Source organism: Daucus carota, chromosome 8 (genome assembly GCF_001625215.2).
Source record: "Daucus carota subsp. sativus chromosome 8, DH1 v3.0, whole genome shotgun sequence".
Taxonomy (NCBI): Eukaryota; Viridiplantae; Streptophyta; class Magnoliopsida; order Apiales; family Apiaceae; genus Daucus; species Daucus carota.
Window position 1 is genome coordinate 21,415,050 of NC_030388.2, and position 72,089 is coordinate 21,487,138.

Genomic DNA, 72,089 nt, shown 5'->3' on the forward strand with positions numbered 1-72,089 from the left:
AACTTCACTCCACTTCTTTACCTTAGCAAAAAAACCACTTATTTTAAACTCATTGAAAGGACCTTTAAGCATTTAAATCAATAAATTATTCCGACGACCCCTTGCCATATCAACAGCACTGATCAATGATTGATTCCAATAGATATTATGATTACAAGAGAGTGGTGTCAATAAAAGAAGGAACAAGATGCACGACTGAGAATGAGATCCATGTACAATATATAATCAAATAGACAATAATATATGAGATCACGTGGATATGGTCCAAGGGACTAGGACATGTAAGAATTTGTTTATCTTATAAAAGTAATTAGTAAATAAATTATTTATCTAGGATTTTTTTTCTTCTCTCCCACGTGATATTCACTCTCATGCCCACACTCTGCCTACCCCACATGTACCCTCATCTCTATCATTTGGAGATGTTGATGTTATCTCAACTTTGTGTGGTATGGTCATCGTCGATTGATTTGAGGAGCATTGTCATCCATACATCGGTTGTGTATTGAGATATAACTCCTTTTTTTAATTTAATTTATATAAATTTTTCCTATATATTAAAATATCATATTTAATATGAACAAGAAATGTAGACATATATTTATCCATAAAAAAATTTCCCGCGGGAACAAACTAAAAACTAATAATTATATGGGTTTGTAATTTTAATTAGTTTATGTATTGTCTAGTATTGTTGTTTCGTAATAACAAATTTTTTCTTAAAAGCAGGTAAAATATTATTTGAAAAATCTTAAAATAATCTTTGGATAAATTATTTGGAAAATTATTATTATTTTTGTTATATATTTAATACTCTCTCTGTCACACTCATTTCTTATTTAATTATTTGAATAAATTTATTATTAATTTATAATTGCTTTTTTAAAATATTTAAATTAGAAATATAATTTATATATTTTCGATGAAATACTTATTCCACTTTTTCGTCATGTTTGTGTAATTTTTATCACAATATTATTGAACTCACTCTTGGTTAATTCCTATTCTCATATTTTTTATAATTTTCATATCATTATCTCATTGTTCTCATTATTCTGTAATTTCATTCTATCATATTGAAAGCAACTCTATGTTCTGAGAAATCGAATGATATGATGGATGGAAATTATCACTTATATCCAAAATACAATAATAATATAATATAAAATTATATAAAAAAAATTATTTAGAATATTTGATCAGTCGTCACTTTATTCTAAATTTATTTTAATGAATATCTCTCTATATATATATAGATAAATATAATTTAAATACATCAATAATTGAACCGTATTAAGACCTAGTTATTAGAATCTCATGTTAACGAACTTATCAAAAGGTACAACAAGAAAATCATTAAATTAATTTGAATATATTAAAAACTATTTTTTAAAGTTAAATATTATATTAATCAATGAACTAAAATTTAAATTCAAAAGAATAATTTGATAAGCCAAATAAACTAATGTACTAACAGTACATGTACCATATCCAGTTATATAAAAATACATGAGATGTATAAAATCTGTGTATGCGAATATAAGATGGGCCTGCATGCACATTCCATCGTACAGCAAGTAGGAAGAGAATATAGTATAAAACACCAAAAGAAAGTAATGATATGTAAAGGACAATCGATAAGGTTCAACCAAATGATATGATTGTTGGACCATATTTCATATGCACCCTGGCTCCATCTTCTCCTGTTGTGTACCACTCACTCCTTAACTTATTATTTCCCAATTATTATTTCACTCTGCTTTTTGCACCTCCCACGCTCATCGTCCTTTGCTTCTCAAACTCCGTCTTACGTATGCTTTTAAAGTCCAACATGTATAATGTGAAGGCTTGTTAAAGGTTTAATAGAGACCGGGTCGATAACAAACGAATGATAATCATCTAAATTTATGAGAGAAAAAAAGTAGTGGAGGTGAAATGTGATGATAATTTGTTGCTGAATGATAATGTAGTATGATGTAACTTTTTATGATTAACATTTTATGTAGATTAATATGTTCAGTTTTTTTTACAGAACATATGCTACTAGTATAAGTATGTGAAGGACCTGTATCCTATAAATGTGTTCTCCTTTTTTAATTGGATATAATATAAAATTTAATGCATATTTTTCGTTATTTTTATTTAATGTTTTGATTTTTAACCCACACTTTTAAGACAACCTATGAACCAAAATTATAATCTATATAAAAAGTTAATTATAAATAATTAATTTCAACATGTAACCGAAATATGTGAAATTATGTGACAACTCAGAGTGAGAGAAATTGTGATGGAATATATAAAAAATAGAAAATAAAAAGAAAGTGAAGGTGAAGAAGAGAGGGCGTGAAGTGTTAGAAAGCGATGATTTTGTCGGAGAATCTGGAAGCCCTCGTGGGAATGGGGTTGGAAAGATTTTGTATTGATTTGGAAGGAGAAAGAGAGGACCCCTTATTCATTGAAATGATGGTGTTGTGAGGTCTTTGTCCTTCTGTTCTTTCTACCAATCATCTCTTTTTCTCCCCCCACCCTTTTATTTTCTGCTTAACATGTTTGTCCACAGCTTCATAACTGTCTCTGGCCCCCTCGTCGCCGAAGGAACTGTGACGGAATCAGGATTACAAAACAGTAATATGATTTTAAATTTTAATAAATTGTAATAATTATTTAGAAAAAGTATATTTAATTTTTAAAAAGTTCGTCCACAGTTTCATAATTGCCTCTTCTCCGCTCTCCCACTTCCGGCTTCATAAACAGAATCATAATTACGAAATAAAGACCACAAAATAATAATTTTTAAATTTTAATAAATTACAAAAATAATTGAAAAAAGACTAATATATAAAATTTGAAAAATTTATCTGATCTTTGATATAATCCGATTTCGACAACATATATTAGCCTCTCCCGATTCTGTCAATACTCCCTCCGTCCCGGTCAATAGTATACATTGGGGGACGGGGGCGCGGCACGGACTTTAATGCTTCAATGTAGTATAGTTCTATAAATTATTTTTAAGATTTTCTTTTTTTGTATAAAAGTATAACATTTATACTTTTATACAAAAAAAGAAAATCTTAAAAATAAGTTGTAGAACTATGTTTTATAAGAGCCTTAAAAAGCGTGTCGAGCAGTGAAAAAGAAACGTATACAATTGACTGGGACAGAGGGAGTATAAATTATGAAGATCCATGTATGTAGATATATTCTGTGCCATCCAATAGCATATCGGGGTTTGTATGATTGATGATATGATCACGCTTAAGATCGAATCTTACTTCAAATCAAGTTTCTTTTATGATGACTGTAACGTTTCCTCTCTTACATTTAATCCTTCTTTTGACTTGCCACACAACTGAGACATGAGTAAATGCTGAGTCTCATAACCGATGTACAATTGTACAAAGGCTTAGACTAGTCAAATGCAATTATTCAGATGTTTAAGATTATTAAACACACCAATCGACTGTTTGCCAATTCAACTGCAGCTCTCTTTTGTAACCTGTGTTTTCATGCCTTGTTTTATTTACTGCAGACAGTAATTAAATGTATCAGAGTAACAGTAAATTAAAGGTCAAAGTTGTGTACAAGAAGGAAAAAGTTGCAGTAAAAGAAGATGGAGAAATAACAGTAATATATGAAAAGAAAGGGTGCACAAGTGCCTAGTATGAATGTGTGATAGTACTGGTAGATTATTGGTAACATCCTGACACATACACACATTGTCGCTTCCAAAGAAAGTTTACTCCCCTAAACCCCCCACCCCCCTTCTTATATAGGCCTTTCACCCCATAGCTTTGCATTCATATCTCTCTCTCTCTCTCTCCCTCCCCCCTCCCTCTCTCCCTTATGTAGGCCTTCCTCCCCCAAACTCATTGCATCTCTCTCTCTCTCTCTCTCTCTCTCTCTCATCTCTCTCCCTCTCTCTCTCCACACCAAGGAAAGGAATGATGGTGCAACAAAGAGATGACTTGGGCTTGAGTCTGAGCTTGAGCCTCCCAGGGCCTTCACAAAACACCAACAAGATCTCCGATCATAATCAGATGGCTTATGCTACAAAACCACTGGAGTTAAATCTGATGCCTTCTCAACCCTTGAATCTCCTTCCCAACACCACCACTTGGACCCATCCTGCTTCATATGGTACTTCATTTTTACCCTCTAAAAACTTCTCTTAATTACATATCACTGTTTAAATTTATTTTTCCCATTTGATGTTCAAGATCTGAATTTTTACTTTCTGAATTTACTGCATAAAAATTCCTTTCTTTTGCATTTCACATGTGTATTATGCAGCATATACATTTTAGACATGCAAGTAATTTTATAAAATAAAATAATTCTCTATCAATTTATTAATTAGCACAACACTGTATCTCCATACCTTGCCCCATAAAAAGTGACACTAAAAAAACCCATTCGGAATCGGACAATTTTAAAATTTATCGAGATTAAAAATACACTATCTTACGAATAAAAGTACATGTTTTTCGAGATTTTGCTTTATTTATTAGTATTTGTGATTAATTTTTATGTGTAGATCGAAAAATGGAGGCATGCAGAGTGGACAGAAGATCGTTCCTGACCGGAATAGATGTTAACCGGGCACCGGCGGCAACGGTGGAGATGGAGGAAGAGAACGGCATGTCATCGCCGAACAGCACAATATCTAGTTTGAGTGGTAATAAAAGGAGTCTTGTTAATGAGAAATCTGAGCTGGCTAATGGGGATGAACTTCTAGAATTTTCGAGAAGTGATGATGAAGATGGAGACAATTCGAGGAAGAAGCTGAGGTTAACGAAAGAGCAGTCTGCTATTCTTGAGGAGAGCTTCAAAGAACACAACACTCTGAACCCTGTGAGTGTGTTTTTTGTCCTGATTTTTGTAATTTGCATTTTTACCATTTAGGGCATGTTTGGCTTGTCTTGCGGCGAAAATGATATTAGTCTTTTGCTAGAAGAAATTTTTTATAGCTTGGAAAAAAGAATCGGAAATGGTTAATGGCGATTTTTATGAATTTGAAATTCGTCGCACAAGGAATTGGAATTTGATTTGAGACTCTGGCATTGATTTTTAAAATTCTGAGTATGAATAAATTGTTATTTGACAATATGGCCTGAAAAGATTTTATTAATTTTTGAGTCGGAAACCATTTCACCAAACAGGCCCTTCGTAATAGTGACAAATATTGCTTCATTATTGTTTCGATTTATGGTTAAATGTTGAGTACTATTTTTTGTTCTCCAGCATGGTGAATTTATTAATATGGTTTGTTTTTGGATGCAGAAGCAAAAGATTGCTTTGGCTAAGCGACTAGGACTGAGACCTCGGCAAGTGGAGGTTTGGTTTCAGAACAGAAGGGCAAGGTGAGATATTTTTCATCTTTGTAAAGGATTTAATCATCAGAATTACAGTTATACATATTAGTTATTACAATTATCTGGATAGATGGGGGTACATTATCTTTTGCCATGGGAGTATTTTATGCTTTACCTTTCATGTGTGTGGGGGTGACAATTCTCGTGGGGGTTTTCTTGTCGCATATAGGATGTTTGAATACATTGTAGGTGGTCGAGAAAATTTGGGGCCCATGACGTTTAAAGCCTCATTTCACGGTTGGATAATAGCGTACTTTGTATTTTTTCATAGACAAGAAATTAGTGTACTTTGTATTTTTACGTAGACAAGAAATTATACGTTATGGCGGTTACGAATTCCTTTTTAGACGAGAAAGTATACGTTATATGGTTACAAACCCCTTTTCATTGCATGATGATGGCTTATATTGACTTGTATTCATAGTAATCGTCAAAAATAAAAAAGAAATTTAAAATAGAGTGTTTTTCATATATGGAATTCGTTCTTCTATTATTTGGTTTCATTTATTATGATGCGAGATCTATGACAGTATGGATATTTATACAATCATAATTTATCTGTGTTCTCATTTGCATTATATCTTGCAATTTAATATTTTGATAGCAGATGCATGAATATCTGTTGATTTTGAAACACAGTCGAACATTTATTACACTTTCTTTGTGCTAAATTAATCTCACAACTTAAGAATGTTGCAGTGTTTCTATTTTCTTTTGTGTTTAAGAAATTAAGAAGAAGACCTTTAACGACAATTAGGTAGCAGATGCATGACATGAATATGGAAGAGATCAAATTTATTTCTTTTAATTTTGAGAATAGGGATTATGCACTTTTAAACAAATGACAATAGATCATCAGCTTAATTAGTTGTTTTGGCACAATTTGGAATATGCAGGACAAAATTGAAGCAAACGGAAGTTGACTGCGAGTTTCTAAAACGATGTTGCCAGTCTTTAACAGAGGAAAACAGGAAGTTGCAGAAGGAAGTGCAAGAACTAAGGGCACTGAAATCTTCCCCTCAGTTCTACATGCAAATGACCCCTCCTACTACCCTCACCATGTGCCCTTCATGCGAGCGCGTTGGTGGCCCACAATCAGCTACCACATCATCCCTGGCGCCATCAGTAACAACGGCTGAGCCTCTTCGATCCTATCCAATGAGTACTAATCACCATCGTCTCCCTTTCAACCCATGGGCATCGTCTCATAGGCCATTGGACGACGTCCATCCTCGGACGTAAAAATGAGTTGGCTTAAAGGGCTCTGCTGACAATCTACTCGGAATGCAGTGTTGAATGAATCAGGGGCCATTGCTGTCATTTGAGTATCTGTTTAACCTAATGGAATATGCAAACGAAGTTAGAATCTTACTTAAAGAGTCTCATGTGTACATATTTCTAGCTATAAGGTCTAAAGATTTAGTTGTTGCTCCATAAATTGTGTTAAATTAGCAAACCATCCTTCTTCTCAGTGACTTTAATGTAGTTTTTTTCAATTCTAGTCTTTACTAATTGTCCTTGATAGATCAAGAGCAGATCTTTTGAAAGTTGGAGAAGAGATGTTTCTCTGTAAATTGTTCTATATAAAAAATAGTTTCTACCATTTTCATCTTTTTGAAATCTGTGCTTCTCAGGGTTAAAATATATAGCTATAACAGAAATATTTTAGTGTCGAAATTTTTTATGAGTTCAACCGAGACTGTAGCCCGGCCGTACACAACATTTTTTGAAGTTTCAAAAGAAACTAAAATTAATTTTGACACATATTTGCATTCAAAAGTTGTGTTCTACATTAGGAGTAGTACTCTATAATTGACTTTGACAATAGCATCAAAAATTGAGGTCTGCTTAGAATAAAGATGACAATGCTTTTACCAATGCTAACGATAACTTATTTTATGTCACAAACTCACACGTAAAGGTTGAAGAAACATGGTTTTGAAGGAGAAATTTCTAGAGAGGAACTTGGTATGAATGATGCTGTTAGCAGCTCCTTGACTTTGACAAAAAAAGGAAAAGAAGATCTGAAATTTGATATATTTCTGTTTATGATTGTTTATTCTTGACATTTACTCATCTTTAAGTTTGGCAGTAGTAGTGAGTAGAGTAGTACTACATTTCACAGCTACAGTATTAGTTGATCAAATAAGCTTTACTACAGACTAGTCTATAATTTAGACTCGGGACTTGACATCTTGGTCTTAAATTAAGCTCGATTTGATTGGATTCTTGTGTTTTTCATCGAGTAATATTCGTTGGTCCTTTCAAAAATAATAAGTAGAGTTGTTGGTTAAGAACTAAGAAGTCGTGGGGTTTTACTGGGGTTATGAATTCAGGTACGTGACTCTGGTGAAATATTTAGGGAGTTGTCTAGGAAGGGCGTTTTTTTATTGTCAAAGCAGCTTAAAGTTCTCAGTATAGCTCCCCCCGGTCAGACATGAGTACATTGTCCCGTTTCGATATAAAGAATTTAATTACTCCAAAATCCAAATTACCCGAACCGTTACGGTTTGTTTTTTGACACGTATATATGTATTTTGACTGTATCATAAAACTTATTATTTTTATTTTTTTCCAATCCAAATATATAATCAAAATTTTAATACATATTTTTTTTTGAAAAATAATAATAAATATCATAATACGGTCAAAACAACTAAACAAAATGACCTGTGAAATAAAACGGAAGGAGTATATATTTAGATCATGGATTTTCTACCATCAATATATTACAAAATCTGTTATTTATAAAAGATGTTAACTCAATAGTGCTATATCAATGAAAATTGGGTTAAATAGCTAATTCATAACTAACCTGGTTAAAAACTTGCAGTTTGGTCATGTTGTTGAAAAAGCTTTCAAACACATGATTTTATTCCATATAATTTTCAATCGAACGATCATGCTATCAGAAACTTACACCAACGTTAAAAGTCATTGACTTTTAACGATCTCCGTTGAAAAACCCGTTTACCCGACCCGACCCAATTACATCTAAATTCATCAGGAAGAATGGCCAGCATATCACTGGAACACCACCACAGATCATCTCCAATCCATCATAGAATTACATCCACAATGCGTTATAAACGCACCAACTCGAATTGAGTGAATTGACTGGACTTTTCTCAGGTACATGGCGGCCTAGCAATGGAAGAGGGCCGATTGGGTAGACGTTGGTATAGTTGAACTTGGAGACCAATGCTTGCAGTGCTTCAGTTTCAAATAATTCAAAAGTGTTGAAAATTATGGTAGGGGCTTTCAAGTTATTTTGATCTTCTTCACACATGAAATCAAACATTATATCATCAGGATCAGTGGTTCTAATCAAACTGAAGGTGGGATGATAATTCCCCTTATTATTGCAATTGCGGGGGTGATGCTTATTATATTTGTGATGATGTTTTTGCATTATTTTTTTTGTCCAGTAATCTTTTTGAAAGATGACTTATTTCCGTTAGTATTTTTTAACAGAATTCACGGGAATTACCGATATGCAAGTTTTTAAATACTTTATTAGTTGACTGTGAATTTTTTCAACAACATGACCAAACTGCAAATTTTTAACTAGCTTAGTTATGAATTAGCCATTTAACCCCAATGAAAATTTAAAGAAATTTCATTTCATTCTCTCACGTTACGTTCCATCAAAATGAGTAAGTACTCTAGGTCTACGTCGGTCCATAAAGACCGAGCACAGGGACGAAGGTGGGGGCGGCCACAGAGGGCCATGGCCCCCTAGAGTTTCCATAATATTAGAATTTGTATTATATAATTGTGAAAAAATTATATTTTATCTATATATTTATATAAATATAAATATTTGGCCCCTCTAAAAAATAATGTTTGTTCGCTCCTGAAAAATATTTAATAATGTAAAATAAAATTTTAATTCTTAGATTTCTCTAGTTTATATATTAGACCAAAATTTAAAAATAAAAATATGCATATATATAATTATACTATTTAAAAAAATCGTGAAATTTCATGTGTGTCTCATTCAATTGTAGACGTTACTATTTGACACATTTTTTTAAGGCTTCTTTAGAACTCCATAATATTTTTTCAAAATTTTTTTACCTGGAAAAAAATTTGATGTTTAAACTTTTATTTATAAAAAAAATTTAAAAAACATTATGGAACTATACTATATAGGAGCCTCAAAATTCGTGCAAATAGTAAACATATACTACTTACCGGGACGGAGGAAGTAATACTTTTATATTAATTTATATCGAATATTTTACTGTGTTAAGGAAATTTTGTTGGCTCCCCTTATAAATGTTTGCTCGCTTCGTCCTGCCGAGCAACTAAGCTAAAAATGACTTGCACAGGCATGGATATATCTAAAACTCTGACATGCAGTTTCTCTATTACTATGCCAAGAAAATAGGTGAATCTAATTTTATGAGTGTTTATAGACTATACAATGCTATGATCTTCTTATATGTACTAGTATTCCTTTACATGAGAAAAATGCAAACATAGACTAGACCTACATTCAAGATTTTACAAATGCTTGGTTGTGTCACCAACAACAACACTCGATGCTACTGCCTGATCCAAATCAAGTATCAGTCAGAATTGGCCGCCCACTAAGAGCTACTCCTTCCGACCCCAAATAGTATACATTAGGGGCACTTTAAAACTCCTCTAAAGTGTAATTGTGTAATTTATTTTTAATTTTTTTTTTGAATTAAAATTTGGATGTTGAATTTTAATTTAGAAAAAAAATTCAAAAATAAGTTACGAAACTATATTTTATAAGAGTATTAAAATGTGTGTCGAACAATTATAAAAAATATATAGAATTAAATGGGACAGAAGGAAGGAGTATTTACTACGGGCTCAAATTTGTAACGGATTTCTATTTTGATGTCAAGTGTATCGAAATAGAATCTGATCATGTTCTTAATCCAGATCCTACTACTGATTTCTGTGATCAACTTTCATTATATTCTAGCTTCCTAAAGTAGATATCACCTCAAACCAGATGGCCATTCAACTTCCATTACACTCAGAGAGAGTAATTGTCAAAAACAAAAACAAAAACATTCCACCTATTGATTATTTGTTGTTATAGGTAATTGCTGAAAAAGAAGTTACTATTGTTATAGATTGAATACTAAAACGAATTAGACGACGAGCTCAAGGACAAGAAAATATTGTTACTCCCAACAGTGATACGTTGGTATCATGCTTATCAATCATTTTCATTACAAATCCTAGAAGGGATCATGTCACTACGACTCTTACTTAGGACTTAAGACAGCTTTTGAAATATATAGGATTATTGGATATGGAACCATAATGGACATATGTGCGGGGGACTTATCATGAAAGCTCAACACAAGTCAAATTTTATATAGGCTAACCAAATTTAATGTAAATTCATATATATAGTATCTACAACACACATCATGTACACTTAATTATGTATGAGATTTTGTAGAATAGTTTCAAAAGAATAAGGTAGATAACAAGCCATCCATTGAGCTTGGACATCTTATATTAACTTAACTAGGATGTCGCAAGGTGAAGTTTTCGAATTCAGTAAAAAGGAACCTGTGAAATATTAATAGTCCCTCTTACCATGCTTCCCTCAAGCGCTGGTGCATAGCAGTTTTCTTCATGTTGCTTCCTGTCCCTACACTTTGAGTTGATGCTCCCTCTTCCAAGTAAGGGACAATGTATTTTTTCATGTCCTCGTAAGAAATCGCAAGATGATTTCCTGAAACACTGATGTACTTAACCCGGCCAGCTTCATCCAGTGCTCTCAAACCAATCCAATCCTCTTGGTAGAGCTGAGTCTGCAGAACGCGTAAATATGTTCAGAACCAAAATTCGTGTCCCAAAAAGCTCAAGAGTGCAGTGTTAAAGAATTGTATTAAAATTTGAACTATTACAGCATGGATAATTTCAAAATGTATTCCATTTCCAATTTATACTGCATATAAGGCTTTATATGTTTTTTTAGTTGCTTTTGGTGAGTGGTCTGCTTTTAATATCTAAATATCCAATTGGGAAACTAGGAAGCACAGACTCTAATATAGCGACACAGGAAACGGGGATTTGCCAATCATCAAAAAGTCTGAGATACGGGACTCGGCAAAAAAAAGAGAGTAACAACAACAATAATAATAATAAAATAGGATTTATATATGTCAAACTTCATTTATGATATAATAAACTATCTTACAGTAAGTGGTGATCTAATATAAGATTCATTCTCATGCATTTACTTATTCCTAGAAAAATCCATCTGAGACGATACTCGGGCCCTTTTCGTTACTAGTTTGTTTAATTGGTATCAAGCACTCCCCAATATGAACCCTCTCTATTTGTAGAATGTCGTCCTTAAAGCATTATTCGCAGATTAGAGAAAAAGAGAGGTGGAGATGAGAGAGGCTGTAGAATGAGGTTAAAACGAAGGTTGTTGGTCCTTCGGGCCTTAAAAAGCAGGTTATTAAGCCTTTTTAATGTGGGCCGAGTCCATGGCTGTATCGCTCCCTTGTCGAAAGCGAGTCCACTTCTGTATGCGTGTCAACACGCCACATGGCAAGTCGAACACATACTCAGCTGAGTCGCAGAGTAGGGTGAATCAGAAGCGCATACAGCACCCATTTTGAAGAGTCCGTGCATCCTAGTTGGGGAATATCAACGATCTGTAAACACCATGGGGTTGAGAACATTGAAAGAAATGATACCTGCTGTGGAGGCAAGACTGGCTTGAATGCTCCATCGGGATAATACCCAAACCAGGCAGTTTCCTTCGGAATCAACACAGTGTCGTCTTCATGCTTTTAAAGTATAATATAAAATCACATAGGATACATAAAAGAAAAGTTTAAATATTAGGATCACAGAAAAAAATAATATATAGTGAAAGAGAGACAGGACTAAAATACCATGATCAACACCAGATTCTGTAAACTTGAAAACCTCTCTTTGTATGTAGAGTTCCTATCTTCAGGGATTTCATTATTGAGCCTTGGCAGGAAGGTACAATGCTCTAAATAGTCAGGAATGTCCTAAAAATTCATAGCATGGATGTATTAATTAAATATAAACCTATAAAAGAAAAAGAACAGTCAAAGACTCGAAGCTATTGATCATGGAAGAATATATAAGAAAATGTTACTGGCACAGCAAGAAAGTAAGCCAATGCTGCTAGGTCTAAGCCATTCACACTTGCATGGTTTCTAGGAGTCAATTGATCCCCGGATTAGAGGGTAAACCATGTAAACTGATGTGACCTTGTTCAAATAGTAACCCTCTATGATTTAACTCGTATAATTGCCAAAAACGCAAAAATACTCGGTGATGCTTGTTTATATATATTTATAAGAGGTATGCTGCGTGGCAAACATGTTTAACTCGGGTATAAGAGCTCCCCGGGAACAAATTACTTACATTTGGTAGTTTAAGGTAACCAGCCGGAGCCAAGTGAGCCTGCAAAATAAATCAAATTCAATTCACAGTGATACTTGTCCATAAGATTGCAGCAGAGAGTTACCTAACGACCTAGAGGAAAAAAACCTATATTGATATACTCACTATGCATAAAGGAGGACAATGAAATCTTAAGACTAACTTTACAGAGAAAAAGGATAGAGAACCAGATGTTTACTTGCACATAGTCGCTGTAGACCTCTGATTTTATCAAGTTGTCGGCCAATATACAGAATATACCTGTCTGCCAAAGCAGAAAAAAAGGTCAAACAAAAGCATTAAATACATTTAAAAAAACACAAAATTATTTGTTGTAATTTAAAACTAGCAAAAATCACATAAACTAATGAAAGTGACAGATGGTCAAATAACTGCCTCAAAATTGCAAGCTACATGCTCTCTAAATCATCTCCGTACCATTCCTATAGGTTACCACTAAACATAACAGAATATTTTACTTAAAACGCGGTAATCAATATTTTCTTTATTTGGAGGTTAAATATAGATTTACTTAGCATCACTGTCATATATGTCATATATTCAGGCTGTGGGATTACTTCTACGTTATTCAAAACAATGCTCACAGTTGTCACAGTTTTCTATATGAATATTTGCACTGAATTATGAAAAATTGCAATGGCAGTAAGTTCGAAAAGCACTTACTCCGCAAAGTGGAACAGAAGCAGTACCAGCATGAGGCCCTCCCAACGATATCAGGTTCTTAACCTGTTTTTTCACTAATATGTTTATTAAGGAAAATTTACATTGAAGGGGGCCGATATGCCATAAGAATATTGAGCAATCCCATCATAAATTACTCAAAGCATATAGAAAAATAGGATGAATATATATGTATTTGTATTTGTATCTGTATATGTATGTATTAATAGTTCTTATTTACATAATACAGAATGTCATGCAATATTTTAGAACACAGATCATCGCAGCAGAGGTATGGTTCTTACAGAGGGTCCACCCTCACAAAATTCCACGACAGCTCGACCTATTAAGTTACCCTGAGTAAAAGAAGAGAATAAAGAAAAGTGATAATCTATCAGAAGTTATTTATAACAATTCAAAGCAACTTAAGCATTCACAATTAAAATCCTTTTAAAAAAACACTTGAGTTGATATATAACGTGACGAACCCATGAACATGCTTTGTGAGAATGAAAGATGATTACTCGAGAGTATACAACAATGCCTTGATGTTGGACTAGCATTAATTCATTGGTAAATTTTAATGAGACATATGAGATAAATAAAGTTCACAATAAGAATCATTATCGCGACTAACTCTATTAAGGGGATGGAAGGTTGTAAAAGTAGGGCACTTAAATTGATGACACTTTAAAATAAGAAAAACGAAATCTATGAATTACAACTAAACTTCTGCGTGCATCTTGACGCAGGACAAGGCTTGTGATATAGATTTGAATGAGATTTGAAGAGTACCAATTCTACCCATAAAGGATGTACGTAACATATCAGGAAACATACAAAGAAAGGAGTAGCACAATGATTTAATCAATCAAAGTTTTAGCCTTTTAAGGTAAACATGCTTTGATTTGGTCACACCGAGTCCAAAGGATGTATTTTCAAATATTATTAGCTTACTGCGATTAAGACGTAAGAACAAAACGCACATAAAAATATATCAAATAAGATAAAAAGTATTGTATAATATTGTAACATTGCCAAGTATGCCTACCCTAACAGACACATGGTTAACTTGATCATGCATCTCATCTCCTTTGAGAATACGTAATTAACATTTAGAACGGTCAAGCTCGACTACAGCTTCTTTCTATTCTTCCCTTTCCGAAAAATACATCAATGTTTTAATATCTTTTCAACAGAAACAAGAACATGTACATCATATATTTAGAAGAAAATAAACAAGGACATGCACTTTGTGCATGATCCATTATGAAAACAAACAAAGCAACATAAAATTTTCACTATTATATCTTACCTGAGAGAGACCAACTATGTTGTAACCCTTGCTTAGTTTTTTGTTTTCCTTCACCTAAGGTTTAAGCATAAATATGCAAGTTAAAAAAAAGAAGAAGCTAGAAAACAATTCAATAGATTTGCCTGCAGAAGAAAAATCTGGCACCTTGTCGCAGACGATTTGAGCCTGTAACAAGAGTTCAGTACTTCAATATAACTTACATGAAGAAAATAATTTTTAGATAGAACAAAAATTCACTCTATGGCTGCACCTGATCTTGTAGAGGCATAAACCAAGAATCCCAGCTTCCATCTCCAATTTCCCTACAGCAAATGATCACTTTAGTCAACTTCCATGATATCATTGTGTAAGGAGTTTAAAAGGAGAAAATTTAATCTCAAAAATGTTTCTAGCATCCAATAAATAACATCTCTTCTTATAATACTAAAAAACAACCCATTCGAAAGCACCAGTCCCACCTAATTACATTTTATATTAAAGTTATATTACATCCAAATTGATTATATATTGTGAGATTGATTTTATGTGTTTGTATGGAAACGTTATCAATAACATAAACAAACATACGTTAACGCACAAACAGATACATATATAAATATTTACAGATCATAAGTGAACCAAAACCAAGCAGAACAGCAATAAAACAAAGAACAAAGAACAGTATCCATTTTCATAGGTACCTTCGTGAATATATCCTTATAAAAACAAATCATATCTTTTTAATTTTCATTATCATTTTAGAATATTACCACAAAAAATTCTTCATCATATTTTGATATAAATATATGTTAGTAGAACCTCAAGAGTTTAATAATGATCTAGCAAAAAAAGGGGGGAGGGTTTAATATTGAATTTACCAAGATAAAAAGTCTACATTAGTATCCTCAAAAGTGGCTTCTACAACCTCTGAAAAAGTAAACCGATTATGGAAGGCCTAAAATAAAACTATTCTTCTGTTAGAGTATGCATGTACATGATACAATCCATGAGGTCAATCGTGCCATATATTCCCTCTGTCCCTCTTGTTTCTTTACATTTGGGACAGAGGGTTTGACACACATTTTAAGGCGCCTATGTTATAATTTCACAAATTATTTCAACTTTTTTTGCTTCTGAAGTTAAATTTTTATTCAGAAAAAGATAATTTTAAAAATAAGTTACGATCTACACTTTATATACACCTTAAAATGCGTGCCAAACTGTGAAAAAAACTGTAAAGAAATGAGAGGGACGGAGGGAGTATAATACATGCTTCAGACAACCAGAAAATGCAGCTTACATTTGAATTATGCATGGATTTAGGATTATATTTTTAACTTTAATGAGTATGAAGTACATATGGGTAAATTTGTATGGCCGATCAGCAGCTGAATACGATACGTTAATAAAACATTGGTCACCGGAGAAAAGGGTTGGCAGAAGAGTGCATTCGATCTCAGTATTTCCAAATTATCATCAAAACAAAAGTTAATTATTCTTAACACGAGACAGTTATAACTCTAAATAGTGTTGCTAAGTCACTTGATAAAAGCACTTTGCTATCACAAAAGAACACCAAGTTATATCTTGATCTATAAGCTACGAGACATTAGTTTTACAGGGATCAAGATCTTACAAGCAATATCCATCAGATTTAGACCAGTCACTTAGTTGTTCGGTAAAACTTGAAATCCCTTTGTGGGTACATTTGTCTCCAATTCCTAAAACAAGAAACCCATTAGGTCATATTGCGACAAAACCCGGAATTTTACTACCAAGAAACCTAAGATGCAACCACCAGCAAACACACAAAGCAATAAGAATCGAATAAAAAGAATGAATCAACACTAACTTTTCAACACATAGAGAAACTAAACTAAACTTTAAAATTACAACCAACATCATAAAAGTTGAATCTTGGCTTAAAAATACAATAAAGTTATGATTATTACAAATTGGTCAGAACCCATCAGCAGCCAGTGAGCAAATATATATAAAAATACATAATTTCATACAAGTAAGTTAAGTGAAGTTACCCCGGAGTAAATCAAACAAGTACACACCCATATCATAAAAATTGAATCTTTGTAGATATTATAACTAAAGTCGTGATTTTTAACAAATGGGTTGGAAAAAATATATGTAAAAATACATAGTTACATACAAGTAAGGGAATACATAGTTACATACAAGTAAGGGAATTAAGTGAAGTTACCATGGAGTACAATGAAAGGAAGAGATGATGAGATTGAAAAAAGAGTGAAGAATATTATGTTGGTGATCAACAAAACAACAAGATTATAAGTAGGCATATCTGCTGAATTCAGGGCTCTAGATTCTTGTATTTCTCCTGCAACAAGTGTAAGTTAAGGTTGCAGAATACATGGGATAAACGGGTCGGATCAGATACTGACCGCTTTTAATCAACACAAACACTCAACAACTGTATCTACTTGCAATTATGTTTACTTACGTTTGAAGTCTGAACTCCAATGAAAAGAAATTGGAATCGAATTTGCAAAATCATTGAAGACGAAATCAGTCATTATTTTTGTAATTTATTTTATAATTTAAATACTTTAAATTGATCTATTAATAAATATAAAAAATTGACTAAATTTTTTATAATATTTGTTTTAAATTTATATTATTTTATAGCTATACTAAAATAAATTAAAGTATACAAAATCATATTATAAATATCAAGTTGTATATTATATAGGATATACATTAATTATACATGATACAAAGTGTAAAATGAATTTACAGATTAGTTGCAGTTAAGAGATAAAAATATCCCGTAATTTGATTTGATTTGATATGAAAATTTTAAATTTATTGATTTTGAATTAGATAAAATATTATTTATGTTGCTAATATATGATCCATCTTTAGTTGCTAATGTGCTGATTAGTGTAAATATTATGAATTTAACTTTGTTCATCATCAATTAGAGTGTCTGTAATATATGTCATTAAAAGCATCTCCAAGGGAGATACTATAATTGTTAGCTAAAAGTGTGAATATTGATGATTAGTTAAAAATTTGCTGAACTTTTAAACTTTTTCTTCCCGTGATATTTGCTATAATAGTTAGCTATATTTTAAAATTATGTTATTTTGTTGTTTTCAAATTTTAACAATTATATTTTCAAATAATAATTATTTGTTGTGAATAAATTTTATATATAACTTTCTTATAAATTCAATCAGATAAACATTTCATATAAATATATATTTTATTTCTAATTAGTTAAAATGATATTATTATTAAAAATCTATTATTTCATTATTTTCAAATTTTAATGACTAAATTTCACTTAGTAGTTATTATGCATTGTAAATAAAATTTATAAATAAATTATTTTTTGAATTTAATCAAATTAAATTTTATACAAGAATATATGTTATTTAATCAATTAAAATTTTATTTTATAACGCAAATGATATAATTTTTTAAATTAATTCCCAAATTTTATTTAAATGTTTTAAAAATAAGATAATTCTTAAAACTATAAACACTATTTCTATTATATTAATTTATTAGTAGGTTTTCAATGTATAATTTAATACGAAATAATTGTATAAGTAATTAATAAATTTGTTAACAATATTTTTTTTTACATTTTTTATGATAAAATAATTTTACACTTAATATTGTATAAAATAACAAATTGTAAATATTTAATATAGTTATTAAATTTTAATAATATATACATACATGGAAAAATGAACAGAAGGAAACAGGAAAAGAGACTGAAACTGAGGTGAAACTCGTATAGATAATGGAGACAGAATCAGCAAATTTGAAGGATGAAAACTTGATAGCTAAAACTTTAGTTAATAGAAAGGTCCCGTTGAAGTGCTTAAAATTTTAGAGGATTTGTATAATGGGTGCCCAATTTTAGCTAACAAGTGACTACGGTTGGAGTTGTCCTAAGAAGTGAGTCAAGAATGTAACTTTCTTATCTTAACAGTATCGCTGCCAGTTTTTCATAATTTAGAGAAAAAGAAAATTTCACAAGAGTTTTTACAAATAAAATTTATACTTTCACAATATTGATTTGATATGAAAATTTTAAATTGATTGATTCTTCGCATTATTTCGTGACTTGCCAGAATTACTAAAGAATTACTAACACAAACAAGATATGATACAACAACAAATTGCTTGAAATCAAACTTCATCTTAATATAAGCACGGTGGGATAGTTCAGACATTAAGAGGTTATCTGTCCCACGTCTGGTTCGACCTGGCTCATCCCGAGATTATTTGTAAGACTATAAATTATATTGGAACATAATAATCGGTAAATTTTTAATATTAACATTCCAAATAATTTGGTACACAAAATATAAGTCCGTATTGGATCAAAATATTACTCCACTCCCAAGTCCTTGTTAGAAAGTCCTATTAGAATTTAGAAATCGGGTAGAACCGATTTCCACAATATGAAACCAGTGAAGATAGCAACTTCTGTTGACACAAGTATATTTACACTAGACATATTTCTCAGACTATACTATACACATGTGACATGAGTCCTTCTGCAAAAATTAGTTGCACTACTCATAAGGCCAATGCTCCAAATTATAGGGAAGCTGTAGTGATGTCTTCACCATGAAAACACACACAGGCATTGAGGAATCATTTAGAGTGATGTAATTTGACAGTTGGAATCTTGAACATCAACTATATTATAGTACAAGGAGGACAGCTTTCCGTCGAATTTAGAGACTACTGGATGAACGGAGAGTCCACAGTACTGCTTTCCTATACGCGCAATGCAGATGTCGATGATCTTTTTGAACATGTTGTCGCCTTGAATAAGTGGCTGTTCTATGAACTCGTCTAATGCCATCCACTGCAAAATTAATACAAAAAGAATGTCACTTGTGGATATCTCTGTCAATGCATTATATTTGTAAGCAGCTTACTGTTAAGTGGCCCGAGCCCGAGGTGTTAGGAGGAGGGTTTACCAGGATCATATTATATTCTAACACTTATGATGATCTATGAACACGAGCAACTGAAGCGTTCTTAGACACACATGAATTATTATTATTTTTATTTTGTGCAGATGTGAAGCTCCCTTTTATAAACAAGTACCTAGACTAGATTACATTATCGTCAATGAAAACTTGGTTTATTACCTTGGCAGCTTGAACTTCAACATCATCAATCACGATATGATTTGACAGTGGTCTCAACATGCACACGAAAAATAAATCTGACTTTTGGAAAGCCACATTCTGAGCATGCCTGCAATTACGCATAGCATATCAAGTATAATTGTAAGAGAGAATGTATATTTTTTAAGAAAATTGTTAGTTAGAGATTGCTATAAATTCCAAGGTTTTTCATATTTGCAGAATATCTTTGTCTGGATGATCAATATCCATAAGAAGACAGAATTCTTTTATAAAATTATGTTGAAGATGTAATTCTCTAAGAAGGAAATATATTTGTACCTGAATGCTACAACTTCTAAGAATTCAGTATCGATCTGAAAGGCCAAACAAAAGCTTGTGAAATGATTAAATATTCATTATGCAAAGAGCGAGCAAGAATGTTAGCAAGAAGAGTTATGTACAGAGTTCTTACACCAGTTTCTTCCTTGACTTCTCTTACAGCTCCAGTAAATATCTCCTCCGACTGATAATATCAAAAGATTACAGTCTGAAACTTCGTTTATAAGAAGATACTAAATGTGCTGGCCAACTACTGAAATTTGAAGGCAAACAAACCTCCTGAATAAAACCAGTAGGTAGTTTCCACAGGCCGGTATTTGCTGGAGTTGTGTGCTTCTCTTGTACTACAAGCACCTGTAGATTATAATCGAACAGTTGTTTCAAAAACATCAAAAAATTTCATTATTATTAGTACAATAACTAAAATATATGATTATTCAAAAGACAGAGAATGATTCAGTAAACAAAAAGAGATGCCGCAGTATGATTCAGAGAGTATTGCAGCTATTGTCAATCGCTATTAAGGTTTAATTATCCTTTTTCTTCACTAAACTAGTAAAGAAACCTTACCTCATTATTTTCATTGATCACGAAACCTCCAACTCCGACTTGATGAGAAGCATTGTCAGGAAGCATGCAAGGTCCTTCAGGAATCCAGTAGGTCATCATGACATATCCTCTTTCTGCATGATGATACCGAAACCCTTCCTATTAACAAATCAATGTTCAAAATACTGCACCTACTAAGCAACAACAAAGCCAAAGATCAAAAAATTACAATTTTTATTAGTTCCACTACCTTCACTGCTACCGGAACAAGTTCAGATTTTTCTAGTGGCAGCTTAAGCCAAACGCCTTTCTTTTCCTGCAATCAATGACATGAAGATCGTTAATTTCCTGAAAATGAGAATAAAAAAGAAAAACCGCTTTGTTTCCTTAATTCTGCAGTACAATAACATTGTCCCACGAAAACATACATAACAAAGAAAGAAAGGGATTTGGATGATAAGAGGGGAAAGCTACCTCTAACATCCAACAAGACAGAGATGAGCGGAGAATAGAGGCAAAGAAGCTCGGATTAGATGGTAAATTTTCTGGGTTGACTACAACACCACCATACTCATCATCTAAATGGTCAAGTACTCTTTTACTGAAATATACATTTGGGGCTGAACCATTAATTCCATTCATCCGAAACGAATAAGTGTCCACCATTAATTTGTCTTTTCCAGCAGAACCCATTGGGCTATCTGAAGTACTTATGCAAGAAACCTTCTGAAATTTACCTAAACAAAGAAGAGAAGATTAACAATCAGTACTCTGGAACATAAAGGCCGGATATCAGAATCACAATTACAAGAGAAACATCAATTTAGTGATTATTGACTTGGGGAAATTTTAGCAGTACCTTACACAGAGTTATAAAGACCAAAGAATTCGAACATGGGGTATAAGAATTTCAAGAGAAAAAAATTAGTTTACCTTTGTAATAACAGAGCTGAAGTTGGGAGACTTTTCGACAACCTATGTGACTGGAGTAGAAGAAAGGCCCAGATGATGACTTGGAAACACACATTTTTAACTCCATTGTTAAGCACCTCTCAAACTACCAAATCGAACCACAAGTGCAGAATCAAATAAGAATATATATAGTTAACAACATCAAGATACGTAGATAAAGAGAGTATTCCAAGGTTATCCAAGTTACATAATATCAAAAAACCGGAAGATACTCTGCAGCCAAGCTGAGTACAAGGAAAATCTTGGTATTCTACGTCGAAAATAAAGATAAAAAATCAAAGGGGTACAATGAAACAGCAAGAATGTGAGTAAAATTGGAATAAACTCAACTAGGGACAAGAAGGAAAGGCTTAAATTTTGTATTCAAGTAATCTCAAGAGCCAAAGGATAAAAATAAAGTGTGCTGCGGTGAGAAATGGGAATCAAGTAAAGTTAACAAACAAAGTTGAAGATGATCAGCAACAGCTTAAGTACAAGATGATGCTTATTAAAAATTATGAAGAAAACAAGAAACTAGTACTAATGGGTATGTATTGAAAGTTGAAGTGTTGTTCTGATATGGTTGTATTTACCACGTGATTTCCACATATCTGGCTCACAACTGACAGAGCCTATCAACATGTGAGTTTGTGCCACGTCCTTGTTTGTAGATTGCCTTGTGTCATCATCAAAATTTACAGGGTTTGCTCAATTATTGTTCTTCATTACTTTATGAGAATTCGGATTTGGGAGGGTTTTCGTATTTTTAGCACGATTTGATCTTGATATGTAAAGAAATGTACCATGTGATATCAAAATGTAATGTTTACAGTAAAGTCTGGCATTCATGAACATCGTTGATGTGTAAGGTGCTAGAGGAAGATTCTAAATAAATCTTATGTTATATTTCAATACTCCCTTTTCTCGGAATCCCATTTTTTGGTTGAAGAGTGGGTCACGGACACCCATCTTTGGAGGTGACGGAAAGTCGAACTTGAGACCTCCGCCGAATCAGGGCTCTGATACCATGTTGAGGTTTTAGATGGACGGGTCAACATGGTATCAGATCCGGTGGAGGTCTCAAATTTATCTAAAACTTGAAGGTGTTAGAGGCAGGTCCAAATGAATCTTATGCTATATTTCAACACCAGCATCTGTTGCATGAGACCTGAAATCGCGTAAAAGGGTCGTGTTACACCTTAAAACCTGTATTAGCTAGATTTGTGTTAGACAAATTGCCATCTTAGAAACTCAACTAATAGAGTATCAAACTCAAATTTTAACTTAGTAGTTTATTGTTGGTGGTATCATACTATGTAGGTACAACAGGTGGAATGATATCCAGACTTATATATACCAGCAAAAGAAAGCTAAGCATCTGACAAATAGGCAACCAGGAAGCCAACAAGATAACTTTAAGTATGTTTATGATGCGTGTGGGTCGCGAATCATGCTTATTGAATAGCTTAAATCAGACGCTTATATTGTTGAAGTTATTTAATCTTTTGTTCATGAGCCTGTGGCAAAATTTGATAAGGATGGTAAAAAGAAAGCATAACACACTGAGCTTCATATAAGAATCTGCTGATAGAAAAAATTATCGAGGTGACCATGATTTTATTAGAATTGGCTGGATCCTGGATTACAGTTTTATTGCACAATTGACATAATAATATCCGAACCAATGATGAAATGGAATTACTTCCAATACAAAAGATTCTCAATTTAGTCTTGCAATCATTCAGTCTTATGAAAATATGATCAGACTGTGTAATGTGGGTTGACATCGATGTCTAGCCCTCTTAGCTTTGCGAAAGACTCTACTCTGCCTTTCAATGTGTGAAGCTCCCTCAGCCTGTTTATGAAAACACGAAAACATACGAAAAATTTGATTTCATTATATAATTTTAGTAATGCAGAAAAGGGTAGAATTGTGATGTGTACTGATACTTTTATAGGATTAAAGTACTGACCGTGCAATTTCTGCGCGCCTTTTGGCTTCTTCTGCCATAATGTTTATGTCCCTGAAAGTGTAGTTCTCAGCAAACATCTTTGTTTCTCTTGACTGAAGACCGTGAAGTGTTCGTTGCTCGGTTGCCCATTTTGCTTCTCGGGCCTCTCTGCCAAAATCCTTTTGTGTGGTGAATGCCGTCTGAGGAAAACCATGAAAAGAAAAGGATGTTTATGAGAAAACTTAGTTTTATTTAGTCTAAATTTGACACAGATCATTGCCATATACGAAAACTACAGCTAGGCTAGGTAGCATTAAGCTAATCCATTGAGGTTAATTTCTACCATTCAGACAGGCTTAGGAGTTTCCATATAGAAAATACATGATATGAAGTGCAAATTTCCAGTTTTACTTACTTTATGGTCAACTATCAGTCCCCAAGCTCTTCCACTGAGTGCATATCGGACACCAAATTTGATTGGATCGAGCAGGAGGTAAGTCAAAATGTTGTATATCCAAATAACAGCAGCCCATTTCCATTTAATCTTGACAATTCCAGCAACATCCCAGGTGACTACAGCAGAGATGACAGTCGCAACCTGCAATGGTATTACAACATTCATCTAAGATCATGGAAGCTATTTCTTAAAGTTTTTTCATTTTATAATCTGAGAAGCTTTGTTTTATTCCTTTTGTGGTAAAGAGTGTACAGTGTGACAGTGTTTGCGCAAGCGTTGAACTGACTTACTAACTGAGCAATGACGAAGGCGCACATTAGAAGAGAGCCAGGTCTTTCTGTAAATGACCATCCCCTTGAGCGCGTCACAAATATCAAGGCCTGGCTGATGGTACTGACTTGAAGGTATACGGCAGAAGCTAGACGCCCATTTATAATTTTGGTCATTTCCTTTGCATCATTGTCTGAGAGGCTTTTAAGGTCGTAATTGTGCTTGTTGAAGTCATCTACATGGAAGTGATTCTGAGAATGACAGAAGACGGATAAAAGGAAAAAAAATTCAGTCTATGATCTACATTAGAGATAGTATCTACAAATAATACATTTCAGTTTAGTGATGTGTAACTAATACAACATTAGTGATAAGAAATATCCAGTGCTTATGTGTTTATTGATTGCTAAAACTAAGTTCTTTCTACTATATAGCACTTTGTCACAAGACGAGATGCATTTACCGCAAAGAAGCTAGTCTCAGCCATTCCATAGTAAAATATGACAGTCATCAAGGCAAGGTAAGTTCCTATAACAACTCCTGTTGTAAAAATTTCTGTGAGTTTCCAACTGTCTGGGAGCGGCGATGGTTTCACCCTGTCTTTGGAAATTGTCATGATAGTGCCTGAAAACAAATTGCATTAGACTGATAATCACGCAAATATATTATTGAAGTCGAGACTTGTGTAATTAATTTTTTTATGCATTATCATTATAGCCTTAGCATCAGACACTGAAATATTGTAATTCTAGAAAGCAATTGTGAAGTGAATTATTACCATCATTGAGGATAGCTATGACCAGAACCATTAGAGGAGGGAAATTGAACTGCCAAAAGGCACTTAGCAACAAAAATCCCAACTGTTACATAAACCTCCAATCATTAGATTAAAGTGACTATGGTTTACACATCATGAAAAGTAATGGTTTTATAGCTTACCACAATACGTATTGTGATTGACACTGCATATATCTGAAGAAACAGAAACAAGCTCAGATCATATTTTACAAAAAAGCGCATAGTTATGGATAAAGATCTTTATAAAGCATGAAGAAACTGAAACTGGAAGACAATACTAACTGTGTAGTTCTTCATCCTCTGAAAGATAGCACGACTTGTTAGAACAGCACTAATGATAACACTCAACCCCGGCTCAGTTAGAACTATATCAGAGGCACTTCTGGCAGCATCTGTTGCATCTGCTACCGCAATTCCTATGTCTGCTATCTTTAGTGCAGGTGCATCATTAACTCCATCTCCCGTCATTCCAGTAATGTGCTTTCTACCTTGTAATATCTTTACTATCTCATATTTGTGCTCTGCAAATAAAACATGGATTAGAGATGTATGCCAGAATAATCTCCAGTTCACATTAAATTAAGCATCGTATAATGTACCAGGAAAGACGCCAGCAAAACCGTCTGCTTTTTCAATAAGTTCTTCGACTGATAAAGTTGCAAGTGCAGCATCCTTATGATCACCAAGCAAAGACGACGATGGATACATGTTGGTTCCCATGCCTAGACGTCTCCCTGTTTCTTTCCCGATTGCCAGCTGGTCACCTAAACAATGATGCATAAGGTTAGCATTTCATAAATACTTTTGTAATAAAGAGAAAAGTGAAAAGTGACAGCGCAGTAACTATTGAATGCATCTACAACAAGTAGTGAAAGATCCAAGAAAAGGCTGAATGGATTAGTTATATGGAAGTGTTGCAGAATTTTTTTATTGGAGATTGTTATTTGCTTTTCAGATGAGAATGTTTGACATGCACACAAAGATCGAAAATATCAGAAGCATCTAGTGTAGGAATTACTGAAAATCATGGTAACTAGCACTATGGTGCTGGACTAGTAATTAATTCGTAACCATTTTGTATACAAAGATTTCAATACATTACCGGAACACTTGTGTTACTTCTGGATTTAATCTTTATAAGTGTTATCCAGAGGATCAGAACTTGAACAATTTTTTATTTAAGGAAGCTGGAGAAAACAAATATAATCATCAATTAAGCTAGCTGGGGCACACACCTGTGATCATTTTGACGCTCACTCCAAGATCTAAAGCTCTTCTAATTGTTTCAGCACTATCATGGCGAGGTGGATCAAAGAGAGGCATAAGGCCGATGAATTCCCAGGGGCCACCAGCACTGTCCTTGGTGTTCTCGGGTACTTGCTATACCAGTATAATGGATAAATGATTAAATTATATTCTTGGAGTTAAGAGAATGCCTATACGAGGTAAAAGGTTAATTCACCTGGCGAGCAACTGCCAGAGATCGAAGTCCACGCTCAGCAAACTTGTCTATAATTGAATGTACTCTTTTTTCAATATCTGATTTGTTCCATGCCAGATTAAGAATCTAAAATAAGAATGAGGGAAATGAGTTAACAATAGATGACATCACTACTCATATGCGGAAGGGAATGTAAGCAAGCTCTTAAATAAGATTTCTCAGATGCAATAACTTTTTGACATTTGCTAAATGAGTACCTGCTCTGGTGCACCTTTGCTCACTCTGTGCATTTTTCCTGCACCATCTATGTATGTAAGAGCGGTCCGTTTGTCAGTTGGATTGAATGGAAGGAAATGAACTTCAGTAATTCCAGCGCGTGCCTTAAGAAGGAACCAATATCACATTTAATCAATAACTTAAGATCATTCTTGTATATTGAAATTTGTTTTTTTTTTAATTTTTGCTAAATGGAAATGATTTGATTGTACCTTAACAAATAGAAGTGCTAACTGTTTATTTGCAACAATTCGACAGAATGTATTTCATAAGATTAGCATATAACAAATAATACCTCCTTAGGGTCACCCAACATGGATATGATTGCAGTGTCAATGGCATCTTGGTTCTCAGTTCGAGAGGCTCTTGCTGCCATCAAGACAACTGTGTCTTTGTCGACACCTTTGGCAAAAACCTGTGCATAACACAGATATATAAGAATCGGGCAATTGCTTTATACATTTTCAGTTTTAATAAAAGTTTTTTGATTCAAGTACATTAAACTCTACTAAAACTTTGTTTTGTTGATCCTACATAGAGTTACTAATAAAAGAAACCATGCCCAGTTTCAAAGTTCATGTATATTGCAACCTTTACAAAGATGTATAATCACAACATTACTAGTAAATTACTGGATACTACTAATAGAGTTGTTTATTTAAAGTACTTTTAGCAGATCCAAGCCATATAATAGGATTAAGTAATCACCTCAACTAGATTTTTGTCAACTGTGAGCTTGTTGAGAGTTAAGGTGCCTGTTTTGTCACTGCATAAGACATCCATCCCAGCCATTTCTTCAATAGCTGTCATTCTCTTTGTTATAGCACCCTGAATCATAAATAATATATATTGATGTCGGAGTAACTAGTTAAAGTTATATACAGAAATAAAATTATTTTAAGATACGATCCAGCAACAATACAATAAAAAAGCTCAGCAAACCTGTTGAGATAGACGATGCGACCCAATGGCCATAGTAACTGATAGAACTGTTGGCATTGCGATGGGGATACCACCAATGAGTAAAACCAAAAGATTGTCTATGCCTTCACGATATTTTCTATGTTGACTGGCTATAACAACAATCTCAATAAACATTCCAATAGCAATTGAGCAAATGCAGAAGTTTCCTATTGCAGTCAAGACCTGATAACCGCCAACAAATATATTTAGAATAGAAGAAAAAACACAAAAGAAGGCAGCTATGAATGCATTAGCACAGTCTCAATAAAGGACTTCACACAGAAGAACAAATGCACATTGATCATTATTTAAGTATTTTTTATCTTGGGATTTTGAGTGGCACGGTATATGTAATGTACTAATGTGCACAATGTATGGAGTTCTCGACGTGGACCTGTTGAAAGTGCCCAATGTGTGTAGTATTGTCAACAAGATGAGCTGCTCTTCCAAAGAATGTGTGTACTCCTGTCGCAATAACAACCGCTTCAATTTCCCCTTGCTTACATGTTGAGCCTGAATATACTCCATCACCAGGATTCTTAGTTACTGGCAGAGATTCTCCAGTAAGGGAAGACTGAAAAATATATACAACATTGTCAAACATAAAGTTCACTAAGATTCCTTTTATCAACAGGCTTTAATGTGTTATATATATTAACATAAAACGAAGGACAGTATGGGCGTATGCCTGATCAATTTTTAAAGGATCCCCTTGAAGCAAACGAGCATCAGCTGGGATGATATCCCCCAGTTTAATGCTAATAATGTCTCCTGGAACTAGTACAGAAGCGTCTTCTTCACCCCATTTTCCATCACGTAAAATCTGTTGGGAAATTTAAAATTTGAACCCGTAAGCTAGGAGGATGACAGGGAAAAGACTAACTGTAGGTAAGCAGTACAAAAGCAATTAATATCCTGTATCAACTAGGCAAACCTTAGCTCTTGGCGCCAACCGTGCCATCAAGGCTGCAGCTGCATTGCCAGCATTATTTTCCTCCATAAAACTTATAGTTGAGTTAACTATAAGTAACGCCATGATTCCTACAAAGTCGTGGTAATCCAATCCCTTGCCCTGAGTTGAGAGTTTTTAACAAAATTAGTTTGTAGTTGCTGCCATTTATAGTTTAAGTGAGACATTAGTAGATCTATTAAAGACTTACGCCTCCACGAGCCATAGTGATTGCCATAATGGCTGCTGCTTCCATAACCCATGACAGAGGATTCCACATAAACCCAAGAAACTTGAGTATTTTACTCTCCTATATGCCATAAGATATTGTGAGAATTGAAAACATATCACAAATTAATTACCCCGTGCAGTGAATAAAAATGGAGAAGCATAATGAGGTAATTAGAAACCTTCTTTTCTTCAAGCTTGTTGTATCCAAACACTTCAAGACGTTTCTGAACCTCATCAGAAGTGAGACCAGCTTCAGTACACTTCAATTTTTCAAAAACTTCTTCAACGGGGATGTTTTCCTGCAACATCAGAATATATGGCTATTTAGAAAATGTAACAAACGCTATAATAGCAATCAAAGATCCCACACCACACTGTATTGAGCAACTTTCTTTAACTAATCAGGATGGTAATTAAGACAAATGTGTAAAATACAAACAAGGCAACACAAGAGATTCTTCAACTACAGAGCAGGTAGAAAATATCTAAAGCGTAATATGTTTGCTGGTAAAACTTGGTTTATAACATCATATCAAGCATCACTTAATCTAAGTGCACCAACATACAACTGTAGAAAGATTTACCAAATCAACAGTTTCTTTGCTAATTGCTTCCAGGGCAATTGTTGTCTTGTCTGCGTCCATCTTGACTTCTTCACGTCCTACTCAATTCTGAGTAGAATCTGTACAGATAAATCTTGTTATCAAACCAATTATATGTGCATTAAACATCAAGGCAGGCTTGTTTGATTCACATTTTCGAGTCTTGTGGAAGACAAAAGTATACAAGTTTTCCATGGTTTAATCCTAGTTACTGGATCGGATTAAACTTAACAGTCACCATGATCTACACTGCCAATTAGATGGTTCATTACAACATTTTATTACTACAAGGGGCGGCATGTAGACTGTAGTTTTGCCCTCTCAATTTCTTGAATCAATTTTTTGAATTTTTCAAGATTACTATATGGTCACTTAGCTTCCTGCATTGTTCGCATGCAATGAAAAAGTTGAGCAATATACTGTTCAAAATTCATTTATCACATAACTGTATATATACAAAAAAGTAACTTGAGCTAATATGATTATTTTTATTTCAGGAGAACCTACAAAACTTGCCTACTGTGTGATTAAACCTGAAAAAAACCTATACTTTACTTTTTAGGAACCAGGTATATCTCACTCGTAAGTAGGGTCTGAGAGGGTGAGATGTACGCACCCCTTACATCTACCAGGATGAAAAATAGAGATAACATTTTTGTTAAGACCTAAAACCAGACGTACTCAAAAATCAAATCTTACCCCTAAATTCTAAAGCATACACTCAAATCACCAACACTCCAACAGCCATCAAAAACTAGTTTCGCCGCAGATGAAAAAGGGTGCATTGCAATTTCCAAAACAAGTCATTTACAGCAAAACAGACACACATAGAGCAAAATACATACCTGCAATCAATTGAAGAAGGCAGGATTAGTAAAAGACTAGGAAGAAGAATGGCATTTGCAAATGTCGATATAAATAAGCATGCAAGAATTACATGTCAAGACAACAGATAAAACAAGTACAACACTAGAAAAGAAGAGATGTGAGTCATAGCAGAGAAGACAGTGAACATAGCTCATGAAACTCCGTCCAAACACAGCATAATATAACTGGACTGATTTTATCCTTTAAGCAAGCTGCTAATCCTGACGTTATGTTCGAACTGCAAATTTTTTGTTCTATAAATTTGGCGCTTTGTAACACTAACCAAGTGTTGTACTTTGTGAATGTACGATTTTGCATTGGAATCATAAATATTTACAGATAAAAAATAATACTAATATTCTCTCAAGGAATGAAATGAAAACAGCAAAATTTTCATTCTCAGTAATCATCACTAATAAAGAGGAACCTATTCTAAACTTTTATTTAATATAAATTTACAAAAAATACATGTCAAAAGTCACCCATCAGTTAAAATGTGATGGAGAGAGTACAATAATAACAATCATTTCCTTAAATTTTTTATTATGTTTTATCCAATTCATTACATTCAAAAGTCCATCAAAAACTATAATATTTTATTTTATAAAAATTAACAACATCCACTATTTTCTTTTTATATATTAAATATTAATCGGTCCCCGACTTTACCCATTCTTCTCTATCCTTCTCACTACTTTGTTCTCATGTCCAATTTATTTGTAAACAAATTGAGAATGGAGGGGAGGGGAGGGGAGGGGAGGGAATACAATATTATTTTGTGGTATTTATTAAGAACTGTATTCCAATTTCTTTTTTATTGCTGTGATGTTGATTATAACAATTTTTTTGTCATAATTATAACAATATTTTTGTTTCGTTAATATTCAATAAAAGATTTACCGTAGAGATTGACAGCAATCACAGAGCAAACTAACTGTCTAGCAAGACCTTTTATGTAGGATATAATTTCCTAGTTCCAATAAAATTTTCGATATTCCCCATCATGATCAGCATCAGAATACAGTAATTTCTTACTCCTCTTTCGTCAAACAACTTGGTTGACTCCCTGCATTTGTTGTTATCACAACTGCTACAAACCAGAACATTTATTCTCATCACCTGGCCAAAAATGAACATATATCTACAAAGCATTCTTAACGCCAGCAAAAACAAATGCTTACTTATACATCTATCACCACATCTGTCATATCTATATCCATCCACATATATGCTGCACACAATAGTCCAGCAAATGCATAGTTTTGGTTCTTAACATTATCAATACAATGATGAGATAATAAAGCTAAAGAGTTTAAGGTCAAACAAGACATTACAAGAAATGCTAAAACAGATTATTTCTAGGATTGCTTCATTTTTTATTCTTAAAGATTTGCAGCTACATGCAAATAAAAACAGATTAATTATTATTATTACTACTGATATTATTACTAAAACGGTGTGTGTCTTGTCTTGAACTCGGCACAAACGAGATACATTTTCTCTATAAATACTCATTTTGCAAAGCAAGCGGCAAAGCCTTTCTAATTATCGACTCAATGAGTTCTTCTACCTGCGCTTTCTACTGTCATTTTGATATTTTCTCCAAATTTCAAACTTGTCTATCATTTTAAATTTCTCAAAAATATTTATCTCTTAACGAGATGGTATCTCGTTTATTGTCGGGCTGACGGATTCAAATCTTGTCTAAAAATAAAAGAGGTGGTCGAGTACATTTAACTGTACAGAAAACAGAATATAGTTGCAATAAAGTGAAGTGTCAATATTTTGGTTATAACATTGCCAGCCATATGCAGGACTGGAGTGCCGCTATATAAAAGCATATGCAATTTGAACCTGACTAACCTATATTATACCCCATTGCTATATCTCTCAATAGAGATCACTCAAAACTTCTCTCTAAATTCTTGATTTCCATCACTCTGCATTTTCTCAAAACTTCTCTCTAGACCTTTACTTGTAAGTTGTTAATTTCCATCACTCTGCATTTTCTCAAAACTTCTCTATAAACCTTTACTTGTAAGTTGTTGATTTCCATCACTCTGCATTTTCTCAAAACTTCTCTCTAAACCTAAACCTTTACTTGTAAGTTCTTGATTTCCATCACTCTGCATTTTCTTGATTTCTCTTGTGTTTTTAAGTTGTTTGTATTCTGGGTTTAGTGTATATAATTATATATTTAATATATTTAATTATATACATATAAATATATTACAGATTAAAGATATATAATTATAAATATATGTATTTATATGTATTTATATACATAAATTATATACATAGATTAAATATATTAAAATATAATTATATACACTAAACCCTTATAATAGATTAATATATTAAATATATAATTATATAATTATATATTTTATAAATACATATAATTTAATCTATTTATATATTTAATATATTATAATTAAATACATATAAATACATATAATTAATATATAATTATAAATATATGTATTTATATGTATTTATATACATAAATTATATACATAGATTAAATATATTAAATATATAATTATATACACTAATAATTATATAACTATTAGATTAATAATTATACTATATAATCTATTTTAATTATATAAATTAAATACAATTATATATTTAATATATTGTAATTATATAATTATATATTTAATATATTACAATTATATAATTATATATTTGATATATTTTACACAATTATATATTTGATATTTGAGTCACCTTTTAAATACCACTGCATTCTTGATTCGTGATTTACTAGTGTTTTATTTGTGTTTGCTTAAAATGTTTATATATGTTTCACATATTTGTAGAGGCTACACGCTTCTTGAAATGTTGGGCCAATATATGGAAACGTAAGAACAACAAATTGCTAATAGAAGTCCTTTTTTTTAAATTGCAATATGCTGTTATAAAAATTCCTAATATAAAAATGTCTTAAAACAGATAAATTGTTATCTTGGAGGAGTGCATCTGACAGTTCTAGTAGCATATGTGGCCATCCGATTTACAGGCATGTCGTTGGCGGGTGTTATAGCCAATTTCTTTGGAACTTTTTTGAACTGGAACTGGGAGCACCCGGTGTCGCTGGATAATATTACTACTATACCATCAACCACTGCAATTGAACTTTGTCAATCTAATGTTACTCAGAAGACTCTGGCAAAAATAAAATATGAGTTGTTGATAGATACTCCCTCCGTCCCTTCCATTTCTTTACACTTTCCTTTTTGGGTGTCCCATCCAATTCTTTACATTTCAAAATTTAACCAAAATAGTCAATGGGTCCCACCACTTCTTCACTTTTCTTTCCTTTTCACACTACTTTTACTCCACTATCTTCTTTTAATACATTAAAAATCAATGGGTCCCACCACTTCACCCACTTTTCTTTCTCTTTTCCACTACTTTATACATATTTCTTAACCTCCGTGCCCAACCCAAACGATAAGAAATGGGAGGGACGGAGGGAGTATCATTTGACACAAGTATTTTTTATTACTAAATAGAATTTTGTGTCTACTACCTACTTGTCAAATTATTGATTATTTGTCTTTACTTCACATAGTATTTGTCTTTACTACTTTTGTCATGCAACTGGAGATTATTGTTGGAACCATTTCTTTTGTCATGCAATTGGAGATTATTGTTGGAACCATTTCCCTATGACTTGATTTATTAAGGTCCGTGTCTCTATAATAGTTGAGGGCGAGCGAGCTGGATAAATGGACAGGCTTTGCTAAATCAAGGATACCATTTCTCATTCGAACGCTACTTTCTTTTCCTACACTCAACCTGCTGATGTCTAACAATATGATTAACTTGGCTTGGTTACCATTTTAAACTAATATTTTAAGCCCTGTGTCTAATTTGAACAATTAGCCCTGTGTCACAATTTTGGAATTTATAGCCGGAAGCTGATGGCATCAACTGTGATCCCTTGCTTACCGAGTATTTCGACTTACCATCAACCAAGCCCACAGGCGAGAAAAATACAACGTAAGTAATGCTGAAGACAAATGGAGAGCAAATCTAGCAATTAATAATGATGGTCAGAATGGCGAGGTCAAGCTGGCAGTAGTTAAGAACGATGACTTCAGGAAGTACAACATACGAAACCGAAGAAACCGTGGAACTTAATGCCCCATTTCTTTTTCCAGATGCACCATTCTCATTTCCATTGGTGTATCTAATACTCACTCTTGTGCAGTTTACTTACAGATATACGGAGTATAACGCTCATATGTTCTCTGCTTGTGAGCATATGTAAATTCAAAAAATTACAATATTAATGACCATATTTCTTTGCACCAATCTATAATAAAAAAATTAGCAAGGCTTAGAAAATTTGCACCATAGGCCAAACAACCGAGGCTGATCCCTAACAAGAATATTAAAGTTAATAGTGTAAAATAACTCCAGTGTATATAGCACAAAGTACTTAAAAATGGCACTTGTCAAAGTGAGCCAACATATCAGACATCCATTGTGTAGTTTAAGATACCTTGCACAGAACCCAATGGATAATTCAAATTAAAAGGAATCACTTTAACACGAACTTGAACAACCTGTGTGACATATAAGATGCACACCGTCAATCATTGCAACTCTTACAAATTTCTTAAACAATCACTCAATGAAAGACAATGATAACAATTAAGATACCTCCATGCTAGCATCCTCGAGATTCAACAATTAGCTTTGTTAAATCTACCATGAACGATCATCAAAGAAGAAAGATCATCAAGGATAATTCCAAAATCTGCTGCACTTCTACAGAATGGTCCAATTTTATTTTTTCAAAATCAAAGATATGCTCAGTTCTCACAGGGTTCAATAAGAGAAGGGGAAAGTAAACTGAGCAAGATTAAGTGTTTCTACACTACCAAGCTGTCAGACACGCTCATTTACACCAGTTCGACCCACAGTCCCAAAAGGTGGACGCAGTGCAGTCACTCCACAATGAGCAGCCGGGTACATCAGCAGTCTCTGAACCAATTGCAAACGAAACCATTCCTGCACAAAATTCACTTAGTAAATACATATCTAGAGATTGGAATATAACTTGATGAACATACAATTTTAGTTGATAACTTGACGATTCCTGTACTTTGAGATGACTAAACAACAAAAGTAGACCCGCGGAGGTGCATGAAGCAGGTCCAGCTGACAAACCGTATGAGTATTCCTCAATATTCCACGGATTTCTTGTCCTACCCCAAAACCAAATGCCATTATATGTCGGTGTTCCTGTGACTTCGCAAGAAGGACTGCTCCAGCAGTACCCAACCTGTAAATTATAAATAAACCATAAACAAACACAAGGCGGCATGAAATTTCGACGTAGAAACTATAGAAGGCAGGTACCAGAGGTTTGTGATACCTATTGTAAACCCAAGCTTCTACTCCAAAACTTGATCTTTATATGATGTTGAACCCCAGGTTGTTTTGAATTGAGGCACCACAATTAGGTCTTTCAATCCGTAAGGTATTCCATGAAGGGAACCTGTAGAAATGAATATGACATTTTAATAGTTTTTATTATTAAAAACACAGAGTTACAAGAACCAAAGTCAAATATAGAGTTTCTATGATTCTACAGATAATTTCTGACATGCTACCTTGACAAGTAATAAGGAGAGGTCAAAGGTTATACCCCTCAAATTCAAGTTACGCAAAACCAAAGAAATTAGGGAGAGGAAAATCTTGTGGAACCATATGTTGTTTCAAAAGAGGTAGTTAAGGATACTAAGCAGCTGGTCTCCTTTGAATATTATATAAACGCTAGAAGATAATGCTTGGTTACTTGAAACCTTATCTAATTTAAAGCATGTAGCATGATATGCAGGGCACAAATTCTGCATACCTGAATACATTCCTCCCATCTTAGTTCTTACAAGTACACATGAAATGTTTCTCGCACTCATTCGCTCTACAAATGTATTATCTCCCTTTCCTACTTCATCTTGTACATTATCACCTCATTTCACATCATAATGATATATTAGTCCCAACAACTAAAATTTCCCCCTCCACCACTGTCTAATAATCATGGGCAAAATCGCAAATTACAATTCTAGACTTGGATGAATTATAAAACTACGTTTTCATAGTCTAAAATTTTGATCAGTACAATATAAACCAAGAAAATTAAGGGAAAAAAACAATATTAACATTGCTTAGATAAATTACACAGATCGCATATCAAACACAATGTGCAGGATATAATAGTTGTGTGCGTGTGTGAGAAAGAGAGGGAGGGGGGAGAGAGAAGGAGCGAGAGAGAGAGAACAATGCCCGGGATATAATAGCTGTGTGTGTGTGTGAGAGAGGGAGGGGGAGGGGGAGGGGGAGGGGGAGAGATGAGTACCATGCTAGGAGTTAATTGAGATTAGGCCTGTAAACGGATCGGATTTGGATCGGATCAAGCTAAATTCATATCTTAATCCATTTAATTTTATCTGATTTGGATCGGATCGGATCAGGAGTCACATATTTTACAAGTCAATCCATATCCGGTCCATTCGGATCATGGATAATCGGATCGGATCTCCGGTCCACTAAAATTTACGAAATATATTTTTTCACCGTGGACAATGTTTTAACCTTCCACAAAGAAAGAAAATGATATTTTCTAGCTATATTAATTCATGAGTTTTAACATAACAAGTACAAAAAAGAACTAATAAAGCAGTAAAGTAAAGTCCGCAACTTTATGTTATTAAAAAAAATATAACTGAAAAACTTTGTTGGTTGTTCTTATAAAACCTTTAACATATAATGTATCAAGTAAATAGAAAAATAATAAATAAGTTGCTTAATATTTTTGGAGGAAGCAAATTAGGATTCGCTCGCCTATTCAATAAGGATTAAAATCAATAAATATGTCCTAAATATAGAACTAGGTGATTGAGAAGGTGTTAAGTGGAAGAGTTTAGCTCTCATGTGTTTATACTCACTCTACACAAAAAATGAGTGATTATTAGAGTAACTTGATAATAAGAATGAGAGTCGGGTCAAGACTTAGAAACGGCTCATCGGTTATAAGAAAATATGATTTAGGGTTCTGTCTTGAAATTTTTATCTTGTATGTAATATATTAATAAAATATAATATATTATAAGAAAATATAATATAAAATATATAATATAGTTAAGCATGAATCAGATCGGATCGTTAACAGATCGGATTTGACCATATCCATATCCATTCTTTATCGGACCGGATTATTATCGGATCGGATTATTAGCAGATCGGATTATTTTAATAAGGATCCATATCCATTTATTTAACCACGGATCGGTTCGAATCCGATCGGATATCCGATCCATTTACATGCCTAATTGAGATAGTGGCGTGTGTGAGTACATAGACTTAGGCCTCGTTTGGTACGCTCTAACTCAACACAGTAACCTACACTTTCATGGAACTGACGTGGGTCTTTGGTTATACTACTTTTAATTCAAGGTATGTAACCCACACTTCCTAAGTATCTCAAGTTACAGCAAAACACCGTAACCCAGTTCCATTTCTCAGACGTGGTTTTTCTGAGTTACCGCGTGAATGTACAATATTTATAATATATTTTTCAAACTTTCTCTATTTATGATATCATTATTATATATAAAATTATTACTTCCAATACTAATTATTATATTAATTTTATGTCACGATATTTTTGTATGTAAATATTCATAAAATCATGTTTATATAATTTTAATTTATACTTCTTTTAATATAATTACAACTTATTATATTTTGTAAGTTGTTTTTAATGATATACATAAATACAATTTCAATTTTATAATATTACTCATATAATTATATTTATATTCAATTATATTTTTATCTAATTATAAATTTAAAATTTTATTTATATGTTAATATATTAGCTTATTTTAATAATTAATTTATTTAATAAATATCAATATATACTTTTTTCTTTTAACGTTGTATTAAAATTTATATAACTTTATTTAACATTATATATCAAATAATTTTTATTTTTATATGTTTGTGTAAATTTATTAATTTAATATTACACAAATAATCAAATTTTATGTGACCTCATTTTCTTCTTGGGACGTCCCAAAAAGAATGAACCTATCATACTTATTATTTTTGAACACTATTTTACACTATATACACCTACTACTTTCTTCCACTATCTCCATTATATAATAATATAAATACTATTACACCCACTACTTTCTTCCACTATCTCAAATCTATTATTAAATATTGATAAGTCCCACCACCTTATACACTTTTCAACTAAACTTACTATTTTTTTTCTTAATCTCCGTGAAAATAAAACCAGCTCATACATTTTGAGACGGAAGGAGTACATCAACAGCTGTTGCCAGAACTCAACTACTTGAACCGCATGAAGACGAGAGGGGTGCTATTTAAGGCTTACAAAATGTCCGAGTGCGTCACTGTTTTTTACTACTCTCTCCGTTTCAATTTAGATGTTCACTTTTAAAAAAATAATTTGTTTCAAATTAATTTCAACTTTCAATATAAAATTATATTTTAAAGTTAATTTTACTCCACATATCTTTTATTTATATTTCCTAGATCAATCTCATCCATATATTATGCTCATTTATTTCAATTAATTTGTGAACATCCACTTTTTCAAAAAAAAAACGTTTTTTTCACCTATTAACGCTTAATCGAGATGGTGACCGACCGAAGAGCGATTAATCTCGATTAATCACCGACTTTTAGAACAATGCTTATAACGAGTCATCCAAGAATCGACAAAAGATATATGGGCCATGCCAGACCATCAATTATCCCATTTCCTTTTCCTTTTCGATTATTTATTTGCAGAGAAAATACTAAATTAACAGAAGGTATGAGTGTTTTCAAAATAAATTGTCATAAAACTAGTTGAAAGAATATATTTACATATCGTTCGATTTTGTCGCAAATAGATCCAGGTCTAGTTCAAATATATTCTTTAAATAAATTTAAGTTAATTAGCATATATAAAGAATTATATTTCTCATAAAAAATAAATATAATTACTCATATTTTTTGTTCAAAACAGAAAACATTTATTCTTACATCAGTACACAGTTGTACGAACAGTAGCGGTCAATTAAGCAAATGCCAACACCACCGGTTCACCACCAAATGTCAAATCAATGCCTTTCAGCACGGTGACAACCCGGGTCAAATCCCGAGTCTTTTTCGAAAATTGGATCAAGTCCCGAACTCCGAATCCGAAGATAAGCCAAAATATACTGACCCAACTACAACAACTTGGGTATTCCACAAGCCCACCACATGCCCTCAGAAGATCATGACTTGTTGGTGCAATTGGTAGGAGTACTTATGCTTATAAATCGAACTAAAGTCTCGAAAAATCGGGTCAAATCCCAAACTCCGAATCCGAAGATAAGCCGAAATATACTGGCCCAACTACAACAACTTGGATAATCCACAAACCCACCACAGGCCCCCAAAAGATCATGATTTGTTGGTGCAGCAACTTGGGTAATCACAAGCCCATCACAGGCCCCCAAAAGATCATGATTTGTTGGTGCAATTACTAGTAGTACTTATGTTGGGACTGGGGTGTTACAAACTCCCCATTTAAATTCCTAACGTCCTCGTCAAGCTTTCGAATACCTGCTCTTAATACCATATGTGACAACCCGAATCAAATCCCGAGTCTTTTTCAAAAATCGGGTCAAGTCCCGAACTCCGATCTAAAGATAGCCAATAGCAACAATTTGAATAATTCACAATAGGACTGAGCAAACAGTCGATTCGATCAAAAACCGAACCTAACCAAAATAACCCAAATAACTTATAAATCTAGTTATAGAACGAATCATAAAATTAAATAACTAAATATATATTCAATTATAAAGGACATATAGGATAAATACATTTAAAAGTATTAAAACAAAAGATTTTGAACGCGCACCATTGTCGTGGGTCAATTCACACGACTATTACCTTGTCGAATAAAAATATATGTAATCTTGGAACGGATCCATGAAACAAAGACTCATAAATAGGCTCAAATATCGATTATCCGGTCAAAAAATTTATTTTCTTAATTTTAATAATTTATAAATTTAATTATGTAAATATTATTTTTTAAGAAGATATTTTAGAAAAACAGAAAAGTACAAATGATAAATTAAAAAATTCCGAAAAATATACATTTTCCCGACTAATGTCAAACAAACACCTTAATCAAATACTGCTACCCTAAATTTCAACTTCTTAAAATAAATACCAATCAAATAACCAGTAATTCTCTTCCCTTCCGTTACAAATAATCTACCGAACTTAAAAATATCTAAAGAAAGGTCACGAACACAACGTCAATGCTGCATATAAATCAAAGAACTAAATATTAGCAGTAAATCAAAATTTCCCAAGCTAAAGGTTAAATTTGATGATAAAAGCCTCCGTAGAATCTCCACAATTTTCCAACTGAAGAAATCCGAGGTTTGAAGAGTCCAACTAATCATGATAGTAGACATAAATAACGACGAATTTTAAGACACAGCAAAGAAGAAATTGCTTGAACTTGCCCAAACCAAGAATTAAAGACCCAATTGTCACACTGTAATTATTATTTTTAGTACTAGCGATGAATATCTGTATAGAAAATATTTAATATAATTTTCATCCGAGAAATAATCAAATCTAATTAAAGGTGCATGAAACCGATATGACAGGCCGACCAGGTAGAATGGCCAACTCCGGTAATTACCTGCCTATGTCAAAAAATGCGTATCGTCAATATCGTGCTCCTCGTTTTCCATTGTTTTGTTTCTGCGTAGACGAAGAGAAACCTTATGTAAAGAGACGGGAGACTTTTCATTTTCGGAGGTGATTGTATTAGTTCAAAGTGTTTATTACTTATACGCCATAAAGTTAATTATAAGTGATAATTTTTTTAATTTAGGGAAAATAGATTTTTTTGCCACCCAACTTATTGCGTTTTTAAAAACTTACTACCGAACTTATTTATTTTTGCTTTTAGTCACTAATATTAGGTTTGGTTTTATTTTTAACCAAATATAGGTGGTGTTTGGCAGGCATATATAAGCCAACTTCTGGGCTTATAAGTTATAAGCACTTATTTGTACCGTTTGTGTAAAAAGTAGAGAAGCACTTAAAAAAAATTAGGATTACTAGTTTTTGTTTCAGGACTTCTGCTTATTTGCCAAACAGTTTAATCACTTATAAGTCTTAACTTGCTTCTGACTTTTACTTCACTTTTTTATTTTAAGCAAAAAGCACTTATTTTAAGCTCACCCAAACGGCCCCATTAACGTTTAAGTGGGACAAACGGAATAGTATATTTTTTGTCCGAGGAGTACTCCAAAAGAGAGCAGCGGTTTAACTGTTTGGTAAGTCAAAGTTAGGAGGTTGAAGACTTTGACCTTTAAGCAAAGTGTTGAAGTCACGAATTCCCAGCCCCTTTTCTGTATCGTCTTGGTCAAGAGACAGAGGGTCGTATTAATATTCGTTTTTTCCGTCTCGAAATATAGGCATAATATGACAGGAAAAAAAGTGGTTTGTTTCGGGATCATAGCCAATGCAGCTGGTGTTAATATATTGAGCGCGCGGCTGAATTTTGATAGGTTTAATTCAGATTTTTCTAACAAGTCTGACTATATACAAATTTTCAAGTACTGCAAAGATATTATTAGTCGAACTAGGCTGAAAAAATGACAGCAACCACGTTTATAAATCCATGCCAACTCATTTCAGATATACTTGTGGTCCATTACACAAATTAAAAATAATCAGAATTATTTGAAGTAGAATAAATTAATAAAAGAAAATCAAGTTATTACATATTTTGGAGTATTTGGGTCGCAAATATGAATGAGAATGAGAGATATATAAATAGATTCAAAAAAAAGTGTAAGGAATGATTTATTTGAGATATTAATCTCATTCTATATTATAAAATCATTCAAAAATTAATATACGGGTTTGAGTTTCTAATTCTTATTAATCAGAATCAATTTTTTTTTTAAAACTTAATACTCCATCCGTCTCATTTTAGTTGTCTCATTTGGTTTGTGCAGGTCAAATTGACCAGAGTTTAACTGAAATTTATTAATATTTTATCAATTGAAAAAATTGAAAAAATATGTCACCGGAAAAAACTTTTAATCTACTTTAAGATTTAATTTTTAGTTTTTTAAAATAATGAAAGAGTGACTTATAAAATTGGTCAAAATTTGGTTAATTTGACCAACAAAAATAAAAATGTAACAATTAAAATGGGACGGAGGGAGTAATCAGAATCATTAATTATGAATTATGGGAGCGTTTAATTTTTCATCGTTACAGTATAACTTCACATGCAAGTCCTGAAAAGTGAAAAGGTTGAGGGATCGACTTGCTCACATTCTATACAGGTTGATGTACACGACTTTAGTTTGAAGGTCAATAATTTACACAATGCTAAAATTAATACACTGTTCAATATTTTGACTCATACTTTATCTCATTTAAGCAGTACTCATACAACTAGACAGCATGATAAGATTGATCTGGCCCAAGCCAGGCACGTGGTCAAAGTCGTTGACCATAATGTAGCTACACTGCACGCTCATTCTTGCAATTGTACGTAGCCTAAAAATGCTTCTGCTACTACTGTAGCGCTCAGTGTTAGCCCAATCTACCGTGTTTTTCATCTTAACCTCTGGCTTGTTTATCTTCATTTTGTAAGGGTTTTAAGGTTTGGGAATAGTAGACCTAAATACGAAGTACTCCCTATGTTCTTTTCATTTTTTTTACAGTTTTTTCACACTAATCGACACGCATTTTAAGACGCATATAAAATATAGTTTTATAATTTATTTTTAAAAATTTTCCTTTTTGTATAAAAAATTTAAACATCAAATTTTTATTCAGAAATTTTTTTTTAAAAATAATTTATCAAACTACATTTTACAAAAGAATTAAAATGCGTGCTCAACTCCCGTCTCCGATGTAAATAAATGAGGGAGGATGAGGGAATACGATCCATCGAAACTTTTCTTTTGTTTTGACAGGACATTTGTCCGATCAGAAAAAGTGAAGTAAAGTTCAAAGAAGAAACGTTTTTTCCAGGCCGCAATTCATGTGTGATGGGACATTGTGATGTTTAGGTTAGCTCCCGCTAGTCACAGTAGTCTCCAGTTTCCACGAAAATATAGAGTACTGCTCCTCTGTCGTGAATTATGCAAAGGAGCGCTACACACTTTAATAATTTTTAAAAAGATAATTTTATAATCATTTTTAGAATTTTTTTGTTGAATGAAAATTTAAAATCTTTTGTTAAATTTTATTTAGCAAAATATTTTTAAAATTAAATTATAAAATTATATTTTGAAAAAGTATTAAAATGCGTGCTAAATAAGGAGGTGGGACTCACCTCAATGACACGTGTTTATAATTTTGTCATGTCATATAATATCTCTTATTTATTTAAGCATATCAGTGGATCAATAACATATATTCGAATTCCTAAAATAACGCATAATCAATACCTGCAATTATATTTTACAAGTACGTCACTTTTTAATATTATTTAGTAATCTAATTCAAATAAACTCTACGTCTATGCCACGTATTTAAAATATTGACATATTAGAAATATTTCTATATTTATCTAAGCATATAAATTTTAATTTATACATATAAATTCATATCAAAAATAACATAAACAATAATTTCTCACATTAAATTTCCCTAATATAAGAGCTAGAGATCATGCAATAACTACTTTCTATATCATTTTCGAATTTTGAATTTGTGCTAAAAATATAATTGTTAATCAGAATGAAAAGAAAATAATTATATTGAATACACTATCATAATTTCTGAAATAATAATGAACAAATAATAAATAATTGACGCCTGTGCGCGGAATGATGACAAAAGTAATAGTGAATAAAAATTTAGCTTATTTAATTAGATGAGATGGATATATATATATAGAATGAACCATTTTGACACACGTATATGTGTGCTGTATCATGTATGTTCAAGCTTGACGCAGCAATGAGGTTTTTGTTTCCACCCAATGTCCCTCTCAGCAAACAATATATTCTTAAATGGGATAGATACAGAGCAAGAGCTCTGAAATCTGAATGGACCTCGTGGGTAAATGAATCTAATCCCGGCCGATTTTCTGTGGGAGTAGTACTTAGTAGTACTCAAAAGTCTAATAGTACGTATATGAAACAATATCCTATCTATAGACATATATAGCCACGGTATTTAGAATTTATAAACAACTGAAGCCAGTCAGAGTTCAAGTTCACAGTCAAGCAAATCAGGCTATTAATCAAAGTGAATTTTGTATACGAAACCGTAAATTTCTATTTTTAGTTATTAAAATATAACAATAATTAAATAGATCTATATGCACATGCAAAAATGGAACTATAGATTAATTTAAATCAAACAAAATATATAAAGTAATTACTCCGTTAAATGCAACTTAAAATTGTAAGAAGTAAAACGGGAGAGTCATTGATATTACGGATATATGGTTTAGTATTTATACTTAATTATAGAGAATAAAATCAATCTTGAGATCTGTAGTTGATTAAAGTAGGATCTAGTTCTTTTTTTTTTTTTTTTTTTGAAACTAAGTAGGATCTAGTTCTTAATCTCAACTCTATCTTGCCAATATATACATATCCTTGACTAAAAAAAATATAAAAATATATATTAATTTTCTGTTTAGATATTTTTGAATAAAATATTTAAAGAAAGGCCGAGTAAGAATGACCGAAAAAGATTTATTTTTCATACTGATTTGACCTTTTTTTTAAGCATCTGATTTGACCTATTCCACATTTTCCGAAAAGAAATTTAGTTAATTTTTATTTTTCTAAACAAACTTTTCGTATAACATCACATAATAAAATTGCTTAATAATTATATACTACTCCCCTTAATTATTCTCAAATCCTGCCTTAATTATTCTCAAATCCTGCGGCAGGATTAATTAAAGATACATCTGATTCTAGCTACCACATATTTTAGACCTAATTGTACCATGATTACTATACTTAATTTTTTGTATTTCACATGTTTCCGTGATACTATGTATTTAAAAAGTTACTCATATATTTAAATAGTAAAAAGGTAATCAGATAGTGACAAATGTCAATAGTAAAACAAATGTGGAAAAATTGACACCCTTTTAATTAAAAATATAAAAGTAAAGATTGAGGATCTCTTACAAGATCTACTTGGGAAAATTAAAAAATTAATTAAAAGGGAAGCTGAAATTTAGGGTTCCACAATAATACTAATATAATAAGATAAACAGCAAATTTATATTACAATGATAAGATAATAATCATATTTGCACGTCCTTCAAGAGTGTACATAGAGTAAATTAAAATGTTCACACTGCATAGTAAGGAGGCAAATCATCGTAAAATGTAATCAAATCACTAATCATCATTTTCTTAATCACAGCCGTGTTCAGAGATTAGCATCGATTATTGCATACATTCGTCTTATTATTTCTAGCCCTATTCCCCGTCGTGGCTCCTCTTTGCATGTTACTGCAAGCGTACGCTTCTTTCTTTCAAATAATTTAGCTCGAACACCATGATTTTGTCCTTATCCTGGGCCATCACCGATGAACTTCGTTGCGTTCGTAGCTCACCACAACGTTCAGCAACAAAACAGGCTATTTACGACGGAATTTACTCATAACGCGAGTAGTTGATGATACGATCCCAGTGAAGCAAGCGGAGATAACGGAGGAAAATCAGATAAATTCATTATTTCTGAACTCGAAGACGGTGTAAACACTGGTGGTAGACAGTCCGTTACATTGTTACTACTAATATTTTGCGTACTTGCTTTCGGCTTTTTTGTTGAAGCAGTGTTATCTTCGATATTTGTGACTTGTTTAGTTCTTTTGTGACCACGGTTTGTTGCACCAGCCTCGTCATTAGATTTTCCGATTTCGAGAGGAAAATTAAGAATGGCCTTGCTACCGCGAAGATTGTACGCAGCTCGATCATAAGCCTTGGCAGCTTCGACTGGAGTGTCGAATGTGCCTAGCCACAGCCTGGAGCCTCTTCGGTTCGGGTCTCGAATTTCGGCTGCGTATTTTCCCCACGGCCTCTTTCGTACTCCTCTGTAGTGCTTCTTGTCTTCCTCTTTCGTCGATGATTTCGTGTGCTGAGGCTGAGTTGATTTTGATTCGGTGAGTTCGAAATTTTTATCAGGCTCGGGAAGCTCGATATTTAACTGTTGTTGAATATGTTGATTCTGATCGGAAATAAATAAATCTTGAGAAAACGAAAACGCATCGATTTCATCAGGCATGAAATAATCGGAAATTGCGATTTCGGTACATGAAGAAGCGGAGGAAGAGGAAGAGTCGGAAGGCGAGAAAGAATTATCCGCGATAAAAACCGAATCGAACTGGCTAAAATGATTTATAAAAGTGTCGACAGGAGAAAACTCTTCAAGAAGGTGCTGCCTGATAATTTCAAGCGCCGAAACTTCGGTTTCGGTGGCCATTTTTTTTCAAGTGGTGATGAAAAAGGTGTGGAAATTTAAGGTGTGGGAATTTAATGAATTTTTTATGAAGAGGTAGAAATTGAAATGGAAGTGATAGGATACGAGATGAGAAGAGAGTGGTTTATATAGAGTGTGGAGGGACATGAAATGTGGGTTTTGGAAGTATTGACTTGAAGACTTAGCTTAGCACGAGCTTCTTTGGTCTTACTTACGAGCCAGGGTGGAAACATCCTTGCGCTTGGGGTTATTATCATGTGCGGATGAGGTGTATATCTTGGTTCAACCATGACCATTGATTATTCTTCATCATCAGTCTCTTTAAGTTCTAACAATTTTTTGCGTACGCAATTAGTATTAGTTTATTACTCTTTTGGTCATTGTGCCACGAGCTTGTAATGAGAGTTTTTTATGAATATTATATCCTTCTGTTTTGAAACATAAGTGGTTTGACATGTTGGCACATAATTCTAAGTTCTTTGATCGCATGGTTAAAATTATAATTTTTGAATTTTTTTAAAATAAAAATATATGATTAATATTTTAATTCAGAAAAAGAAAATTTTGAAAATAATAATTTTAGCTATGCGGTCAAAAAACTTAGAAGTGTGTGTCAAAAAGTCAAGCAACCTATATTTCAAAACGGAGGGAGTATTATATAGGATGTCGATTAAATGAGAGTTATCATTATATATTGTGAGATATGAGATTCATCCTAATTATTTATCTTATCTTATAATTTATATCGATCTTTCACTATATATTAACTTTTAATATTTTAAACATTTTATAATTATCTTTTTCTTATTTCATCCCTGCTATCTCCGATCACCGGTAAACTTCATTTCCGACCACCAAACACCTCCACCAACCATTAATAATCACCACCCGGAAAACATAAAAGCACCACCACCAATAAAAAATTATTATTGTCAAACCAAAAATCATTACTAGAAGATGAAAAATTATATTCGGCAATCGAAAATCAACATACCAACATCACAAAGAAAATAATCACATGTAAATATAAATCATTACAATAAACACCGCGGCCACCACTACCACCGTTAGGGCCGCAACAGTAGCAGGGAGGGGAAGGGAAAGAAATTTTAAATAATAAAATTTTAATATTACGAGATCTCATATATCATATTAATAAGGGATCTCAATTGAATAGGACTATATGTATATATATACATGATCATGTTCTCTTTAGAATTTTCTAGGGTTCTGTAGCACATACAAACCTATATTATCTTTTAAAATTATTTTTGCACATACACAATGATGCAAAAAACATGTATCTGGATTTAACTTGAAAATTTATTTAAAATTTAGGGTTCTATAGCGGAACCTTAATGGTTCTATGGGAACCTTAATGGTTCTATGATTCTATATATATATATATATATATATATATATATATATATATAGACACACACAAATATTATATATAAATATTGATATATTATTATATTTTTTTAATTAATTAGCAAACAATATGATCCAACTATCATTATCAATTCCCTAATCTCCTACCAAACAATCAAAATATTTTTGTTACGCTTGTGATATATAAAGATATATCAGTCTAAATTATGAAAGGTTTATAATTTATAAAGGCCGTTATGAATTTTTTATCAAGATATTTCAAGCTCATCTTATATTATTATTTAACTGAAAATTCAACTATATAGATCAAATTACAAATTTGACTATAAAATAATATTAAAATTTTTATATAATTTATTTTTATATAATTTAGTAATTAATTGTCTTTCTAATAAAATAATTAAATTAATTTTTCTGTTTACATCATACAAGAGATTCTTATCATTAAGAAATCAATACTTTATCATGTAAATGTATATAAAGATATATCCTATAATTCTGACAAAAAAATATTATATCATTATATGTCGACATAAATATCTATTGATATGTTGAGGTCGATAAAAGACATTATTTAGTATTGTATGAAAGCCGAATGTGGTAATATTTTTGTCAATTAGTAGTTTTATTTCTTATTGCTAATTTGTCTAAAATAATTTTCTAGTGAATTTTATGATATTATCAGGTGATTTACACATTATTTTCTAACATAACAACTACTCTTTTTAACTAAAACACATTATTTTTTTAAAATTCCTTCACACACACACATATATATATATTATTTTATTAAAACTAAAATATTAAAAAACTTATTAATCGGTCAAGTTTTATCAGCATGTTGGTATTATTTTATGGATTTCTTTAATATAAAACTTGTTCTAACAAAACCTTTTTATTATCAATTAATTGAGCCAAATCATTTAAAATTTGGTCACTATAGTCGATTTGTATTTCAATAAAATTTAAAATATAAACGATAAAATTATAAATGTTACGAACCACCCGTGCGGGTTATAAGCTAGTTTATATCTGTCGATATAAATATATATTCATATGTTGAGATCATGTTGAGATCGTTAAAAGACATTATTTAGTATTGTGTATTAAAGCCGAGTGTGGTAATATTTTTGTCTACTAGTTTTTATTTCTTTCTGATTTGTCTGATATAATTTTTTAGTGAATTTTACGATATTATCAGGTAATTAATTTACATGGTTATAATTTATAATATACCCGTGTAAAACTCGTATAACATGCGGAATGAGCTGATTTAACGTGAACCATACATGATTAATTAGATCTCTCTGTATATAATATGATATCAACAAATTTTTGTAATATTGATATTTATTGTATAAGGTCAAGAATTTGTGCAAGTTCAAAGTCTACATTCTTTTGCTTAATTACTTACTCAACTTGGACGCATTCACCATCCTCACAACTCACAAGGACAGGTTCCCAATTTGTCTGCTTAACTATAAAATAAACAAATTTAGTCGACTCAAAATAGCGATAGTATCGTGCGTGGAAGGAATTAAATAAAATCTATTCTATTATTTTTTGGAATATAGTAGTCATCTTGTATATTATTCTACTTTTGAAGATTGTATTACCCGGACGATGAAGATACTGTCGCTGTATTCTAATACTTTTATTCATAAAATAAGAGATGGAACAAGTACTTTCTCGTAGTTCCTCTCTCCTCCGTTATATCAGATTTGTCATTGCATTTTTAAAAATTTCGATTTATTTAATAATTTTTGATTAATTTTAAAAAAAAATTATACTGATTTTATTGATTATACTTCGATTTAACTAAAAATTCTCGATTTATTCACAAATTTTGAAAATCTTCCATAAATCCTTAATGGGTAGTAGGTTAACGGTTCAATTTCTGATTTTTGCAACTTTAATAATAGGTATTTATAGAAGAATTGGTTTTATAATTAAAATATATTTTTTATTTTACCTTTTATCAATTAAAATTTAACCCATACATTTATATTCTAGAAAAACTGAAAATGAAAATATTAACTTTTTGTTTACAGTCAAGATTCTTGAAAATATGTAAATTTTTAGGTCAGCATTCTTTTACTGAATTAAAAAATTAAAGTCTAAAAAATCAAAATGACAACTAATCTTGAATGATAGGAGTAAGATTTTCAGAAGCCATTAAATTTTACAAATAGCAAAGATTGATAAAATTTTAGTTAGATTATGATTACTGTTTAAGCAATATTTATGAACCTGCATAATCGATTAAAGAGATAGATCACCAAGATTAAGCTGTAAATACTTTAAATATTATTCATAAAATATTACAGATGAGGAGTATCTTAATATAAATGTGTTTAACATCTCATAAATAGTTTAAATACGTCAACAACCATTTGGCGTACCTGTTCCAAGATTCGATCTGGAGTATTCATCTTTCATTATTTTGATACAGCTGTTGCGTATTACGTATCCTCAATCTTTTAACAGATAATTACACTACAAAAAGACACTCATATAATACCGTAACAAAGCCAAAAACCTTAATCTTTTTTAACTATATGATCGTTTATTTTTGGTCGTACTCAAAGTCGGGTGCCGGTGCAACTTGTCAATAGACATTTTTTTTGAGAAATAAATACTTTCTTCGGACTAGTTACCGAGAGTTCATTTGATTGTGTTTAAAATTATGAATTATGACGAAAGGTGATTTAGAGTCTATTTGGTTAAATTTTAAACTTATGAATTTAAGAGAATTTCTAATCATGAAGAATCTTTAACTTAAAAATGAGTTCACATACTAAAAATAAAAAATATAGTCAATCTCTTATAAAAACCACACTCCAACCAAACCCACCATTATATATAATTTTAGCAAACCTCGTATGACTATATTTGTCGAACTTTTTACTGGCCGTAAAAAATGAAATTACACACCTAGAGGGGGGGTGAATAGGTGTTATGGCTAATATACCCGATTTTTATAAGTTACCGAATAATTAATCTGTCAATGACAGCCTGCTGTTAATTTTCAGAGTAAACTATTAGCCTGCTAATAAGATAAATGCAATGCAGATAATGTAAAGCAGTATGCTAGCAACACCAAGAATTTTAGCCAGGTTCGACCCCTAACCCTAATGGTCTACGTCCTGGTCCCCTACCAACTGGTAAGAGATTATATTATTAATCAATAATAGCAACGATTACAAGATTCAATAATATAACTCCCTTTCTCCCTTGTTCCTGTTATCAGCCTGCTGAAACCCCTGAACCACGAACCAAAAGCTCTCCAAGACCTATACTTCCCAAGTATACTCTTCTAGCTAACTAGTTCCCTTGTTCCCTTGTTTCACAAGCTGGATACACAGCAACAAAACATTACACCTTGAACAATACAATGAATAAGTGTAATACAACCGAAACTATGAACTCTCAATATAGATATATATGCAAATATAAGTACTAGAGCTCAACAAAAGATTTAGCAATGTAAAGAGTTGTATTTCAGAAAGCTTGGTGTGTTCTCCTTGTTCTCAAAACCGAAACCACACTCAAGTTTATATACATCATACCAACGGTCATAATCCAACAAATTTCCCAACGATCTTGGTAACAACCTCACGTTTAAATTTGAATTGAATGATGAACGTTTGAATGAAGTAAGATTACTGAGTAAAAGATAAGTCAAGTTTGAAATCATCTCAGTAAAGATATTTAAACTAAAAACCCGTTTGAACAAAGTAGGAGTTAGTTAAAGATAAATCGATTTGAAATAAGATCTCCTATTTGTTAGGAAAACGTTTTTGAATGAAACTCTTTATAAAAACTGAGCTCTAATATTTATATCAGATATATATAAATATTAGAATCCTTACAAAGTCGTTTCCTATTAAATCTCCTTGAAAATAGACTTTGATCTTTATCCGATTGTTTCTCTGTTCACGCTGTAAGCCTGCTGATAGCTTGAAAATAATCTTGTAAGCTTGCTGACAGCTATAATCATGCTAACATCCTGAAATACTGTTAGTACGCATAAACAACCTTTGATAGCATGCTTACACATATCAGTTTCATGTTATTAGCTTGCTGTTAGTGTCATCATCAAAACCTTGAGAGTATCAATCTCCCCCTTTTTGATGATTACACTATATTAGGAAAAGTAATAAACTCCCCCTAAATATAGCAATCTAATATCACTAAACTTTCACAAATATCACAGAATAAAATCTAGCAAATATATCTAATCACAGATATGCATGCAATATTAACTAACACATAAACAATTAATCAAAGCAAATTGCATAGATAATCCAAATATTCCTAACCAGGATAAACCACCTGGTATCCAAAATATTATCCAAACAACTTAAACAAATTAACTCAGGATAAACCACCTGAGATCACCAAATTCAAATCCAACCAGCACAGAACAACTTAGTCTTAAAGCAAATAAAAACTTAGGGCCAATAATGTACTTAAGCAGATAACACAAACTTAAGTAAAGTATTATTAAATTCCTAATTTCCTCCCCCTTAATCATTAAAAAGGTTGAGAAAATCAAGATCCAGCCTTGTCCTGTTCATCCTTCTCCAGTCCATACTTCTTAGCAAGTTCAGCAGCAATCACATTCTGAGCTAGCAATGCTTCCCCTGCAGCAGCATACTTAGAATCAGTTCCAGCAGCTTCCTTCAGTGCATCCAAAGCTGTCCTTGGCCTTGGACTGTCCGTAGCATCATCTTCCGAAGTAAAAGTAGCCTTGACATCTGATGAACCTCCAGAGCCATACATCCTTTTGCAGAGCTCGTAAGCAAAGCTTCCAGAACTGCACTTCTCAGATGCAGTAGAAGTTCTAGCCCCAAACATCATGTCCTTCCAGAATGCAAACTGAGTATTCAACTCACCCATCTTCTCAGACAACTGCTTCTGACCATCCATCACCTCCTTGTGATTTGCTCGAAGCTCATCCATATATTCTTGAATTTCTTGTGCAGAGATTCCCAGATCAACCACATTCACAGACTGTGTTGTGGGTGGAGGAGGAGGAACTTCAACAGTAACCAACTGCCCATCCTTATCCAATTTCAAATTGGATTGAGCCAAAAACTTAGCATCCAAAAATTCCTTAGCAACAATTACTTCCTCATCAGCAAAAGACACACCAAACCACTCGAATACTCGAGTCAACAATAAGCCATACGGTAAACCACCAGTTGATTTACCCTCAACAGAATCCAACATATTCTTCAAAATTAAATCACTTAGATCAAATTTGCGACCACCCATCAACATAGCAACCACAACAATATCTTGAGAAGATAAATTGGAACGAGTTCCCAAACGTGGACTAACATTCTCAATAGACAGCTTAAATAAAGCTTGTGCCAGTGGGAGCAATTGTGTAGTAGACGGATAAGCATTTTCAGAAACAATTTCAGACCCAGTGATTAATTTTAACTGATCTGAATGAGCAAAACCTTCAATATCCTTAGGACCTCTTTTAGTATGTATAGACAGAGTAGATGGTGGACATTTAAGTATAGCCCCCAAAAACATAGAGGAGAGACAAATCTTCACATCCGACACATACGACACATACTGATCAGATCCAACCAACTGTAGATTCGCATAAAATTCTCTAACTAATGCAGGATAGCAAGTTTTAGGCAAATCCACTAAAAACGATTGAAACCCTAAATCCTCAAAAAGCTTAACTATACCACAAGAGTACAAAGCTTTTCCAGATAGAGGCTTACCCAAAATAACCTTGCGACCGGCAAGACCTCGGACAGCCAACATCTCCGATTTGGGCTTTTTCTGAGTGGATTCAACCCCGACCTCATCTCGATTCACTCCAGATAACTCGTCACCACTATCAACAGTCACCAGCTCATCCTCGTCTTCGTCAATCAACTTGCGCTTTTGCGATATCGGAGTAGGGGTGTGAGCCTTGACATTTGCACGAGTCTTCTTCCTCATCGCTAGTCTCAAACCGATTGATGCAATTGTGATTACAGAGAGTTTTTGGAGTAGGTGAGATAAAACCCTAGCGTCTCGGGGAGGGTTGTATATGTAGTTGAAGAGGCGTGGAGAGAGTATGTATTTCAAAACTCTTTTAACGATTATCAGGGGAGTAGTTTTAGGAATAAAATTAAACGAACTAAAATTCCTAAAATAACTCATGTTAATCTATTATAAACCGAAAGAGTTAAAAGATGTTAACACTACTTATCTCTTATCACATATATATATCCATTTGATCTAATTTGAATTTTAAAAAATCTATCATAAATTGCACAGATAAGCACAAACGCACGTATCAAAATTCAACACAAAAATTCATCAGTCTAAGCACACAACGGTAATATCATTTATGTACGCAAATATCAATTAAACACTTAAACTGACCGGCATGCAAAATAAATAAAAATTATATAAAATGCTAGGAGTAAGCTGATAGTACCCGGACCATGCTTAAGAGCCTGCTGACTGCACATCACACATACCCAATTCCCTTCTCAGCACGACATAACGTTCTTCAGGAAGAGGTTTTGTGAAGATGTCAGCTAGCTGATCTGCTGTAGCCACAAAAATTAACTTGACAGCACCCTTTGCAACATTGTCTCTCAGAAAATGATGTCGAACATCAATATGTTTTGTCCTTGAATGATTGACTGGATTTTCTGAAATATTGATTGTACTTGTGTTGTCACAAAAGATTGGAGTTTGCTTGCATTTGATTCCAAAGTCCTTCAATTGTTGTCTCATCCATAGCATTTGAGAGCAACAGCTACCAGCTGCTAAATACTCCCCCTCAGCCGTAGATAGAGCAACTGAAGTTTGCTTCTTGCTTAACCAAGAAACTAAGCTTTGACCCAAAAATGCACAAACACCACTTGTACTTTTTCTATCAGTTTGACTACCTGCATAATCTGCATCACTATACCCAACAAGATCAAAAGCATTTGTGATAGGATAGAATAAGCCCAAAGTAATGGTTCCACTTAAATATTTAAATATTCTTTTAACAGCTTGTAAGTGAGAATCCTTTGGTTTTGCTTGAAATCTAGCACAAACACAAACACTATACATAATATCAGGTCTAGAGGCTGTAAGATAGAGTAAACTTCCAATCATACCTCTATACATTCGAATATCAACATCTTTACCATTTTCATCTGCTGTCAGCTTGCTGACAACGCTCATTGGTGTTGATTTCGCCTTGATATTTTCATATCCAAATCGTTTGAGTAGATTCTTGATATACTTGGATTGATGCACATAAATTCCTTCTGGAGTTTGCTTAATTTGGAGCCCCAAGAAATAATTGAGCTCTCCCATCATGCTCATGTCAAACTCACTATGCATGCACTTTGAAAACCACTTACACAAAGAATCATTAGTAGATCCAAATATAATATCATCTACATATATTTGAACAACTAATATATCTTGACCTTTAATAATGGTAAACAAAGTAGGATCAATTTTACCTCTAATGAAACCATTTTTGATCAAAAATTCACTTAACCTTTCATACCATGATCGAGGTGCTTGCTTTAATCCATACAGTGCCTTCTTGAGCTTGTAGACACGGTTGGGATACTTTTCATCCTCGAATCCTGGTGGTTGCTTGACATAGACTTCTTCCTTTAGATATCCATTTAAGAATGCACTTTTAACGTCCATTTGATGTAGCTTGAACTTCTTGAAGCATGCAAATGATAACAGCATCCTAATAGATTCCAATCTTGCAACCGGAGCATATGTTTGATCAAAATCAATCCCTTCTTGCTGATTGTATCCTTGTGCAACAAGTCTAGCTTTGTTCCGAGTGATAGTACCAAATTCATCAACTTTATTCTTGAACACCCATTTGGTTCCAACAATTGAAGCATCCTCTGGTGGATCTACAAGTTCCCAAACATCACATCTTTCGAATTGATTGAGTTCTTCTTGCATTGCCATGATCCAATTTTCATCTTGTAAAGCTTCTTGAACATTCTTTGGTTCCTCTTGAGCTATGAAGGCAGCATAAGCACAAATGTTGGCTTGAGCTTTCCTTGTCTTGATTCCAGCTGATTTATCTCCAATGATCAACTGAGGTGGATGATTCTTCACTGTTCTAGTTGATTTTGGTAGATTATGTTGAGCTATGACCTCTTCATTCCTTGTAGTCTGCCTAGGAGGAGTCTGATCAACAACATTTTGGCTTGCTGATGAAGTATGACCTCTGGATTCATCCAATGTAAGCTTTGACATCTTATCCAAGGTTTCCTCAAGAGATGGAGTGGATTCAGTAGCTTTATTGCTTTCAGAAGTTGTGGCAGTTGACTTGTCAGCTTGCTGATTTCCAGTTTCCTTCACTGTCAGCTTGCTGCTAGTACCTGTACCTGCACATTCTTCCTCATCCCTTGCAAGATCATCAGTAGACTCTTGAAATGAAACATCAATAGACTCTTCAACAGTATGTTTAGCAAGATTATACACTCTATAAGCACGACTTGTTAGAGAATAACCCAAGAATATAGCTTCATAAGATTTAGAGTCGAATTTACCATCCCTATCAATAGTTTTGAGTACAAAGCACTTAGATCCAAAGACTTTGAAGTAGCTAATGTTAGGCTTCTTTTTCCTTATCAATTCATAAGGAGTCTTGTTGAGAATTGGCCTGATAAGCACTCTGTTAAGAACATAGCATGCTGTGTTGACAGCTTCTGCCCAAAAGCTTCTTGGCAGCTTGCTCTCCTGCAGCAATGTCCTAGCTGTTTCTTGTAAGGACCTGTTCTTACGCTCTACAACTCCATTTTGCTGAGGTGTACGAGGTGCTGAGAACTCATGTGAGATTCCTCTTTCTTCACAATAAGTAATGAAGTCTTTTTGGAATTCCCCACCATGATCACTTCGAATACCTACAAGTCTTGTATCTAGCTTGTTCTCAAGCAACTTGATTAGTTTCTCAAATTCACTAAAAGCACAATCTTTAGTACGCAAGAATAATACCCAAGTGAATCTAGAATAATCATCAACAATAACAAAGGCATATTGTTTACCTCCAATACTCTTATAAGCTTCGGGACCAAAAAGATCCAAGTGAAGAAGCTCTAAAGGTTTAGAAGTAGATACCATTTTCTTTGCCTTATGTGGAGTCCTTGTTTGCTTTCCCAATTGACAAGCAGAACATGTCTCCATCTTGACATACTTAAGCTTTGGTAATCCTCGAACAAGCTTCTTTGCTGACAGCTTGCTGAGATGATCCATATGAGCATGTCCAAGCCTTCTATGCCAAATTTCTGGATTATTATCCATAGCTGCTAAACAAACACCTGCCTCCTGTTCTTCAAAGTTCAAAACATATATATTTCCTTCTCGTTTTGCAACTAGAGGAGTTTTGTTAGCACCAACAAGTATAGTACATTCATCCTTACCAAAGTTAACAATATGACCATCATCAAATAACTGACTTATACTAAGCAAGTTATAAGTAAGACCTTTAACATATTGTACCTTGTTGATAGAAATGATACTATTACCTATAGTTCCTTTGCCAAGAATAGGAAGAGTTTTGCTATCACCAATTGTGACACGACCACCCTTCTTCATCTTCAAGCTTAGAAACTGAGATTTGTCTCCACTCATGTGCCTAGTGCATCCACTATCCAATATCCATTGATTTGGCTTTACTTTAGACACGAGACAAACCTACAAAACAAACACAAACAACTCAACATTTTGGTACCCAAATTTTGTTGGGTCCAACAGTGTTAGTTGATAAAACATATAGAACATTAAGATCAGATTTCTTGATCCACATTTGGACCACTTTAGAACTCTTCTTCCATGTTCTGCTGGTCTTATCAGCATTCTGTCTTGGAGCTGTCTTCTGTCTGTTTCTGTTGTCAGCATACTGCCTGTGAGCTGACTTCCTTTCCCAGCTTGCTGATTGAGTATTCTTCATTGGACAATTGTTAGCAAGATGGCCCTTCTTTCCACACTTGTGACAAGTCACCCAAGGCATGGCATAATTGTATGGAATGCCATTTTTCCCTTCATATCTCATTGAAGAAGTGGATGTAGAAGCTGCACCAATGCCTCCTTTGTCATGAGAACCTTTAGCTTGTTTCATTATAGATTTGAGACTTTCTTCTCCTTGAACAAACTTTCCCATGGCTTTCTGAAGATCTTTGACTTCTTGCTCCAATGACTTGATCTTTTCAGCTTGAATAGAGATTTCGGCTAAGCTTTGGGATTTGCTTAACTCGAACGCCTCCAAGCTTGCATCCTTAGCTTTAAGATCTGCTCTCAGCGAGCTGAGTTCCTTCATGAGTGTATCATTCCTTCTTTGGATTTGCAAGTTGTTCCCTTCAAGTTGTGAGATCTGTTCCTTGAGGGCAGCAATGATTCCACTACTAGCTTTGGCACTCTTTTCATTCAAGAAATCACCTATGACTTTCTTCAAATGAACATTTTCTTTCTCGAGCTCATAATTCTCATTCTTTAGATCAATGAGTTCCATTATTGATAAACAACTCTTATCCTGCATGGTTAGTTCACAAGTAGTTGTATCAATAGAATGTAATTCAGAATTAATAGAGTTTACCTCACTGTTAGTGTCCGTATCTGAATCAGTTGTATCAATTGAGCCATCGAGACCAACAAGAGCCAAGTTAACCATCTCATCACTTGAAACATCAGAAGCTGACTCATCTTCATCATCACTCCATGTGAGAAGTGCCTTTGATTTCTTTTTGTTCTTGTAATCAGCTTGCTGTTTAGGCGGCTTAGACTTGTTTTTCAGCTTGTAGCAATCCCTTTTGAAATGTCCTTTCTTGCCACATTCGAAACATGCATCATCTTTTAGATCTTTCTTTGCACCAAAAGCTTTGCCCTTTTCTCTTTTCATCTTATTCTTCTTTTCGATCATCCTCTTGATTTTTCTAGACATAAGAGCTAGATCCTCATCTGATTCTGTTTCCTCATCTGATTCCAGCCTGCTGGCAGTAGAGTGGAGTGCAAGATTCTTCATTTTCTCTGTTGGCAGCTTGCTGCTTTCTGAGCTGTTAGCTTCAATTTTAGATTCAAATTGTTCCAACTCAGCAAATATAGCCAGGTGATCCATAGTATCAATGTTGAGAGCTGACTCCAATGCTGTGACCTTGGCACCATATTCGAACGGAGCTGCATTTAGAATATTCATGTTGATTTCCGATTGAGGAATCTTTTTCCCAAGTCTTTCAAGGCTGTTGAGAGTAACTTGGAATCTAGCTTGGCTTTCACGAATGGATTCTCCCTTCTTGATAGCGAAGCTTCCAAATTCTTTCATGAGCTTTCCGAGCTTGACCTTCTTTAGACCTTGTGAGCCTTCATGATATGTTTCCAATGCATCCCAAATTTCCTTTGCTGTTTTGAGAGAGGAGACCTTGTCATATTCAGCTTGATTCAGCCCATTGATCAATGTACTCCTTGCTTTTCCATTGGCAGCAACCTTTGATAGCTCGTCCGTTGTGAGAACATCAACGTCTTTGACTTTGCCATCGCCATCACGATATTCATAAGGACCTCTTTGCACAACTCTTTGCATTAGGGGATCTCTGGATAGATGAGCCTCCATTTGGCCTTTCCACCAATTGTAGTTGTCAGAACCCGTGAGGAGAGGAGCTCTAAAATCGGACTTTCCCTGAAAGTTATCAGCCATATCGATCGATACTATTCCTGTTACAGAAGTATTAGTACAAACACAGCTCTGATACCAATTGAAATTACACACCTAGAGGGGGGGTGAATAGGTGTTATGGCTAATATACCCGATTTTTATAAGTTACCGAATAATTAATCTGTCAATGACAGCCTGCTGTTAATTTTCAGAGTAAACTATTAGCCTGCTAATAAGATAAATGCAATGCAGATAATGTAAAGCAGTATGCTAGCAACACCAAGAATTTTAGCCAGGTTCGACCCCTAACCCTAATGGTCTACGTCCTGGTCCCCTACCAACTGGTAAGAGATTATATTATTAATCAATAATAGCAACGATTACAAGATTCAATAATATAACTCCCTTTCTCCCTTGTTCCTGTTATCAGCCTGCTGAAACCCCTGAACCACGAACCAAAAGCTCTCCAAGACCTATACTTCCCAAGTATACTCTTCTAGCTAACTAGTTCCCTTGTTCCCTTGTTTCACAAGCTGGATACACAGCAACAAAACATTACACCTTGAACAATACAATGAATAAGTGTAATACAACCGAAACTATGAACTCTCAATATAGATATATATGCAAATATAAGTACTAGAGCTCAACAAAAGATTTAGCAATGTAAAGAGTTGTATTTCAGAAAGCTTGGTGTGTTCTCCTTGTTCTCAAAACCGAAACCACACTCAAGTTTATATACATCATACCAACGGTCATAATCCAACAAATTTCCCAACGATCTTGGTAACAACCTCACGTTTAAATTTGAATTGAATGATGAACGTTTGAATGAAGTAAGATTACTGAGTAAAAGATAAGTCAAGTTTGAAATCATCTCAGTAAAGATATTTAAACTAAAAACCCGTTTGAACAAAGTAGGAGTTAGTTAAAGATAAATCGATTTGAAATAAGATCTCCTATTTGTTAGGAAAACGTTTTTGAATGAAACTCTTTATAAAAACTGAGCTCTAATATTTATATCAGATATATATAAATATTAGAATCCTTACAAAGTCGTTTCCTATTAAATCTCCTTGAAAATAGACTTTGATCTTTATCCGATTGTTTCTCTGTTCACGCTGTAAGCCTGCTGATAGCTTGAAAATAATCTTGTAAGCTTGCTGACAGCTATAATCATGCTAACATCCTGAAATACTGTTAGTACGCATAAACAACCTTTGATAGCATGCTTACACATATCAGTTTCATGTTATTAGCTTGCTGTTAGTGTCATCATCAAAACCTTGAGAGTATCAAAAAATCTGTAAGAACATTACAAGTCATTTATTATTATATTAAATGATATTACTATATTCTATTTATAACAATCTAAATATTAATAACATACTATTTTTACATTATAAGTAACCAATGTAACCAATATCATCGAAACACAATGTGTTACACGTTCCACGAATTTTACGCAATATCTTATAAATCTAATTTAACTCACGATTATAATCAACGGAGATGCTCTAGGCCAGGCAAACAAACCGTAAGTTACAAGTAAACCAAGACATTTCCTTCTTCCTTGGCAGACGAATATTAAGCCAAGTTGTAACATTGCGCATGTCATCGGTCATGTTGATGGTGAAATTCTGATTCTAATTTTATAGTTGCTTCATTTATTTTAAATTCGATTCAAAATCCAGTCGATGTTATTAATATTTGGGTTACTAGCACACAATTCCTCTTCTGTTTAATAACCTTAAAATACTGTGAAGTACCAATAAGAGTAATACAGTCTAGCCAACAGTCCCCATCTGATCTGAATAATCTAAGTATATTGGTAAAGTGTGTATATTGCCTTGTTTGAATAAGCAAAAGAATAGGAGTAGGAGTTTTTAAATTTAATACTCCTAACATTTAAGTTGCGGCTTACAATTCTTTATTCAAATCAGGTTTGAGTTTAATAATAAGCATGCAGAAAGAGAGCAAGTTAGGAGAACAGAACATATGAGATTGTTCTAAGCATAGTCAAAGTAGCCTAATTTGCTGCTGCTCATTTAGGTTCTTTCATGCATGACTTGTAGCCCTAATTTATGACATTTCATAGCTAATTTTCGGTGGAAGCATGGCAACTGAAAGGAAGTAGGATCGCTAGGTGCTCGTCTATAGGGGGGTCGAAGATTCAAATCTTGGGGACACCAAAAAATTTTCTGAAAAATTTTGTGGGAGCACTTCTGTAATTTTGTAAAATTTAGAACGGTGAGAAAATGTCAATTTTTCTAGTGGGACACGAGATCCGCCCTGGTCTGTGGACTGTGATGTCAGTTCTTTGATTTAACTAAATCATTGTAAGAGCTTCAGATTCCGACCTTGAATTCTCTGCTTCTTCTCCTGCAGTTGGACTGGACCAATGCTACTATGCTAGAGTTTATAGATCAAGGGATGTTTTAACTAGTATATCAATTCCAGTCTTACCAAATTTACGCAATTTATTAGATACTCAGTTAGTTATGCATCCAAGCAGTATGCTTAGAATTAGAATAACAATCTTCAGAGCGCATCCAGAATAGTCTTCTACCATAGTTCTACATTCTGTGGAATTGCTAGTCAACCTTTTCTTTTAACAAGAGAATTTTCAGCATCAACACTCTGCTTTCCACAGATGGTAGACTAAACCATCAGTCTGTTGGACAATGCACGTCGTTAAGTTAGCAAAGAAAAATACATAATATGTCATTAAAACAAAATAGCTAGTTCTAACACGCTAATTACCTGTGAATTTTTGAAGAAATTATGATATATGAAAGGTTTTAAGTAACACAATGATTTCAGAAGCATTAGCACGGTGTTTTAGTATGCAGGGCCCCTTGTCTCCAGACTCTTGATGTTTGCTTCATCAAGGTTGAATAGCCTGCAGCAAGAACTGAGACCTTATTACCCTGATTTGTCACGAGTCCATTGCAACGGGTCATGAAGTCATATATACTAGCCATTTAGAGATAATTTTTATGTTAAGATGTAAGACAATGAATTATAATATATTCTTATCTGATTTAATGAATCGTTTCTCTGTAAGTAGTAAATTCCAAAATTATTGTTAGTTAAATTGGTTAGTGATAAATTAATCTTTGTGCATATCAGTATATGAAGCTCAAAATTTACAAATTAAAATATTCCACGATCACAAATGGACTATGTAGCACATTCTACTTACAAGCCGATGAAATACATGTTTGGAGAATATATAGTGGATTATGATATCCGCGAATTGGAAAGTATCCCTTACTCTTAGTAGGGTAATTCTTTGATTAAGTTATCAGCAAGTTATTACACTGGTAAGATCCAAAAGTTTAGTACTGCAAAGAGGAATAGTATTCTGCTTGGTGTGTGGACACAGTTTCTTCTTCTCAAAGAATCTCATCTTTGAATTTAGCCAACTTTGAAAGTTCATCAACTGCTTCAACCAAATGATCAAGCCTAGCCACAAACTCAATGATCAATGAAGTAAAAGTAGCTAGTGACAGAGCTGCAGTACTCTCCAATGCCTTCATCCGAGGAATAAAATTTGCTTCGAATCCTCCCTCCAGCTCCTCATGATCAAAGGCAGTATCTACTTCTCTGGATGGCCAAGAATGGAGCCTTTTACATTGTTTCCTCATCGTGTCATGGTACGAGTCCAATATCTGTGATGCCAGACTTTCTGAAGGTGTGCTTTGAGCTATTGAAGTTGTGGATAGCTCTTCTCCAGATTCAAGATTATCTAATTGCTCATTCAGATCAGACAGGGTAGGTGTGAAGGCACGAGAGAGCTTGTCAACTGTCCTGCATGATCTATCTTTCATCGGGTCATATGTGGATGCTAAAAGATACGAGTGCATGTCAATGGCACGTTGGAGACGTTCTGTTGAAGAGTGAAGACCATTCAACAGAGAAGCCTTGAGAGTTTTTTTCATGTCTTGTATATCGTTTCCTAAACATCTCACCAGCTCTGCTGCTTGACTTGTTGCTTCTTGGATCTCTTTCTGGAATGTCAATCTCAAATTGTAAGGGGCCTGTACAGCAACTGCATGTCAGTTATAGGTTGCATTCTTCGTAAATAGACTAGATATTATGGAACAAACAAATGGAACATATACTACTGATTATTCGATTCTTATTCATCACTCTGTTATTTTTATTGTATTTGGAAAACAAAAAGTGAGTTATTCGACATCAAATGACCTGAATTTCGGAGTGAAGAACACCATGAAGTGCCATAACCTCGTACGCACAATATCTCAAAACTGCACCAACTTTAACATATTCAGACCATGGATAAAAAAAGTGTCTGAAACGACCATGCGGAGGCTCCCATTTAGCTGATGTTGCCTTTAGTTAGGAAAAAAATGTAATACCATGATCAGTAACAAGATTTCCCACAAAAAATAATGCTGACAGAACATCAAGTTGGATTTGATATTTACCAAAGATTCAAGTTTTGCTGATGAGTTCAGTGTGGATCTGCATTTCTTGTATGCTGGTTCATCAGGAAACTCATCTATCACCGACTTGAAAAAGTCTGGATCATCGCTTCCTTCATCTTCTATATACTTCCCAACACATTCTGAAATACCAAGATTGATAAAAATATATGTCAATCTTTTATGCCAAGCAGCTGGTATTAGTATAAGTTGTAATTAAGTGCTTTAGAATTTGTTTTACCTTCAAGTGAATCAGCCACTGAAAAAAAACTTGTTACTAGTTCCTTGTGAAGCTGCTCACCAGCCCATATGGGGAAAACTAGAACATTTACTAAAACTGCTACAATAGCCCCTATGGCAATTGAGTATAGTCGATCCATGGCAGTGACTACCGGACTCCCCATACGATATCCAGAAATTATTATCAAGCAGTATGTGAAGAGGATGACCCGAAAACCATACTCATATGGCGCAAGGGATGGCCATAACTTCATGAAGGATGTAACAGTCCCTGTAACATGTTAAAACACTTTTTAGCCATCTGAATCGTTTCTTATTTACAAAATGTAGGCGATGTGCATACCGATCAAGAATATGCTGACACCAATTATATAAGGCTCTGCAACTAAACCAGAGCTTAAGGCCACTTGAGCAACAATAATTGCTAAAATCCCAGCAAGCACACTGCCAAGTGCGCGATTGAAACCTCTGTTGAATGTGGCACCTTCGCGAAAAACATAACCATGAGTCATTCACATTTAAGATGTGTAAAATATATAGTAATGCAACTGTTTTCTTACACACATACCTACAGTATACTCAAACATTATGGCAACAGTGAGGATAGACCAGATGATATTGGTGCCGAAAATTTGATAAGGAGCTTGAAATAGTATGAGCAAAGAGACAAGAAGAACAGCAAGGCCTACTTTCAAGGAGAATATAACTCTGTTCCTGTCCTGTTTGCAAAATTCCCACACATCTGACATCCAAGAACTGCATGAGTATCGAACATCTCGAGGTTTCTTCATAGTCTCTGGTATCTTAGTCTTCTGAATGTTTGGAATATTGATTTCACAGCTTTCACTATTAGTACTACTGCCCTTCTTCCCATTCATTTTTACTCAATTATCTGTTTAGCCCTTTCTCTTCAGAGCTAGACAATACTAAAAGACAGGTCTCGAGATGAGGGCTTAAAGCTCAAACTCAGAGAAGTCTAATGAGCTTTGTAAGTGAATGAGTGAATGGATTAGAAGGCTAGAGATTGATTTATAGAAAGGGTGTGCTTGTGCATCAGTTGGGGAAGCAACTAGGTGGTGAAAGCATTAGCAAAGATATTATAAAAGAGTAAAAAGAATAATGCAACAATAATACAGAGCAAGAGCTGGGATAAAAAGATGCTGAGCCCCAATAATGCTGCATGCATGGAGAATTAGAATCTAAGCAGTCCGAGAAAATTTGCCTTCGGATAGCCACGTCTTTGGTTTTGGTCACTTCTCCATTGCAAATTTACTTAAAAATCTGCTTAACTAGTATACTCCCTCCGTCCCAGGTTGTTTATGTTCACTGTTTGAACATATTTTGAGGCTCCTAGTAACGTAAAGAACCTGTTGGGACAGAGGGATTATCAACTGAAGATCTGAAACATAATAATACAAACAAGTTGTTGGAAATTCTTCACACGGAGGAATAGGTCTCATTCCATATTCTCTACATTCTCTTCACTCTGAATGTTCTGAGATAAACATCCAATTAGTCCATCTTTAAGAATATAAATCTCCCAGGTTCTATCTGCTTTTCGATCGATTCATCATGCATGCTTGCTTCAAATTTGTTTATGACAATCGAAAACTAATATTTGATTCTTACCAAATTCTATTAGACCACTGATTGATGTTATGTTTGCTTATATGCATATGAGTTTCACAGCATACAGTTGTGGCCTTGGACTAGTTGAACATAGCTAGAATTGGATGCTTGAGGGGAGGTAACAACTATCAACATTAAGAATGTGCTGAATTGCAAATGGACCAACTGCTCTAAAGTGAGATCTTTTCTTTGCAGGTGAAAATGAGTTTTGGACTATTTCAACTCAAGTGGCTTTTCAGATTTGGGTTATTTGGTTTAGACCACATATATTTCATTCCATTGAATTCACCGGCAAAATTAACACTCCATCTTTAAATTATATTTTCTTATTCAAGTGAGACATCTGAGTAGAGAATGCTGATCCTCAGCTAATTTTTCAATATAAAAAAGTTTTTTTTTATTTTATCTAACTCCTCTCCCCACATTGAAGTCGGAAGAGATCATGAGTTAGCTTTTTCTCCCACTTCAAACACTTTCCAGTTTTCATATCATTTTCATAATTTAATTTTCTCTGAAAATCAAATAACTATTACATCAAACACAAGCAATGATCCGGTGTTTGACTCAAACACTTTCAAGTTTTCATATTATTCTTGTGAAATGACCTGTGATACATAGAAAATAGCACATAAACTTAATTAGAGGATTTTTCATGTTAAAGTTATCTGCTCGTCTCTTGATGTTTTTTCTTTTATCTTTCATGACAACCTAATGCAAACTACACTTGACCAAGAATGCATGCATATAGAGTTGAAATGTTGGATGCATGCATGTAGGGTTGAAATGTCGGATATAATTGTTAGCTTAGTAAATGTATTCAGCAATCGTTATATATATTATAAAACTAATAACATGATGTTGGATATAATTGTTAGCTTCGCAAATGTGTTCAACGATAATTATATATACTACAAAATTAACATATGATATATACGAGAAAACTAAAAATTAATGGCTCCCAGCAAATTAATCTGTTTCATGAAATATTTTTGATGGGCTATTTGTGTTATACATTAAAAGTTGTTAACATTTAACTATTGGATTTAAAATTTGTCTTTCAGGCTCTTTTTTGGTGATTTTATCCATGATACATTCCGGGGCATACTACTAATTAATCTTTTAGAAGTCTTTTGGTGGTGATTTGGTTAGTAAGGTATATATATAAATTGTGGAGTAAATATTATATTTTCATTAAAAATAAATTTAAAATTATTTTTGAAACTACAATATTTTATTGAAGATTTAAACTAAGACCTCTATTTGGAAGTTAGAGTTTTGGGACAAAATCAGAGGTTTGGAGTGGTTAAGAGATTTGATTATTAGAATCCGCTAACATAAGTGTTTGGTAGTTAGCGGATTGAAGTTGAAAAAGTTACTTTGAGAAATTTTTTGAGTTAAAGATTTTAGTTTGGGTTAGAAAAATCTAATCAATCAGCTATTTACCACATAGTTCTACGAGAAACATCTATTTCAATTCGTTAGTCAAAACAACTATTTTAATTCGCTAACAGTGGCTGCTAATTTCTAAACAGGCCAAAGTAGCAAAGGCCGACTGCCGAATGCTCATTCTCAACGGAAACATCGTAGAAAAAGAGGGAGTATTAAATTATCGTAGAGCACGGGAAAACGAAACCACAATGTTGCCAAAATTAGTCTGTCCGGGTAGGAATGTCATGTTTGTTTCCTGCTCGAGAACCTAAAGTTATTGCAGTTGCAAGTTCGCAATGACGCAGAAAATTATTACTGTCAAACGGTCCAGAGTTGAAAAAGATTATAATATATATTTATTGTACGTAGAGAACCACAAACTTACTAAAATTCCATATAACTCAAATCACTTTTTAAAAATAGAACAATTCTTATTTTTTTTTTTTTTGACGGAAAAGGATGGATTCATTAATAACTTAAATCCTTCTGAATACAAGACTTCAACTCCACAGGGACAGAATACATATCAAAGACTCGATCTGGGTAGCGATATGACGCCCTAGCAAATTCATGGGCAACCATATTAGCAGATCGTCGAATAAAATACAAGAAGACCTTGTTTGAATCCTGAATGAGTCGCCTGCATTCTTCAATAATCCGCCCAAAGTAGGATGGCATTTGCACACGACTTCGAATCGCCTGAACAACAACTAAACTGTCTGTTTCTAGCTCGACCCTTGGCCAGCTGCTCATATTAATCCAACTCAGCGCTTCCTTCACGGCCATAGCTTCAGCAACCACCGGAGCCACCATACCAACCTTCAAACACGTTCTAGCCTGGACAAGCTCACCTGTTGAGTCTCTGGCTACTAGACCCATACCATACTCACCCCTGTCGTTAAAGATAGCTGCGTCACTTGTCACCTTCATTGTATCAGTCTGTGGCTTAACCCAAACACACGCTCCATCTCCATTGCTTAGTGGATGAAGGAGAGCATTTGTTGACCGAGTCTGGGCAAATTTCCATTGTAGAAGGTGCTGCTTCGCCGTAGCAACCACTCTATTAACTGGGGTTCGCTTGTTGTTCCATACCAGATTATTTCTAGCTCTCCAAATCGCCCAACATGTTGTAACAATCTCAGCTCTTTTATCATTATGCAAACTGGTTATTATCGTCGAAAACCAGTTTGAAAAATCTGCACCCATCTCTATTTGAACACTTGGAGCTATCATTCTCCAACATTGGACTGCTACTGGGCAGGTTACAAGAGCATGCATAATTGTTTCATCTCCATTACAACAAACTGGGCAGTGAGATTGTAACCGGACATGTTTCTGGCTCAGATTAATCTTTGTTGGCAAGCAGCGAGATAAGGCACGCCACATGAGGTTGAGAACTTTAGGAGGGGCTTTAATCTTCCACAAGGCTCCCCAAAGCTCCTCATTGTCTGCTTCATTCCAGATTCTACGATTAGACTGTAATAACTTATATGCACTTCTCACCGAGTATAACCCAGAAGCTTCCTTACTCCAAAAAATACAGTCCTCATTGTTAGAATCACTTAAAGGGATATTAAGAATAGCTTGCTGATCTCGTTGATTAAAAATGTCTCGGATAACCTCAACATCCCACTCCCTTCTGTCAGTGCACATCAAAGATGCCACCTTCTGGTTTACAATCGCTTCTGAATTTGTAGTAATAAAAGGATGATCCTCCTCAATTAACCATGGCTGCTCAATAATGTTAACCCTTTCTCCCGAGCCAATTCTCCATCTACTTCCGGACAATAACAGATTTTTTGCTTCCCAAACACTCCGCCATATGAAGCTTGGATTGTTCCCCAACTCAGAATCCAAGAAGGTTTTATCTGCATAGTATCTGGCTTTATAGACTCTAGAAGCTAGACTCTCTGGCTTCGTAATGAATCTCCATCCTTGTTTTCCCAACATTGCTAGATTAAAGTCGCGGAAATTTCGAAATCCTAGCCCCCCTGCTGTTTTATGCTTAGACATGCGATCCCAGCTCATCCAATGTATTGTTTTTGAAGTGCTTGTCGGAGACGACTGCCACCAGAATCTAGATAAGCTTCTTTCTATATCTTTTGTAATTTCCAACGGCAATAGGAAAACACTCATAGCAAACACCGGAAGAGATTGAACCACTGACTTAATAAGCACCTCCTTCCCCGATCTCGACACTGTTTTATGATCCCAGCTTCTCACTCTTGAGTTAACCCTGTCCTTTAAGTACCCCAATAACGCTGATTTATTTCTCCCCAGAAGGTTTGGAAGTCCAAGATACTTACTGGAACAATTCTTATTTAAACTAACTTAAAGTAGATACACATAAATCTCACCGCTTATGTTTTATTTATGCATGATACCTTCTCACAGCCCAAACAGATTCGGAATAAATTGCAAGAGAAGACCTTAAAGTAGCTTGAGATAGCGTAATAAATATTTGATAGCCTGCGGATGGTCTATAATTGGAAAGGTTTGTTGACGGCAAAAAGGCCTGGTAGAAGATAAATATTGTAAATCTCAAATAATTTTCGTGCACTCTCTGCAGTAATATCCAAAGGAGGCTCATGTGGAGTGATAGCAAGTTGAGCAGAAGAATTCATGGGAGCGGTACTTTCGTGCATGTTGGTGTCATGAAGTAAATCATTAATAAACTTGATTTGTGATGAAATGAGACCATGTCCTATATAGAGCAAATATACGCTTTTGCTCTCCTTTGTCTATCATCTCCACGCTTCATCTCCACGCTCCAAGCTAGTCAGCTCCAAGCTAGTCAGTCTTCTCTCCTTTACAATCTAATATTATAACTATATTCTACACGATCTTTTCTATGTAGGCATGTTATGTGAGACATTTGGTAGTTAACAAAATTTGAAGTTTGTAGCCGAAATCAAAATTTATGACGGTGTCCGCTTTTTTAAAATGTATCGGAGAGTGATGATGATGAAAGATTGGGGTGATTGAGATTAGTGTTTTGAGTTGCGTCCATGTGCTCTCAGTTTGCCTACTTGCCATACATAGTACTTGGAAGACAAATAACCTAAATGGGCTAGGGTTTCTTGTACATGGATCAACAGTAGTTGCCGAAGCCCGCTAAAGAATGTCCAAATATTAGGATCCATTCTTAACCCGACGAGGACAACCCACCAAACTACGGGGTAAGTGATCCAAAGTCAGATGTATATCAAACCCAGTACTCTTCAATGAAGACAACTCACCACAATACAGAGTAGCGTCTTTCAAAATATATCTTCGAGAAGTTTTCACAAGCTTCCCAACGAGAAATATACACTAGACTATGAGCAAGACTTCTCCCGTCTTCGTCCACTACTTCTCAATAAGGATAGGGATGGCTTACTAGCTAGAATGCGAACCCTTTGTACACGAATACGACCTATATATATATATATAAATGGGCCATAATGAATTTTTGATATAACAACATACAACACAACTATTTAACTAGATAAAACATGGTAACCATTAGTTTTCATGGAAAAACGGTTACTACAACCTTATACATGAATCTGGCCCATATAAGTGGGCTTATAGTGAATTTTGGTTATAACATGCAACACAATCATTTAACTGGATTGAAAATTGTAAGCATCGTTTTCATGACAAAACGGGCAATACGACTAATTTTAATAATAATATGAGGATGGTAACAACATAGCTGAGTTCATTGGAGTTTTTTTTTTCAATAAGTCGTAAGATCTTAGAATTGTTCAAAAAATACTTGAAATATTTTAATTAGAAAAGTTATTGTGCATATTATCAACTTAAAATTTGAAAAAAATAATTCAAAAGAATTAGGAGTCTTTGACAATTCTTTTCTTCTATAAGGTCCGGCTTAATAATTTCTGATCGGTTTTTAAAATTTTAGTTTATCCAATAACAATATGTGGACTGATAATTGCCTAGAATATTTAGCGACTCAAATTCTTTTTACGCATGAATTATTTGTAGTTTAAAATAACCCCCCCAAAATCTTATTCCAGGCCAAAATCTATTCCAATTTACTAATTTAAACCTCATTTTTATTTAAATAAAATAATTTGACAAAAAAAAGTTTTAATCATCACTCTCACATGCTAAGTTATAAATCGGGCATCATATCACATCACTGCAGGCCCTAGAGATTTGGGTAAAAATTGTGCCCCTTAACTTTCAAG

The 72,089-nt window shown here is 33.6% G+C and overlaps 6 protein-coding genes and 1 long non-coding RNA gene across 9 annotated transcripts; 1 reads left to right on the forward strand and 6 right to left on the reverse strand.

Annotated features, from left to right (window-relative positions):
- Window positions 1-3,791: 3,791 nt before the first annotated feature.
- LOC108199614 (homeobox-leucine zipper protein HAT4) lies at window positions 3,792-6,981 on the forward strand. The gene is made up of 4 exons (XM_017367519.2): window positions 3,792-4,143; window positions 4,541-4,857; window positions 5,287-5,366; window positions 6,275-6,981. Exons 1-4 carry the CDS (start codon window positions 3,948-3,950, stop codon window positions 6,618-6,620), a joined length of 939 nt encoding a protein of 312 aa, XP_017223008.1. The 5' UTR covers window positions 3,792-3,947; the 3' UTR covers window positions 6,621-6,981.
- A 3,734-nt stretch (window positions 6,982-10,715) lies between these two features.
- On the reverse strand, window positions 10,716-17,273 carry LOC108199613 (uncharacterized). The gene is made up of 12 exons (XM_017367518.2): window positions 17,000-17,273; window positions 16,421-16,505; window positions 15,056-15,107; window positions 14,950-14,970; window positions 14,806-14,859; window positions 13,796-13,846; window positions 13,494-13,556; window positions 13,009-13,074; window positions 12,792-12,830; window positions 12,287-12,409; window positions 12,086-12,178; window positions 10,716-11,188 (listed from the first exon to the last, which is right to left on the reverse strand). Exons 1-12 carry the CDS (start codon window positions 17,094-17,096, stop codon window positions 10,967-10,969), a joined length of 966 nt encoding a protein of 321 aa, XP_017223007.1. The 5' UTR covers window positions 17,097-17,273; the 3' UTR covers window positions 10,716-10,966.
- Window positions 17,274-19,089: 1,816 nt separating this feature from the next.
- On the reverse strand, window positions 19,090-22,306 carry LOC108197877 (nudix hydrolase 8). Its single transcript, XM_017365610.2, has 9 exons — window positions 21,738-22,306; window positions 21,279-21,541; window positions 21,055-21,120; window positions 20,826-20,963; window positions 20,532-20,609; window positions 20,389-20,439; window positions 20,256-20,290; window positions 19,938-20,046; window positions 19,090-19,648 (listed from the first exon to the last, which is right to left on the reverse strand). Exons 1-9 carry the CDS (start codon window positions 21,841-21,843, stop codon window positions 19,436-19,438), a joined length of 1,059 nt encoding a protein of 352 aa, XP_017221099.1. The 5' UTR covers window positions 21,844-22,306; the 3' UTR covers window positions 19,090-19,435.
- A 1,034-nt stretch (window positions 22,307-23,340) lies between these two features.
- Window positions 23,341-30,604, reverse strand: LOC108198660 (plasma membrane ATPase 1). Its single transcript, XM_064082519.1, has 22 exons — window positions 30,540-30,604; window positions 29,677-29,774; window positions 29,272-29,391; window positions 29,073-29,171; window positions 28,847-28,984; window positions 28,601-28,735; window positions 28,307-28,486; window positions 27,892-28,095; window positions 27,658-27,777; window positions 27,245-27,364; window positions 26,931-27,053; window positions 26,695-26,799; window positions 26,468-26,612; window positions 25,832-25,996; window positions 25,515-25,753; window positions 25,374-25,406; window positions 25,213-25,294; window positions 24,898-25,058; window positions 24,455-24,685; window positions 24,123-24,305; window positions 23,729-23,907; window positions 23,341-23,610 (listed from the first exon to the last, which is right to left on the reverse strand). The coding sequence occupies exons 2-22, from the start codon at window positions 29,734-29,736 to the stop codon at window positions 23,517-23,519; spliced, it is 2,916 nt and encodes a 971-aa protein (XP_063938589.1). The 5' UTR covers window positions 29,737-29,774; window positions 30,540-30,604; the 3' UTR covers window positions 23,341-23,516.
- Window positions 30,605-34,591: 3,987 nt separating this feature from the next.
- Window positions 34,592-36,966, reverse strand: LOC108198911 (uncharacterized). 3 transcript variants are annotated; one of them, XR_001802217.2, is made up of 4 exons: window positions 35,957-36,966; window positions 35,652-35,863; window positions 35,239-35,589; window positions 34,592-35,141 (listed from the first exon to the last, which is right to left on the reverse strand). It is a non-coding gene; the product is annotated as an uncharacterized LOC108198911 (long non-coding RNA). The 3 variants fall into 3 exon arrangements; XR_001802218.2 differs by having other exon boundaries at window positions 34,595-35,141; window positions 35,684-35,863; XR_010286253.1 differs by having other exon boundaries at window positions 34,593-35,141; window positions 35,239-35,863.
- An 8,895-nt stretch (window positions 36,967-45,861) lies between these two features.
- On the reverse strand, window positions 45,862-47,225 carry LOC108197752 (ethylene-responsive transcription factor 5). The gene has a single exon (XM_017365447.2). The coding sequence runs from the start codon at window positions 47,107-47,109 to the stop codon at window positions 46,285-46,287; it is 825 nt and encodes a 274-aa protein (XP_017220936.1). The 5' UTR covers window positions 47,110-47,225; the 3' UTR covers window positions 45,862-46,284.
- A 16,025-nt stretch (window positions 47,226-63,250) lies between these two features.
- On the reverse strand, window positions 63,251-65,862 carry LOC108198793 (aluminum-activated malate transporter 9). The gene is made up of 6 exons (XM_017366568.2): window positions 65,405-65,862; window positions 65,180-65,320; window positions 64,838-65,107; window positions 64,600-64,739; window positions 64,358-64,504; window positions 63,251-64,188 (listed from the first exon to the last, which is right to left on the reverse strand). The coding sequence occupies exons 1-6, from the start codon at window positions 65,712-65,714 to the stop codon at window positions 63,544-63,546; spliced, it is 1,653 nt and encodes a 550-aa protein (XP_017222057.1). The 5' UTR covers window positions 65,715-65,862; the 3' UTR covers window positions 63,251-63,543.
- Between the last annotated feature and the right edge of the window lie 6,227 nt (window positions 65,863-72,089).

Excerpts from the sequence above, each read along its gene's own strand:
- LOC108197877 (XM_017365610.2), bottom strand. The coding sequence starts at position 21,843 with ATGGAGTTAAAAATGTGTGTTTCCAAGTCATCATCTGGGCCTTTCTTC. Across the intron at positions 20,964-21,054 it reads TTGTTCCGGTAGCAGTGAAG|GAAGGGTTTCGGTATCATCA; the intron begins GTAGTGGAACTA and ends ATTTGTTAATAG. Across the intron at positions 20,047-20,255 it reads TTAGAAGTTGTAGCATTCAG|GCATGCTCAGAATGTGGCTT; the intron begins GTACAAATATAT and ends GCGTAATTGCAG.
- LOC108198660 (XM_064082519.1), bottom strand. The coding sequence starts at position 29,736 with ATGGACGCAGACAAGACAACAATTGCCCTGGAAGCAATTAGCAAAGAA. Across the intron at positions 28,096-28,306 it reads ACATTGGGCACTTTCAACAG|GTCTTGACTGCAATAGGAAA; the intron begins GTCCACGTCGAG and ends GGCGGTTATCAG. Across the intron at positions 26,613-26,694 it reads CTCTGGCAGTTGCTCGCCAG|CAAGTACCCGAGAACACCAA; the intron begins GTGAATTAACCT and ends ATACTGGTATAG.
- LOC108198793 (XM_017366568.2), bottom strand. The coding sequence starts at position 65,714 with ATGAATGGGAAGAAGGGCAGTAGTACTAATAGTGAAAGCTGTGAAATC. Across the intron at positions 65,108-65,179 it reads TGTCAGCATATTCTTGATCG|GGACTGTTACATCCTTCATG; the intron begins GTATGCACATCG and ends AACATGTTACAG. Across the intron at positions 64,505-64,599 it reads CAGCAAAACTTGAATCTTTG|GCAACATCAGCTAAATGGGA; the intron begins GTAAATATCAAA and ends TCCTAACTAAAG.
- LOC108197752 (XM_017365447.2), bottom strand. The coding sequence starts at position 47,109 with ATGGCCACCGAAACCGAAGTTTCGGCGCTTGAAATTATCAGGCAGCAC.
- LOC108199614 (XM_017367519.2), top strand. The coding sequence starts at position 3,948 with ATGATGGTGCAACAAAGAGATGACTTGGGCTTGAGTCTGAGCTTGAGC. Across the intron at positions 4,144-4,540 it reads GACCCATCCTGCTTCATATG|ATCGAAAAATGGAGGCATGC; the intron begins GTACTTCATTTT and ends TTTTATGTGTAG. Across the intron at positions 5,367-6,274 it reads TTTCAGAACAGAAGGGCAAG|GACAAAATTGAAGCAAACGG; the intron begins GTGAGATATTTT and ends TGGAATATGCAG.
- LOC108199613 (XM_017367518.2), bottom strand. The coding sequence starts at position 17,096 with ATGCCTACTTATAATCTTGTTGTTTTGTTGATCACCAACATAATATTC. Across the intron at positions 14,971-15,055 it reads TTATGCCTCTACAAGATCAG|GCTCAAATCGTCTGCGACAA; the intron begins GTGCAGCCATAG and ends CTCTTGTTACAG. Across the intron at positions 13,847-14,805 it reads ACATAGTTGGTCTCTCTCAG|GGTAACTTAATAGGTCGAGC; the intron begins GTAAGATATAAT and ends TCTTTTACTCAG.